The sequence below is a fragment of the Coffea eugenioides genome, chromosome 2 (assembly GCF_003713205.1).
Source record: "Coffea eugenioides isolate CCC68of chromosome 2, Ceug_1.0, whole genome shotgun sequence".
In the NCBI taxonomy this organism is placed as follows: Eukaryota; Viridiplantae; Streptophyta; class Magnoliopsida; order Gentianales; family Rubiaceae; genus Coffea; species Coffea eugenioides.
The window spans coordinates 77,942,461-78,011,140 of record NC_040036.1 but is presented as its reverse complement, the minus strand read 5'-3'; the positions used below and the strand labels follow the sequence as shown (position 1 = coordinate 78,011,140).

The window sequence follows — 68,680 nt, the reverse complement described above, 5'->3', positions numbered from 1 at the left end:
ATACAGAGTCGCTAAAACCGCACTGCCCCAACTATATTGTCCAACAGTTTCCAAGTCTCGTAATAATGACATATACAATAGCGGGACTTTATTGCCGGATTTATCGGACAATAAATGGCCCCCTAACAGCAGAAGTAGGTATATGCGGGCCCGCTGTCGACATTGGACATCCGGGGCATCCGGTGGCAGCTCTACATCTAATACTCTAGATAAACACCCCAATTTAAGCCGTTGTCCATCAAAATCGGACATCATTGGAGGGAAACCAAGCAACTCCTCACATAAATTTCTCCACTCCTCAATGGTATGAGATGTATCTATCCCTGTAACCGGAGGTCCATCTATGGGTAGGCCCCACAGGACCTCTATATCCTGTAAGGTAACCGTCGTCTCCCCAACGGGGAGATGAAATGTATGAGTCTCGGGGCGCCACCGCTCCACTAAACTAGTGATCAAGGCATGATCAATCATCATATATCCACACTCTAATACCCCTCCAAAACCCGCCAATCGAATATAAGACAGAACAGTCTCGGGGATAGGTGTATGCTCCCAAAAACCCCTATCACATCTCCTAACATCCAGCTGATCACCCACAATATACCCGTGAAATATAGAATGTGCCCGGTGAACTGAGCCTGGTGGTATAACATCATACACAAATGGACCCGGATGTGGGTCTGCCTGTATAGGGATGTCTGCCATACTAAAAATAGGTATCCTGCTCTACAATATGCATACGTGAGAAATACGACCACACACATTAGAAAAGTAGAATAGGAGATCTAGATGCGAATTCATATTATATTGACTTTAAATATGCGAAAACGCTCAAAATACATGAGAATAACACAAGTCATGAAAATGTCTCATCGAAATAGGTATCACATATAATATACTATTTCGAAAATCCCACCCACGTACTACTAGTACAATGGATGTATTGGCTAAAACACAAAATCAAGCTCTAAGATTAGGGCAATTTCTTCTGTTGTGGCCCGACTGGTGACAATTTGTACACCTTCTCGGTTCCTCCGGGTCTCTCTCATCCATCTCATTCCGAATTCTTCTAGCTCGTACCCTTCCCGCCCGACGGGCAACATATTTACTTCTATCTGCCTGCAGCTCCCAATCTGGTTGGAGCCAAGTATCCCGATGTGGCATAGGGGTAAACTTTCCTGAATACTGCACTACCCATCGCCTTTTTGTGAACTGAGGGTCAACAAGCGATCCTGGATTATCCCTTCGGTGCCTGCACACAGCCATCACGTGCGAACATGGCTGTCTGTAGCACTGCCACTTTCCACAAGAGCAAGTTTTTTCAAAGTATTTGACCGTTTGTGTATTACCCCCTTTGCCATCCACACGTCGGCCAGTCACAACTTTATACACCCCGGAAGAGAAATCAAACTCAACAACCCTGTGACTTCCCGCCTTCTGGTCCGAATTCTTAAACTTCCGCCATACCTTTGGAGGAAATGGATTACGGCAATGTCTGGCCTCCTCTGTTCTTTTTTTAAATAACTCAACTGTCCGATGAAAAGTCAAATCAATACAAGCCCGGATAGGCAAATGACGTGCTCCTCTAAGTACATTATTCCAACTTTCGGATATGTTGGTTGTCAGAATACCCCACCGATGATCACCGTCATGCGTTAGACACCACTTTTCGATTTCAATGTTGGACAGATAAGTCCATGCGTCTGGAAACGTGCTCCTCAATTCTCGTTTGAATGCCCGCCACTTGCGCAATTGTCTGGCTCTTCCCATTGCCCAACACAACCTTCTTAGGTGCAAACCTTTGAAGTGAGTCATTAGGTTACTCCTAACGTGTCGTAGGCAAAACCTATGAAAGGCCAAAGGTTCTTGCCAATAGTCAAAATGTGTCATCGAATGAATGATACCATGATGCCGATCTGAAATGACACAAATAGGACACCGATCACGGGCTACGTTGTATCTAAATTGCTCCATGAACCAAGACCAACTAGAAATAGTCTCTTCGTCGACTATGGCATAAGCTATTGGAATAATCCGGTTGTTGGCATCTTGCGTGACAGCAACAAGTAGTTTGCCTTTATATTCGCCTAGCAAATGAGTGCCATCAACATATATAACCGGTCGACACATGTGAAATGCATCAATAGCTGGTCCAAAGGCCCAGAACACATACTTAAATGTCTTCACGTGATCCGTACTATCAGAATGGTGCAACCACCTGATCACAGTACCGTGATTTGACTTCATAAGTGCATCAACATATCTTGGTAGGTCGGCAAAATTGGCATCCCAAGAACCAAATACAAGTTCAATAGCTTTGCGTCTGCCGTACCAAGCCTTTTTATAAGAAACATCCACCTTCAACACTTCTTTAACATCACTTACTATGCTCTTTACTTTGTACCCAGGATCGTCTTCAATGCTATGAACAATATGTCTAGCAATAACCGACGATGTGAGGCTAGCATTGCTATTACTGATCAAATTACCTAGACAATTGTGATCCTTCACCCACTTAGTTATTTGCCACAATCCATGTGTCTTTTTTTCACTGCTCGGACACACCAATCGCATGGAGGTTCCGATGAGTCGGCCGCGGTGGTCAAACTCCTTTCGAATGCAGATTTACATTTGGCAACCCAAGTGTTCCTCTTGCTCTCAACAACCCTAAACTCCCTATTATTATTGATAGACCACAATCTAATAGCCCTGCTCAGCTGTTGTTTGCTTTCAAATCTCATATGCATCCTTATATTATTATTCTCCTCACTGAATGTCACAATGCGCTCCAACTCACTTTCATCAGTGACATGCTCGTCATCATCTATGTTTCCAAGATTAGAGAAGAATTTCAATCCTCGTGGAGCATATGACAGGTTGCCAGATGCATCAAAGGGCTGATGGTTCTCGAGATTATGGTGGACTCCACGTTGTTCATTTTCACCATCCGAGTCACTGCCTGACACATCAACCGACTCAGATTCCTCTACATCTTCCACATCATGCTCCGAGGATTGAAATAGGGGGCTGTTACAATGACTTGGACTGGCAGTGAAATCCAAGCCATAACTACGATCATGTTCCGGTGATTCTCGATTTCTAAAACTTTGAATCGAGTCTAGGCCTTGAACATATTCAACATCCGTCCTTAGGCCTGATGGAAGACGTGGCTCTAACGAATCCCTAACACAATCCCCTTGGGCCATTTGTGATACCGATGTTGTCTCAAGTACTGCTGTACTAAAGTTTGGTCGAAACCTTGTTGGATCCATGCATGCATGGACAAGCGACATCATCGGACCACAATTGGTATTTGGTGAAATGAATGTCCCGGTGACTCGAGGATTTTGGCGGATTTCCTCCTTCTCGATATAGAGTTCTGCGATGTATGGGACAATTTCGTTCCATACATCATACATTATCTCCAGAGTTTCATCATCCACCACTGGGGAGACATTATAAGAGCTCCGGCCACAAGGTTGGCGGAGAAATATATTAAACTTGAACAACCCCCTATCCACCCCCATATATTGATAAATTCTATCCACCAACTCATCATATCCAATTCTGGATCGTAATGAGAATGTACGGTTGCACGTACGAGGCAAGTAACAAATTGACCCATCCTCGTAGTGTATTCTACCTCCCCAATAAACAGACACTCGCAGAGGTCTTTCTATAGACATACGTGTGAAAAGACTCCCTATTTTGGAATAACATAAGTTAGCTCATGTGGTACAAGAATATATAACACATAACAATAGGTACTTTTTTATGTGGTCCAAATTTACCACTGAATTACCCAGCAAAAAATGCAACAAAATAGCACAACCCACATGATTTTTTCATCCAAATTTCACACCAAATCTAAACTTTGCATCACATTCAAGAGTGTAGGTATAGTTTTATTATCCTCTTGTTTTTTCCATATATAATGGTTAGAATGATGAGGATAATTTAAACAGAGGTTAACGTAAGAAGACTAAAAATCGAGGAAAGGGGTGTTTAGGGAATTAATAATAACTAGAATTGTCAAATCATAAATAGTTCAGAAAATCCCACTGTTTTTTGCAAAAGGTATAGGTTCCAAATAGCGATACTAAATATAGGATTGGTATAAAAGACAAAAGTAGTGCAGCGGGAATATTAAGCATTTTCACTTCAAACCTTGCCTTTACCTCCATAAATGTTAGCTTTAGTAAGGGGTGTTTAATATAAAGTTCGTACACAGGGTTTAAAAATTTGTAAGGATATAAGGGAGCTGTTATTCAAGTATAATTGTTTGAGCGAGTTCTTGTCATTAATAACAAGTTGGCATGAAATTACCCCCTTTGTAGAATATCTTTTTTTTCATCACAATTTAAGAATTTTCTCATATTTTAGTAGTACAAGCATATGTGATACATGCTTGTCTTGTATACATATTTTTAGTTCTATACCTAAGTTAATATTCCCTCTAACCGCCTATACATTATTACGAATCATGCCAAAATGTTAGTCAACAATTCCTAATTAAATTGAGCATAAGTTTATTAAATGCGGCCAGATATCTTGTTTTATTTAACGTTTCCAAGCATTCCACCTTTTCAGTCCATATTGTCGCCAATTCGTCTTATTATACTCTTAAGGCAATCACTAATCAAAAACACCCAAAAATATTTTAAAAATTTTTTGACAGAGTTTCCCCTGTAACTGGGCTAAAACTCCCTGCCAACCAACATAGGCACATCGATTTTCAAACAATTGAGAAATATGACATAATTTAGACCACTTCAAATACGGTACAATAATTTCATATACAATAATTTCTTAAAGAACACAAGAAACTGTGATATTTGACAAACCTACAATAACAATATAATGTATATAGTAGAGTGTGAAACAACAGTAATTTCTTATACTCCCCTGTCAACCGACATAACATGCAATTAAAAAATATACTACAGTAGAGGGTCTCACTATACATTCATGAATTCACCATAAAACGAATCCAAGCAAAGTTCAAAAAATTAGAACGTTAATATGACTACAATTAAATCTACTTGTAAACTACATGACTTACCCAATGATTTGCCTCAGATTCTGACGATGCACTCGTGCGGACAACTTCCTAGTGGTACCAATCAAAGCCTCTTCAAGTCTCCTGGCTTGTGTCGAAAACTTTGTATGCACCTACATGAATATGATGGAGATCACAGAAAACCAAGATAAGGTACTGGAGCAGAGGATCTGGGGTGCAATGAGGGATTTGTTCAGATGAACCACCTCGTTCCCGTAGATCTTGCTTGTTCCGATATACCTTTTTGGATCTATTCCCCCAATTTCAAAGAAAATATACGTTGGTAAACTAAATAACATAGGTATAGAAAACATACTTATAGAAAATAAAAAAAAGGTCCTACAAATGACATGGAAGGAAATAATTCGGGGTCCTGCAAATGATGGCAAGGAAAATATCTAAATACATAGGAAACAAATGAAAACACAGTACATTATGATATAATTTCAAAACATCTACAACCCTAGATAAGTGGTAGCTAGAATACGACAATGGCAACAAGATTGGAATGTTTTCTCAAAGTATATCCTTTTGACGCTTCATAGCTAGAAAACTTCCACAAGACAACAAATAGCTAGAAAATCTTCCAAAATAGACATAAAACTACTACAACAATATAATCACTAAATCAGTAGCAAAATTATGAAGAAAAAGTTAATTATATACCTTTCAAGTAAAAAGGGCACAGTTTTGGCACCCCTCTATTTGCTATCATTCATTGTTCTAGTTAAATGATTTTGAATGGTGATGCACATTAGCTAATTTTTTTTCTAGATTTGGACCATAGAAACAGATATTCCACAAGTGGCTTGGATTCTTTTCCTATTTTTTCCCCCTTACATGTAATCTATTCCACATGCATTATAAATTGCCAACCCTAACAACAACAATGTCCAATAATTTGCCAAATCATAAAAGCCACTTCAATTCGTACAAACAAATAATCCCAGAAATAAATTAAAACTCAAAAAACAAAAATCTTACTTACCTCTTATGCTGTTTCTGGTGAAAGGAATGGCAAATGGAGAAGAAAAGAGATGCCGGACTTAAATGGAGCTAGCTACCACAGATGGGTTCCCAAAGGGGAACCTCTGCAATGGCAGAGAGCTTCCGATGACAGCTTCGGAAGGGAAGAAGTTCGCCTGAGGAGATACGCCGCACCTCTACAAAATTCCAGAGCTTCCGAGGAGAAGTCCGACGGGTTCCGACGACAATGCTGTGGCTCTGATTTCCGATGACAAAGCTCAGACCAACATTTAATCTGAGAGTGAGGGACTGAAGACTGGACTGAAGACTCTCGACTGAAGAGTAAAGGGAGTCTGGACTGAAGAGTAAAGGGCCTGAACACAAATGCGATACTGGGAAGACTACCTCGCATTCATGCAATGCGAGGTAATAAATCTCGCATTCTCCTAATGCGAGATCAGAAGCCTCGCATTAGAAGAATGCGATTTATTTTTCTTTTTCCGTGAAATTACTGACCTCGCATTTGTGAAATGCGAGGTCCTTGAACTCGCATTTCACAAATGCGAAGATCACAAGTCTAGAATCAACTCCACAAATTACCCCCTTTGTAGAATACATTTTTTTTTCTATCACAATTTAAGAATTTTTTCAAACTTTTTGGTCAGAAGAGTTTCTTTCTTTTCCCCTGATACAAAATCGATACTAGATATTGGAGAGTTTGTTGGAGGAAAAAGACGGCATCCTAATTCAAAATCAGGTTGCGCAATTTCATCACCTTTGCCACGGCATGTGGCAGCCCAAGCATTCATGAATGTCGCACAGGACAAAACGTCAGCTATCTTATGTGACATGCATATCCCAATAGCTATTCCTCCGCATTCAAAGAAGCTGATTTTGATAGCTAATGGCAAGTCATTTTTGCCCAAAGCTTCATAAGGCTCTAAGGGGAGAAATTGGTTTGGATCCTCTGTTGTTTGGATTGCCTGTGAGAGATGAGCACGAACTCGAGCTTCTATAAATAAAGCTCCTAAGTCATCACAATCAACAGAAAGATTTCCATTGATCTTTCCTGCTAAAGGGTAGAATTTTGTCAAGATCTCTGATAAACAACGTTTTAGATGCTGCGATATTTCGGCTTGATCGAAGCATGGGGAGGAATTTTGATAGAATAAAATAGAAGGGATTAGAGTAGACGGTGAAAGTTGATCGAGGAAGGATAGTTTATGGTCTCTACTGGCACGGGGTGTTGGAGATGATGGCTTGATCAACTCAATTGATGTCACCCCTATGTTGCCCACCATCTTGCTTGTTGCAATTCTTAGGTATTTCTTAAGGCCTCCAAATCCAGCAATATATATACCTTTGATTCTTTGAAGGCCTGATTTGTAATGTACTATCAGGAATTGGAGAAGGAACTTCATATATGTCGAATAGAAAAAGCCAAACTTTAAATCTCTTTTTGTCCCATTAATTCGATTGGAAATTGTCAATTATTTATTCTTCTGGTCTTCAATACTTGTGGGACTTTTCTGTTTCAAATATGGGACCGTCATTTCCAGTTGTCATTAGGCCAGAATACTGGAGCTCCGAGGTAGTCAAACTCGGAAATGCCAAATATTAATCATACACAGGATACTACTTACTCGGTAGAAGGTTGGGCATTTTTGGAATTATATGTGACAATGTACATTATACAACACATGGACTAACACAACAAATAGAAAAATAATATGGTAAATATAGATATTAAGACATCCAGATGTAAACATCGTATTAGTATCTCCATAAAAAAAGTGTTTTTTCTATGCTATTAGTATTTACCTCTATTGTACCAGTACTGATATTAGATGATGCAATCCAATTACTGTTAGCAATTGCAGTGGTCCTTGATCTAGTCAAAAAATGAGATAAGGGGGAAAAGTATCAAAACATAATCAAGCACAGAAAATTGCAATAAGAGATATAAACTATGTTTTTGTGCTTTAAAAAGTCGTTTCTTTTTTTTTTTTTTTGGTTGAGAGGACTTGAAGCCAAGATCTCTTATTTACAACTCTTCCTTCCTTATCAGCCAACCTAACCCTCCCAAAAAGTGGTGTTAAAATTGCTAATTTTCTACTTTTGCATCTTGAAGATCATGATATGTACAACCATTTCTATTCAACTATGTACTACTATTAAGTACAACCATCATGATTATCTTATTTTATGTTTGGATGCACTGAGTGAGGTTTGAAAATAGTGGAAGGTGCAAGCATAATTAGACCAATTAGTACAATTAACCATAATCAGGGGTGTTTAAGGTTCAAAATTTGGATTTGACAGTTGGGATGGTGTAGGAGGGTGAAAAGAAAACAGAACAAAAAAAAGGTACAACTACTAAGTATAATGCATGATGAGTGTCTTTACTTTTTGAATGATTTACTTGTGGTTTTGAATCAAATGATATGTACAGATTCCTCAGAAGATAAAGACATATAGAGTGGGAATGCATGCATTAGTGAGGGAGCTAAAGAAATATTGCATGTTGTTAAGCAGGATTAGATCGAACTCAATTGGGAAGTGGAATGTCACCTTCTTTGTTGATATGATTATACCAACATTGTGGTTAAGCAGGATTTTGGCAACACTTGCACATGCCAACTAGTAACCTGCTTAACTAATATAGTTACCCTTTTGCTGACTTCACACAATGTATGATACCAGGTATAGATCCCATTTCATATTGAAATAAGTTTAATGCGTAGTGCCCCAAAATGTAGGATTATTAAAGGCTCCATTTGGACCTATTTCATTAATCCAAATTAGTTTAATCAGGTCTGAATTTATATGTATTTCCAATTCTTAGATCCATCAATAATTAAGCATTGATATACTTGGATCGTACTAAATTTTAGTAGATTCAATTGAACTAGAAAAAGTATTTTTGTTCACTGAATTAAAGCATGGAAAGTAAATTCATTTTACTAAATAGCCACAGTATTATTTCCATATTTTTGTTGACAATGTTCAACAAAATAGCTACAATTATTGGCAGTGATTCCTATACTGCCAAAGTAAATTTGCTCTCTCAGGAGGAAATGCCACCTGGGTCAAAATCTTTTCTTATTGTGCGCTTGTTATATGGTTATAACAAATTGATTAGTTAAGATTTCCCCATGTCAAAACCAGTTTTCCTTCTTTTTTTTTCATTTAAAGAAAGGAATGCCAACACATTACTAACTCTTTGTTTTAACTCACCAAATTTTTTACTAACAATTGCTTTCATGTCCTCCCTTCCTCATATATTTACTCTCGCAACAAACACCGTAAAAGGACCAATAATAATAACCAATTTCCTGCTCGGCTCATGGCATGTAAAAGGACTTTTAGACTTCAGATTGCAGTAAATTTCATCTGACTCAAGATGCTCTAATTTATGCTATAGATACTGTTGGATTAATACTAGTGTCAAGGGAATTAGAATATTAGGGTTCAGAAAGGAGGTATTTTAAGCGTTGCATCTCAGGACCAACCTTTTCTCTTAGTATTATCCTGTTCATTAAGAACCAAGATTGATGTTTACTGCTGCGCAACCCCAGAATTAAATATTAACAAGACCAATAAAGATTAGTATAATACTACAGATAGAGTTCAAATATCTTCAAGTACTTAGATCAACCGATTAGTACAAAATATGCTAGTAAAATACAACTCACTCTGACAAGCAAGACGTGGTTGTCTTACAAGACAAATATCATTTGTCACAACAACCAAGTCTTTAAATTATATATTGACCAGACATATAATTTCTCTCAACAACCAAGTCTTGATATTTAAGTTAGGATTATGAATTAATCTTCCGTACATCATTAGCGCAAAGTCTTTTTTACATGAGTGGATTTGGATGCACACTGTATGCACAAAAGTAGAATTATAAATTTAGGGCTTGTTTGGCAAACAAATTTTTGGCCAAGTTTGTGTTGTGGTTAACTTCCTGTGCAAGGAAGTATTAGGAGAATTGCAGAAAAGAAGATGAGCAGATTTGAGAGAGAGAAAGAGAGAGAAAGTGTGTGTGTTTGGAAAGATGATCTGAAATGGAATAAGAATGTAATTGATCATTAAGCTACTGAACCAATACAACCTTCGGTTATTTATACAACTGTGCTCAATGCATGCAAAAACTACCAGCTAACAGAATAGATTCCTTCTAACTAACTCCTCAACCAACTCCTCCAGCTAGGATGCCAGTTTGGCACAACCGACAAATGATCTTCTTGGATATTGCCAGGACATAACATTGCCTTCCCCTTCAAACATTCCTAGTCTCTAGGATTCAGTTCTGGAAATTGCACTTGAATAAAGGACCAATCCTCCCAAGTGGAGTCATCCCTATCTAAATTTTTCCACTCGATCAACACTTGCTCAACCTCTTGCCCCTTCCTGTATATAACTCTCCTGTCCAGAATGGCCTTGGGGGCTACCCTGAACTCTCCTTCTGCAGTTGCTTGGGGGGGTGTAGGGTGGATTTTGTTCCCATTGATAGACTTCTTAAGAAGAGAAACATGGAACACAGGGTGCACTGAACATCCATCTGGCAACTTAAGTTTATAGGCCACAGATCCAACCTTTTGCTCAATCTGATAGGGTCCATAATACTTGGCAAACAGCTTCAGATTTTTCCTCAAAGCTACAAAAGTTTGTCTATAGGGCTGTAGCTTTAGGTACACCCAGTCTCCTACCTCAAAATGCCCCTTGTCAGCTAGTTGTTTCATCCTATTCTGTGCCTGCAACAAGTTTTCCTTAAGTAAAGTATTCCAATCCACTCTTTCTCTGGTCCAATCCTCCACTGCAGCAGCTAGTGTTTTTGTAGGTGACAGAGTGAATTGTGAAGATTTGTACCCATAGAGAGCCTGGAAAGGGGTCATTAGCAGACTGGTATGGTAGTTGGTGTTGTACCACCACTCTGCAGTAGGTAGCCACTTCTTCCACTTGCTTGGCTGTTGCATGCACATACTCCTAAGGTAAGTCTCCACACATCTGTTGGCTCTCTCTGTCTGACCATCAGATTGAGGATGGTATGCAGAAGAGAAGCTGAGTTTAGTCCCTAGCAGTTTGAAGAGCTCCTGCCAAAAAATGCTGGTGAAAACCCTGTCCCTATCAGACACAATGCAAGAAGGTAGTCCATGGAGGTTGAAGATCTGATCAAAGAAAACTTCTGCAATGCCCTTAGCAGTGTAGTGAGAGGTTATAGGAATGAAATGTGCATACTTAGTCAACCTGTCCACTACCACGTAGATGGCATTACTGCCTAAAGACTTAGGCAATCCCTCTATGAAGTCCATTGAAATTTGTTGCCAAGCTTGATCTGGTATGGCTAGGGGCTGTAACAGTCCAGGGTACGGACAATTTTTAGACTTGCACCTGCAGCAAATATCGCATTTCTGCACATGAACCTCTATATCCTTCCTCATGTTAGGCCGGTAAAAGAAAGGCTTCATCCTCTGATAGGTGCCCTAAATCCCAGAGTGACCACCCCAACAGGTATCATGGAAACAAGAAATCAAATTTTTCCTCAGGTTAGATCCTGATCCTACCAAAATTCTGTCGTTATGCCTTATGACTCCCTTCTGGTAGGTATACTCAGGGTGAGAGTTGGTACCTGTGGTCAAGGCCACCACCAGCTCCTTTGTGCTATCATCACCAGCATAACTGTCAACAACTAGAGAGAGCCACTGAGGTGCAACTGCTGATACTGCATGCACTTCCACCGCCACATTTTCTTCCCCTCCTTCCACTACTTCTGCTCTCCTAGATAGAGCATCAGCCACCACGTTCTCCCTTCCCCTTTTATATTGAATTTCATAATCCATCCCCATAAGCTTGGCCAACCACTTCTGTTGTAAGGGTGTAGTGATTTTCTGATCAAGTAAGTACTTCAAGCTCTCATGATCAGTTTTAATCACAAAGTGCCCACCCAACAGATAATGTTTCCATTTCTGCACTGCAGTTATCAATGACAGCAGCTCCTTTTCATATATTGACAAAGTCTGATTCTTCTTACCCAATACCTGACTCATGTAGGCTATAGCCCTTCCTTGTTGCATCAGAACAGCCCCAATGGTAGCTTGGCTTGCATCAGTTTCCAAAACAAATAGTTTAGTAAAGTCTGGTAGAGTCAAAACTGATGTAGTACTCATAGCTTCTTTTAACTTTTGGAATGCTTGATCTGCTTCTGTACTCCAACTGAATTGCCCCTTCTTGAGCAGCTCAGTAAGAGGTCTAGCAATCACCCCATAACCTTTCACAAATCTCCTATAGTAACCTGTCAATCCCAGGAATCCCCTGAGTGCCTTGACATTGGTAGGAGCAGGCCAGGAAAGCATAGCCTCAACCTTTGCTGGATCAGCACTCACACCTGCCTCAGTAACTATGTGGCCTAGATACTCTACTTGATTCTGGCCAAAGGTGCATTTGGACAATTTAGCATAAAGAGAGTGTGTTCTGAGGGTATTCAATACTAGGGATAAGTGGTGTAAATGAGTGGGAAGGTCAGGGCTATAAATCAGGATATCATCAAAAAACACAAGGACAAATTTCCTGATATAAGGTTCGAATACAGAATTCATTAGAGCTTGAAGGGTGGCAGGGACATTTGTTAATCCAAAAGGCATGACAAGGAACTCATACAATCCAGAATGTGTCCTAAAAGCTGTTTTTGGGATATCATCAGGAGCCATTCGAATTTGGTGATAACCTGATCTGAGGTCTATTTTAGAAAAAATTTTGGCTCCATTCAGCTCATCAAGAAGGTCATCTATTATGGGAATGGGAAATTTATCTTTGATGGTCAAGCCGTTTAGTTGTCTGTAATCAATGCAGAGTCTCCAACTGCCATCTTTCTTTTTTACCAAGAGGGCTGGAGAGGCAAAAGGACTGTGACTGTACTGAATGACACCAAAGGTTAACATTTCCTTAATTTGTCTTTCTATCTCTGTCTTTTGTGAATGAGGGCACCTATAGGGAGCAATTTTGAAGGGTCTAGCATCTGCTTTAAGAGCTATCTCATGGTCATGAGCTCTGGATGGGGGCAAGGTTTTAGGATCAGAGAAAATGTCCTCATATTCAGCCAGTAAATCAGTAAGAGAGTTAGGCACACTAGTCACCTGGCCGTTGTGGACCTTCACCATGCAAGATTGTTGCAGAGCTTTCCTGACCTTGTGCCTGATGACTTTGCCAGTAGCCTCCCCTTTCCTAAGCTTCACCTGTGCAGTCTCAGAGTCCCCCTTCAACAGGACCTATTCTCCCTCCTTGTCAAAAGTTATCTGTAATGCTTTAAAATTAAATGTCAGGGGACTATATTTTTTCATCCAATCAACTCCAATTATCATGTCATAAGGTTCAAGATCCAACACATATACATCATGCTTAAAATGATGGCCCTGGATCTCCCACTTCATCTGAGGTATCCACTGATCACAATGCAAAACCTTCCCATCTGCAATTTTGACTTTGAAAGGTTTAAGTTTCCTGACTTTCTCAGGGTATAACTGAGCAACTGCAGGTCTGATAAAACAGTTAGTACTCTCTCCATCCACTAAAACTGATAGCTGGTGTTTACCATACATTCCTTGCATTTTGATGGTGCTAGAAGACAACTCACCTGAAACCGAATATAGAGCCAGTACCATTGCTTGGTCTGCATTAGTACCCCTGTACTCAATAACCTCCTCTTCCTCTTCTTTATCTGATTCCTCCTCATCTACCAGCAGCATGTGAAGCTTCTTGTTCTTACAAGCATGACCAGGGGAGAATTTATCCCCACATCTGAAACACAGATGATGGTCCTTTCTGTACTGAAACTCAGAGGGTGAGATCTTCTAAAAGACAGGTTGAGAGTCATTCCTTTTTTTGTTTCCTCAGTATTGTTTTGTTGCATCCTTCTGTTTCCATTGGCGCCAATGTGTCCCCCACTTAAACTAGATGGCAGGGGATTCTTGTAAGGCACTTTATTGTTTTTGGAGAGTGCTTCCAAGAGATGTTCCTGCCACCTAACCTTCTCAAAGGCTAACTTCAGGGAGTCTGGTTTGTGCATTTTAACAGCAGTCTTGACTTCATTCTTCAGTCCACTCAAGAAGCAGGAAACGTAATATGATTCTGACAGATTGGGAACCTTAGCCAACACCAAAGCTCTAAGTTCCTCAAATTTTTCCTGGTAAGCTAGTACAGATGAGGTTTGCTGTATCTTGTTGAACTCCTCGATGACATCATCCTCCCCCAATTCCTTGAATCTGCTACAAATTTCCTCCTTGAATTCGCTCCAAGCAACTCCTCCTTTGTTCCTTTTAAAGTTTTGGTACCATAGATCAGCTCGCCCTTCCAAGTGTAGCTCTGCCATATCCACCTGATTCTCCTTAGAGATTCTGCAAAGGTGAAAAAACTTCTCGCACTTCCTCACCCATTCTCTGGAGTTGTTCCCATTGAATTGGGGAAATTCCAACTTAGGAACAGCTACTGTGTAGTGATTCTTCATCGTTGCTCCCCCACTAGTTCCTCCTTCTATCATTCTCCCAGCTTGAGTCCCTTGATTGTGGTTGGGGCTCCCCAGAATTCCCCTATCTCCATGCACACCCCTCACGAAGGTACTAAACTGATTGTTCATATCAGTCATGAATGTCTTCATTTCCAATCTATTGGCTTCCAGCAGTGCCTTCATATCCTGGAAGGTATCTCCCACCTTTTCTTCCAATGTTGCTGTAGAATCCAGAATGGTCTGGATCCGCACTTCCTATTTGCGCAATTGTTCTTCGAAGCTCTTCATTCTAGTTCCTTCGGCCATGATTGTTTCCAGCTGAAAGTCCGAGAACCACCAGCTCTGATACCACTGTTGTGGTTAACTTCCTTAGCAAGGAAGTATTAGGAGAATTGCAGAAAAGAAGATGAGCAGATTTGAGAGAGAGAGAGAATGTTTGGAAAGATGATCTGAAATGGAATAAGAATGTAATTGATCATTAAGCTACTGAACCAATACAACCTTCGGTTATTTATACAACTGTGCTCAATGCACGCAGAAACTACCAGCTAACAGAAAAGATTCCTTCTAACTAACTCCTCAACCAACTCCTCCAGCTAGGATACCAGCTTGGCACAACCAACAAATGATCTTCTTGGATATTGCCAGGACATAACAGTTTGTCTACTATAAATTTTTTAACAACTTTAACTACAATAATTTCAAAAAACTTCTCAAAAATTTTAAACTATACACTTCAAAATATCCAAAAATTTACACACTTCAAAAAATTTTCCTATAATTTCTACAATAAGTTACATTAAAGTTTTAAATAAACACTCAAAAAACTTATTTACCAAACAGGATCTTAAATGGACCATATGTATCATGTATTCACATTTGCTTGCATAAAGATATGTTTCCACTAAGTGTAGTCAATAATTCAAGAAAACCTTTGAAAAGTTAGAAAATGTCCGTGCTCAATAATGAGTGCAAAGCATTTTTTTTGGGAGGGAGGAGCAGAGGAGGAGGGAAGAATGGGTTGGGTGGTATGGAGGGAGAAAATATAAGTGAGAAATCTTGGATTCGAGACCTTCCACTTATACTAAAAAAAAAAGGAGTGCAAAGCATTTTCATGTCTAACAGTGGAATGGTCAAGGAAAGCAAAATGCCTATGCCTGCATATTATGCATTAAGTCCGAATAGTTACACAAATTTTGTTCTGTAAAAGATAATGGTACAAACCTTTCAATTTGCAAAACCTCAAAAATTTTGTCGCGCGATTTTTGAGTTTGAGGACCATGCTTATATTAGTGAAAATTGTCAGACGAATATTATTATTTCCCCTGAATCTGCGGAAGGAGTACTTGCTAGGAGAGCCACCAACAAATTCGTCTGAGGTAAGAAGCTAACTTTTTTTTTTTCTTTGGTAAATTTTCCTTCGAAAGGCCGTAAGGCATTGCTAATAAGCTGTCTTAACTTGTTTATGCATTTGACGTTTTGGGATGGTAGACCTCTTTTAAACGTTATCTAATATAATAATCAGCTAAAGTTCATACTTCAATTCTTAGCTAAATTACATTTTAGACCCTTAAACAATTCAAATACTAGGGGTGTTCATGAATCGGATAACCAATCCATTTACAATTTCGCTGACCCTAGTCGCAGGTAGCAGTTCAGCAAAATCGTATTCCATATCCTAACCCTATTCAATTGCTTAATCGCTTACTGTTTAACCTACAAGATAAGGTCCAATATACAGGATAAGCTAATCCTCTTATACGTGTAGAAAAAAAAGTAAAACATAATTAGATTAATGAAGAAAATCACAATAAAAGAGTTGTCTAAATTAATAAAATATTTAGCCCTACAACTCTAAAAATACCACCAACAAGATAGAAAATCAAAACACAATAGATAATTAAAGTATAAAATATTCCAAACATTTATTTTCTTTTTGCTACTTCTTGAAAACTATTAGTTCATTTTTTATTATGGATGACAGATTGCTTTACAACAAAAAAAATGTAAGCTCTAAAATTGAACACAAAATAAATAGTGTGGTGAAGTGGATAGAATTTATAAGAAAGAAAAAAGAATTTTGACAAAAGAGGAAAAAGTAGTAGAATAAATGAAATTAGTGGCAACGATAATAGGAAACGGACAAAGTAAATGGAAGATAGGGTTAAATATACAAATTTATAAGTTGTGAAAACAAAATGTATGATGGCATGGAGCTCACAACTTAAATTATTAGTAAATAATTAAATAATTATGGATTGAGATTTGGATATTGGTTATCTTAACCAACCTTGCATATGTGAGTAGGATCAGATAACTGCGATTTTTGAAAAATTGAAAACCACACTGATGGAGTCGCGCAAGCTGTCTAACCTACTCAAGGTGCTCAAGTCAATCCCGTGCACATCCCAGTGGATCCAATAACGTGTGCTCATACCAAGAAACTCCAACCAGTGATTCAAGCTGTTCAAGACTCAATTGGAGTGCGTAGCGTGTATCAAAAAGGCTTTCGATGGGAATTTGCCTTTGGTCAATCTCATTCAAGTTGCGGATGTCGGAGGAGCGTGAAGTCCGAAATTTTCCAGCTTATAACTTAGTTAATTTGTCATTATTTTGGTTAATTAGTACATAAGAAACGGACCAGCTTTGGTCTTGCTTGGATCCGCTACTTGTAGTCGCTGCGGCACCATGCCCCTTATAAAGAAATCATAGAAACGGGGAGTTATTAGCATCACCGGTGAGTCGCATGCGAAGATGTATTTTTCACTCACGGACCATGCCCATCCTTCTATATAAATTTTGTATCTGCATTACATGGAAAAAAAAAATCCCATTATCAATTGTTTAGACCTAATAAATTAAGCTACTTGCAGAAAAGAAGCTTACAACAATAGCACTATGTAACGTATTCTTTTTTTTTTCCAGAAAAAAATTTGGATAGATTCGATTCCGATCACCACCATGAATAAGCACATCATGCCCTGCAGACATCATGCCCTGCAGACGGGAAGTTACTTGCAGGGATTTTTATAAATCGTCACCAATACAATCATTCGAAAAAGGAAAAAGACTTCAAAAATCTCTTTTTTTTTATATATAAATAAAAGTCATATAGTTGCATTTTTTTTTTAACAGCTATGGGAAGTTCCATTCAACTTTTAAACGACGGTCAAAGACGAGCCGGATGTAGTTGAAACATAGGAGTGAGATGCTATATAACATAAAATACAAATTGAAGTAAAACATACTTATGAAGAATCAATTAACATTCAATCCGATAGAGACAGACTCTTAAGAAAATGCAGAGTGAGTTCAACGTTCAGGATTTTGAGATTCACCTGTGAGTGCATTGGTCTTCAAGATTTGATTGGTTATATCCCGTTTGTCCTTCTTTGATCCAGTCCTGAGAGAAACAATATAGAATTTGGTTAGAAAATTGATTTGGACGTCAATGGTTGTCCTCTTTCTACATTAGAAAAGCCCAAATGGTTGCCTCTGTTCATTAATCTGCATTACACAACAGAACAGGACATGAAATGATACAAGAGATTGGTTTGACTTGAAACCTTTCTCTCTTTTTTTTTTTTTTTTTTCCCATTTTCCTTAATAAAAAGTTCAGAGTGCCTATAGAATCGGAAATATACACATGGGTCGTTTTTCTTTTTGGTGCTTGCTAAACACTCCTTAGTATATTACCATGCAAATACATACATTCATAATTATGTTCTTTCTTACAATTTATACAGTTTTTAAATTTATTCCAGACGTTGAACTCGTATTAGCGAGTATCTATTTGCACTCGTTGATCCTGTATACACAGACTCATAATTATGCTTTCTCTTACAATTCATACACACGGTTAATTTTTTTTCTAATTAATACTCTAGTGTACTACTATGTGAATATATAGATTCACAATTATACTTCCTCTTCCAATTTATACACTTTTTTCAACTTAATTTCTACGTTTTCAAAAAAAAAAACAATTAACACATGAATAATTCTCAATGATGAACTTGCCTTGACGAGTGTTCACTTGCACTAGTTGACCCTATATATACATATGTACCAGAGATTGACAAAAAAAATTCAAGTTCAGTTAATCAAACCCTTAATCATTGCATAATGCCACTACCAGACTGAGTAACAATTCGGTACCTGGACATACAGACGAGCATTCCAATCTTCCTTTTCTGTAACGTTACATCTCATGAGGTCACCCCTCCATGGAGCCACATGAGGGTTCCCTTTCCAATACGCATAGGGTACCCTATCCTTCCACTTGATCCTCTTGTTGCCTTCTCTTATGTCCTTCAACAAACTTCTCCATGGCCTTATGTGCGTCTCAGCCCTACCTCAAAAACAAAATTCCCAATTAATCTGCCTGATCAAAAATTTTACTCTCAATGGAAAAGAAAAATACAATTAAAATAGCTGTATACAATAAAAATTTAATTTAATTTATTTAGCCAAGATTGAAATAACTCGAAATTTGTTTTATAATATAGTTTAATACTACTACACACTTGGTGCAAGTTCTACTGTTTCTTGATTCAATTAATGCGGGTCATTCGGCTTGACTTTTCTAGTTTTCTTAAGCATTACACTAACTGACCACGTCACATTGTCTAATTTCCAACTCACACAAAATTAAGGTCAAGAAAACAGAACAAAGAAAATTATTAGCACATTTGAATTTGAGATGGCAACTGAGAATGGACTATTCAAGAATTACCAGCCCCAAAATGACCAATCTGGGAAGACAATATCCAAATTCGACCAATCCGAACAATACCGGAACAAAGGTGGAGGACCAGCGTTGGGTCCACGAAAGGCCTTTGATGGAATTACCGGCCGATCATTGCAGTCAAACAACAGCTCGAGATCAGGCAATCTTCCAGGGTACCATCTCGCGAGTTGTACGATCCCCCACATGGTGAACAAAGCTCTGGTCTGGATTGATTCCCTGTACTTCTCTGCATAGACCTTCCCGTCCAGGATCACCAGCCTGAAGTGAGCATGCCTTCTTGCTCCCTCCAACATCTCCCTTGTGATCCCCGTCCCTTTCCAGTGCCTTAAATCTTCGTGAATCCATCGAAAATAATCAGGGCACGTCGTGTTCGATGAAGGGTCGAGATTCGTGGGTTCATAGTTGATGGGATAATTGTTTGGGCATGTCTTGTTCTGCTTCCATGCAGTGCAGTTGAGAGGAAACTCCAGAGGAGGCGGAGGAGGAGGCGGAGGCAGAGGCGGTGGCAGAGTAGGAGGAGAACTGGGCGTCCTGACAAACAAATTCAGGGCATTTTCATAGGAAATTCCAGAATATTTACCCTGCAAAAAGTTCATAAATCATGGCTTCATTAATTGGCTATAAATGATGGCATGAAAATAGGCTAGTAAATTTGGTATAAATAAATCAAACACCCAATCAAAAGGAGGGGGGCTCGTGAAATGAGGTCCTGGAGCAAAAAGGAAAGGATATGGTATGTACTCACTAGATCAATCCAACCCGCGAAAGCTAAGGATGAAACGACTAATACGATCAAGAGCACAAGCACAGTGGTTGTCAACGCCAAAGTCTTGCTTGACGACGAGCACCATCCTCCTGCTCTCCATGAGTTTTTCTGAAAAGCAGGCCTGAGCCAGAAAATATTCATCAATTTCTCATCCTCAGCTTTCATGCTTGACCTGCTGCGTCTGTCTGCTTCAAGCCGAAGAATCCTAGAAAGCCCAGTTATGTAGGCCGGAGATTTTTCTCGATAGCCTCTAATTATCGGTTGCTATTACAATCTTTAAATTTCCTCCCTAGTTGACTATGGAGAGAAATGAGGTTTTCTGTCCCCGCAGGCAGGGGCGGAAATAAAGATTGGTGGATCATGTGAAGTTGAAGAGGCTTAGAACAGGAAGAGGAGGTTTCTTTCCCTTGTCCCTAAAGTCAAGTTCAGTTCACGTTGGAATGCTTCCTCTGGTATCAACAATTGGCGGCGAAAATCTGCATGAGCGTTCTTCTCATGGAAAACGTAGCTGCTAGACACAGAACTGAAGACCAGAATATAGATCAAAAGTCGTTCATCCAATAGAGACTAGGAAATTTAATTAGTCATAGTTAATATCGGAGTGTTCTAGAGTTTTTCTTTCAGTGTCAGCATCCTAGTAAATATCCTCCTCTGGTTTAAGAGATTTTTTCCTCGTACAAACTACTAATTAAGGTCTACAAACCCCCCCCCCCCTCTATATATATATACAATATATATAGAGAGAGATTAATATTGTATACGCTCATAGTATATATACTAACACTTCGGATATTTGCACATATAACATATATCTAACCATGTAGACGTATACAGTGTCAGTGTATAAGATTAATTCTGTGTATATATTCTTGGTTATATTATTTCACAGCCCGAATTGATGCTCTTGGTGCTCTTTTTTTGGTGGGGAATATTATAGTGTTCAGCATGTGCATCCCATCTCACTAATATTTCTTTTAGTAAAGAAATGCTAGGGGTATATTTAGGTGTCTCAACGAAAATTGAAGGTAAGAAATCCTATGGTTCTCATTAGGTTGGCAGGGATGTGAAATGAAGGCAGAGAAAGGAGTCGTTGAAGAGATGTAGTATTATACTACTATTATGCATTTGACGATCAAGATTCATCCACCATAAGCCGTGGAGTTAACATCACGTCTATTGTGGTCCAATCCATGATATTTAGTACTATTTCTTTCGTTTTCCTTCCAAAAATGAAATTTTGACTCCAATCTCCTTTCTTTTGCTGAAGAGACAGATTATGCATTTAATGCTTAGATTTCTTGAATAAAAACTAAAATGTACACGTATTATTTTTTTTTTTTTGGGATTATAAATTATTTGAGATAATTTTGTGAAAAAGTATTGTAGCACCTTTTGGATATGATGTACATGAGATAAAAATGTGATCGGAAAATGTGTTGATGATGCAAGCAAATCAGTGTGTGTAAATAAGATGTAAATAAAGTAAAATAATTGACAATCCAAATACACTCAATATTGTTTTCCAAATTATGCTTATTCTTTCCTTTATCTTCTTTTCAAAACACCAAATCAATGATTGACACCAACCAATCTCTTTTTTTTTAACGTTTATTTTTGTTCTGTTTTATTTCCTTTGTTACCCGAAGCCTATGCATTGTATTAGGAGCTGAAACATTAAAATTTTGCAGCCGTTGCATTTGATTGTTTCACCACCTATCAGATTAGTCTTGAGTTGCGGTCAACATACGCAAGCTCAGGACCATAGAGTTTGTGCAAACGAATCAAAATCAGCGTCAGCATGTAAATTCCTTTTAGGACCATAGTGTACCTCGTCAACACATAAGAAATAAACATTAAAAAGGTGTGGAGGCTTGACTTTTGGAAAGCCCTTTTGGAAACTCAAATTGATAGAATAACTGAGAAACTAGGGAGGTGAAGAAGAAGAAATGGTTTCAGTCGCTAATGTGATCAAAACAAAACTTTAGAATTAAAAGATGAATCAAGATATTCGATACTCGAATCGAACTCAATTTGATAGGAGCTTATCTGAGCTGAAACTTTCGGAAAAATCTTTTGAAACATTCCTCACATTTTTGTAAAATGACTTTTTTTGTCTCTCACTTTTAAAATTATAATTTTATGTCATTTATAAATTCAGGTTGGTCAAATTTGATCATTACTTAGGTTTTCGACTAGTTTTTTTTTTATCAAAATTCGTTACGTGCCTTGCATGCGAGCATTATTTAGGGACAAAATTATCGAATTAAAATTTACATAATCCATCTATAATCCCTTACATTTCACAAAATGAATTTTTTCGTCCCTCACATTTCACAAAATAAATGTTTTTATCCCTCACATTTCACAAAATGAATTTTTTCATCTCTCATTGACCATGTGTACGAATAGTCTTTTTTTTTAAAAATCCATGTACATATCTATCTGATTTCACCTAAACAGTATGAATAGCATATAATATATCTTTATTTGATTTCACATCCGATTTGACAACTAAACAAGTTAAATTTAAACAAATTTTCAGATTCGTTATATTAATTAAACAAATTTGAACATTGTAGTATTCAACTTGATTAAACTCGTTTACGCCACTAAAAAGCACCCCACGCATGTGTGCGAGGAAAAACAAGAGACCAGTTATGATACTTTACTGGCCTTGGATAATCCAGAAGAAGGCTTTTAACGGCTGGAATGGAAGTCACTTCCAAAGTTGCATTAACCAGGACAATAAAGAATGACCCCTGATGATCATCGTGGTGTTTCCGTGGAAGAGAAGAATAATACATGTGAATGCACCACATTTACATAGAGCTCAAGTAAAGCAGTAAAGGCTTTAAATAACCAAAAAAAAAAAAAATCTTCGGTTATTAGTGAAATTGACTAGCAGATTATAATGAGTCCATCCATAATTAGTTCCCCCTCAATACAGCATTAATGATTGAAGAGACGGTTCAAAATTGATAAATCATATTCCAATTTGCTCTCAATCATTCACATGTAATTTTGGACAGAAGAAATGGAAGGAATGACACAAAATTGAGCCACAAGGGATCCTCAGTTTTTCTTCTTCACCATTCCACTTTTTCCTTCACTAGTAGGTCCCTGTAGAAATAAAAATCAAAGCTCTAAGATCTAATCGAACAAAATCAACAAAGCGAAATTGAGTTGAGCTCAACATTATACCTTTTCTTCCACCCCAAAAAAAAAAAATTGAATTAACCTATGTAGATTTTCCCTCAACATTATATTTAATTACACATATCCCCTTCCATCATCACCACAAGGCCTTGTAGTAAAATCTTTTTTTTGTTTTTTGTTCAATTTCCCAAGTGTAACCTTAGAAGTGGATGGTAAAAAGTCAGTCTCATGAACTAACCTCGTTATCCTGCACTATGAAGGACTCAAACTCCCGAGGTTTAACAGACCAGTTTGAAAAATAGGGGCTTCCTTTAAAAATCTTCGAAGTGAAACTGTAGTCAGAAGCTCTATCCTGCAAAATAAAAAAAAAATACAAAAAAAAGAATAAGTATCAACAATAATAAATCCATAAGATGCATAAAAGCTTCCACAGAAAAGTACTAATTAATAGTCTTATATGTTCATACACGCTCTAACAATGTCACCTTCCAAGAAGAAAATGTTTATTTTGTCAGGTCACTACATCTGACTCAGGACAAGGAAAGAGAGTCATGCAGCAATGGCACTACAGTGGGCTATGGGCAACCAAGTTAAACAGATCACTAAAATCCTGAAATTTTTGAAAATGGAAAGAACACTGAAATACTAACCAAATGGGTTAATAGAAGATAAAAGAGTCCTTAATATTCAACAGAGAAGGTGAAAACTTGAAGCTGTGAAATGATGATCTTAGCCATCAGTTCATGAGTTTGTGCAAACAGATCCCGCATACAGAGAGTAGAATAGCCAGCAAAATACATTGAGGAAGAATTATTTCCTAACTGCAAAACTATCTGGATATCTCAAGGACCGCCGGAAACTATTTCAGATAAACACCAGGAAATAAATCTGAAGGTGACAGGGGCTCAAAATTTAGTAATGTGTAGCAAATAAAGAAAGAGTAAGAGTTGTCAGTATTAATTCTATAGAAAGATTCTTCATGGTACAAGGCACCAGTTATGGCAGCAAAACCTTATGGAACAATAAATTGCCTGCTAAAATTGTGCAGGTTTTCTTTGATTACAACTTGAAAGGAAAGAAATTGGAGTTTGAGAGGCATCTTCTCCCTTGTGACACAGACAAGGTGACATCTATGCCTTGAATACGATAAAAAGTGTTAGTAGGGAAATGCAACAAAAGCAATCAAGAAAAATCTTCAGTAATGCACTTAATCAACTGACCTTGAGTTCTCGATAGGATTTCTTATTGACTGCATATTCAGCAGCCCACTGATCTGCTAGGGACAAGAATGAGTCCAACAAGCGCTTCCTAAGAAGACATTAAGCAAACCTATGAGCAATAAATACAAAAAAAAAAAAAAACTTATTAGCACCACGATATCTTATCAATTCTGCACAGATATTAGCTTCACAAAGAGGTGGAAGCAAAGATAATGTGGGCCTCTCACATTATAACTACTAAGTACTGTTTTTACATGCAGATCTATTTTTAATGTCAAATTCCATCAGAACAAGGTAACTACTGGCAGTGATGCTCCAACTTTTTCCTCGACTTCTGAAAGTAACTAATGGTTTCTTACTTGCATAAATTGGACTCTGTAGAAGGGTATATTGCTCCTTTTGCAGATGTGCCCTGCTTTCTTCCAGTGGTCCCAAGTATGACTTCATGTAAGCCAGACCTATTCCAACATATTGAGTATCTGCCAATCGGGAATACACACATCAAAAAATTGAATTATTTATTGATCTATTGACTAAGAATTGGAAGACGCCAGTCAAGGTTACCCGCAAGTTAGAGTGCTCAGAGCTGCCTCCGAATGCTGAAACTCCCTAGGGGGCACTCCAGCAATGCAAAATACAGGCTGCCAATTACAATAAGGTTGAGTTGACCAGAAAAAAACCATATGTAACAAAAGAGAGAGATTAGATGCTGAATACATACCTTGTTTACCTGAAATGGATCTATTAACTTGTCGGCCAATGGCAGGATCCTTTCATGTAAAGCTCTTCTCAAGTTATCTTCCATCACAGAAATTTCAGTATTTACATGGGATAGGCCAATGGTAATAGAAGATACATAAACTGGTTCCATGTAGTAAGAAAGCAAAGAACCTGCAGCAGCAATAAGGACATAAGTACTGAACAACTTAAAACCAGCAACCAATTAATAGATTGTAAAGAACGTCCAGATCCAATCAAAGAAAAAACCAAAGAGACTAATCCCTAAAGAATATAAGTCCCCCTAATCTAAGATCAAGTAAAACAGCAAATAAGAAAATAGTTGCTGAATTACATCATTATTGTTGCAACAAAATAGCCAAAGTACCATCTAAAATAAGAAACAAGATTCAAACACCATTCCTTACCCTACAACAGTGAATAAAACCAAGTCACAAACTCAAAGAAACAGAAAAACCAGAGTCCCCAAACAAGGTTTTTGAATTTATTCAATTCTTAAATCTTCCTTCTGATGAATAAGATCAAAATGCTTAATTCAATTTGAATGAAATAAAATAACATTTTCATTCATTATACAAAAATAACTGTGTCAAAAGGGGAGTGCCAGCATTGGGGGAGCATCAGAAAACAACCATAATAAAAAATACATCAAGCAAGGAATGAATGGTCCAGTTCACAAGTGTTTGACCACAAGAAAAGGAGAATAAGGTCAGATCAAGCCAGGACATCATGAGTTACCATACAGCTATCAAAACATAATAGCAAATAAATTACAGGAATTACAATAACTGACCAATAAAACAATTAAATTAAGTCAAAAGATATAAATTAAGTTAAATTAAATCAGGCCAAATCTCTTCTTCAAGGTATTGAGGAAACAAGAGGAACGTGTTTGAGAAGTAGAGGGAAGCTCTTTGATTATTACCCAAGTAAATCACAGTCACAATATAAACCTCTATGGTAATTAAAATTTTGTCATGGTAATTAAAGCTGAATACAAGATAAAAACAAACCTTGAACTCCCACAACATTCCAACGGGCAATCTTATCAGAGCAGCTAACCGACAACGTTGCATCTCCACGACCAGGCTTCCTCTGAACCGTGCCTGTAACTTCAGAAAAATTACCTGGAGGATAAACCAAAGAAAATACTCCGTCAAGACTGGAAAGAGAGAGAAGCAAAAATACAAAAACTGCTTTTCTATTACAGGATATCATAGTGAATAAAACAGAGATGACAAGGTAGTTCAAATATGTTGTTTCTCCTGAGTCAAATTTGTTCATAATCATTGATACTCTATAGAAGTTTCCTTTCTTTATGCAAGCCCGTTGTTTCCCCTATCAGAATCCTTTTGGAATTAAATTCATAGTACAAATGGCCCGCTTTGGAAGTGGCCTTAGTTGGTACAGCTAAATTATATAAATTTATTGTCTTTACAAGTCAAATAACATAATTAAGAATCTCCAACGGACCATAACTTGAACAAATGTTCCAGTTCTCCTGTTTGACCCATAGCTTTTTTGCTTTAAAACAGCCTGAAAACGCCCTATTTCATCATTGCCATGCTCCCCGTTCTCCATTTGCTACTTATTTAAAGAAAGTTTCTACATCTTTTTTGCAGAGTACTATAAGATTTTCTGATGAATGGTGATATGATTACTGCCTAATAACCAGGTGCCAATTATATTAATGGATCATTGACCAGTTACACATAACCATTTGGATTGGCCTATTTTTCAAAAATAAGTTTTTCAAATATAATGCTACAGAAATACACAAACAAAAACAACTCAAAAAAATCTCATCCATACAATATATCAAATATTTCAAAAAACATTTATAGTAAAAGTCTTTCATATACACTGCTACAATAAAATATTTCAAAAACACCCCCAAAAACAGCTAATCCAAACGGAGATCAAAGAACCAACCACTTGCGCTCCAAACTTATAGAAATTGCAGAGAGGACTAATATATCCATGAGAAAATGCCAAAATCACTATATGGGCTCATAGTATATAGTTCCAAGAACTAACGATAATTAGTTAATGTTACCATTATGTCCTGCATTAGGTTCATCCACTCCCACTATTACATTACTAACTCTTCCAAAAAAGCATGATGAAATCTCTCCACTTGAAATAGTATCCTGCGAAGTCTCAGAACTGGCAGAGGCCTCTCCACCTGCAAAGAAGCACAGAGCAACCAAATGGTTAAAAGTGAAAAAGTCTACTTCTAGCAATTATAGAAGGAATCCCAAGCATGCTAATACCTACAAGGTGATTGTGATACGTATAAATGCAATTTCCAGCCCTGCTTCATTTTGAATTTTTTGGGACTAAATCCATTTTTCTCCACACAGGAAAGCGGCGTCGCAATGTCATCACCTTCTAATGGTATCCTTCCACTACTATCTCTACACTTCTTGTACAACTCAGTAAGACTCTCTATTTCTGAATAAAAGTACCTGGTAGGATTGTGGTTCACACCTCAATTAACTCAATCACAAAGAGTAACTAGTTCACAGGTTTTGCATCATGCCATCTACCTTTATGCTTCTCTGGATGCAAGTGGAAGTTCTAAAATCACAATCCTTTCCCGAAGCAAGTTTGTTTTAGATGAACATTACAGGATTTGACGACACTTTTGATTCAAGAACTTACAGCACTCAAAGGAAAGTCATTTTAGATGAAGTCATCGCGACAACACGACAGACAAACACAGTATTGTACGAAAAGGCAGGATAATAAATCTCGGAAGCATAATTTAAAAAACAGAGGCAGCAAAAACTTTTTAGTCTCCTTCAACCACCACCTTCCCCAAACAATCCATCTTCATACTAATCATATCATTGTCCCCACTTCAAACTGCTGTATCAACAGAACACTAACTAAAAATGCAAAAAGATTAATTCTCTAAACAAATTTAGCAATTACTTACATATACAAATCAAGAAATTCCCAAATACAATTACCTCAACAGAGCTCTTCTTGCTATAACTTCAGCATGAGAATCATTGACAACGTCACCTTTTGAACTCCGCCGAGACCGCCCTATACACTTGGTCCCCGTTCCCAGCGCCACCACTCCCAATTCTACATCAAAAACAAAACTTTTAGCTAAAATTTTTTAAACCGTTCGTTGGGCCAGAATAAAAATCAGAATTACAGGGGAAAAAAGGAGGAATTTTGAACAAGGGGACCTTTGAGCGGGGAAGAGATGAGAAAAGCGGCCAAGACCGTGACTTCGCGACCCTGAGGCTTGCCCTTTTTGGAAAGAGAATTATATGCAGATAATACTGCTTCTGATACTTTCTCACCCCATTGTTTCACCTCGGGCTGGGATTGGGAAGAAGAAGGAGACGGAGACAAAGACGACGTCGTTGAGGAGGTTAGCTGTTGTTGAATCAATTGCAGCCCAGCAGAATCCATCAGCAGTGATGATACGACAGAATTGCGAACTCGGTCTGCTGTCGTTTTGGCCGGTTAAAGCCTTTTGTTTGTTGTCTCGCAAACGACCCTTTGACCTTTGTGAGACAGAAAGTCAAAAAATTTCCCACCATTTTATGTTTTTTTATTTCTTCTCATCTCGATTTCTGAATATACGTTGTGTATAAAAGTTAAATGGTAAATCTTTTATGTACCATTTCTAGCTAACGGATTTGCTTATCACATATATAAAATTTGATTAAGTAAGATGATGTAGCACGCATTCAAACTTGTTGGTGTCCATCGACAATGTAAAACAAATTAATTCAAAATTAAAAGGCATTTTTGTCACAAAAATAACAAATTCAATTTTTCTTCTTGTCAAGTATTTTTTTCTTCAAAAGTGTTCTTCTTCTTAGACCTTCCAATATTATTATATTGTTGTTCCAAGTTCTTCTTGTCCACGTGGTTCACTTTAGTACGGAATTCTCACTTCCTGTTTCGGAGAATCGACGCATCCTCCTCAGTTCAAAAATGCTTCAATACTTAATTGACTGGAACGCATTAGTGGTGTAGAGTAGTTTCTTTTGTAACCATTCCGATTATAGTGTAGTTTTGCTATAATTACCCCTACTTGCAATGATTCATAAATCACTACCCCTAGATCTTTACATTTGCCCGGTAGGTAGTTCGACTAATTTCATAATTTGGTAGTTATCAATATATCCCGTGATCGACTTCCGTATATTATTTCGTTGTGTATTTTTGGAGCAAGTCTCTACACAATCTTAAGAAATTAGTCTGATCGAAAGGTTAAGAGAAAAAAAAAATCTTTACATTTGGATGTCAGCACGTGTAGATAATGCCCTTAATCAAGGAGAGAGATCCTTCCTTAAAAATGAAATCAATACACTTCTTAATAAGAAAATCATCCAAATCTTCTTTTTTTTTTTTGTAATATTGTAATTATACTCCAATGCAATCCAAATTTTCGCTATGATTTGGTAGAAAATATACAATATCATACAGGTAATTCGAAAGCTTATCCAAGATGTGACCACGAAACACTACTTCATCTTCTTCTCTCTTTTGGCATTTCACCTTGAGTACCTTGTTGCCATCTTCTTGTCACGGAGGAACGGGTGACAACACCGGATTAAGTGCATGGACTACTTTAAAAACAGTGAAGAAGAACATAAATCTTGTCCTTTCACTGATTCAAGTTTGTTTTCGTTCCATCAACCCTATTGAGTTTTCAGACTTTGGCTTATAATCTTAAATGCATTTTAAGTAAATTTGCATAATAATAAAAACTTTTAAGATTGTTGATTAAAGTATTACACAAAATACATGTTATAACTAACACAAAGTAAGAAATCTCTTGTTCAACTTACGTGTTTCAATTGATTCAGTTTGTATAGATAGATCGTAGAGCTAATTGACGTAGTAGAAATTTCTGATTTCTTTGTACAAGATCATTGTTCTTATAAAAAAAAAAAAGTTTAGTTTTGCTCAAAAAACACAAAGTAAGACAAAAGCAAATGGGGAAAGAATGATGACCGTGAGGCATGTATAAGATACTATTCTCAATGTTTTTATTGCCTCTATTGTACTCAATAGTTTTGTTTTTGAATTAAGACAATATACCTCTAAAATATAATAAGAGGGGGAGAGAAAGTTGATAGCAAAATCAAGACCCTGTTTGGCATAAGAGTTTTTTGCCTAGTTTTTCTAATACAAGTTTTTTAACAACTTTAGTCGAATAATTTCAAAAAACTTCTCAAAAATTTTAAAATACAAACTTCAAAATACCAAAAAACACACAAAATTTTTTTTTCATTTTTTCCTTTCTTCGTCTTCCTCCACCACCTCAACCCACCATCACCTCCGCTGCCGACCAACACTAGTCGGGATCTCTTCTCCCTCTCCCTCTCTCTCTCCCCCGCCACCTCTCTCCTCCCTCTCTCTTCCTTGCGACCCTCCTCTTCCCCGCTCCCTTCCATCCTTGTGTTTCTTGGCCACAAGCGAATGGAGATAGAGTGACAATTTTATTAAATAGGAATAAAAAGAAAATATAAGAATAAATTATTTGATACGGTGGAGCACTATGTAATAGTGAAAACAGATATTATGCTCCTTTTTTTTCATTTTTTAACAATTGTTGTTAACTGCTTTTTTTCTTTGGTAATTTATTCTTATGCACTAATGACTAAAGTGAAGTCAATCATGGATGTTAAATGAGGGACCATTTAACGGATGCCTGATTTTTTTTTTTTTATAATAACAGGTGCCCGATTTCGTTAGCACACTTAAATTTCATCTAAATTATCATATATATATATATATATATACACACACACACATTAATAATTATTATATTTTCCTACATTCCCTATTTAATCTTACCTACCTTCTCTTGCATTTATTTATTTTCTCTAATTAATCTTATATTTCCAAAAGTATGACATGTGAAATACATCTTGACAATGGTTCAATGGACACCCGGATCCAAAATTAAATTAAATTATTGGTAAAGAATATTTGAAAATCAGTATCATGACAACAATTGAAGTAAGTAAATAGAAAACAAGGTGTGAGTCATTTAATGTGTAAATGAGAACTTTTTTGTTATGATGTAATCTGCAGGGGAAAATTTTCTTACAAAGAGCAAGATTTTGTCCCCTCTAAACGAACCAAATTTTAACCTAAAATGGAAAATGAAATCTATAATAGTATGTGATTAATTTTGTGGAAATTTCTATACTCCTTTTTGAAACCATTTTCTCATTTTGTATCTCAATATCATGATAGAGGTTTATATATTTCAAATGATTAAGGGTCTTTTTGGCACCCCTATTTTTATGGGTCTTCCTGTTATACAAGTTTTTTTTAATAATTTTGTCTATAAAATCACTTTAGAAAATTTTACAAATTTTTTGTAATACACACTCTAAAATATTTAAAAATACATTGCCATTTGCCTCTTCTGCCACCACACTCCCTTACTGGTTTCACTTTCATTGTTGTTACTTCTACCTCATTAGTCTCCATCTCCACCCACCATCATCAACCTCCACTGTTGTCGTTGGTGCCACCTCACTCTTCGTTTTTTTTTTTTTCCTTTCTCCCTCCCTCTTCTCCTCACTCTTTTCCTTCTTTCTACCTCTATCCCTCCTCCTCTTCTCTTCTCCTTCTCCTCTTTCCCCTTCCCCTACCACCCATTCTCTCTCACCCGAGTATACATAATTAGGTTTAGAAGAGAGGGGAAAGGGAAAAGGAGTAGGACGAGGTAAGGTTTGGGAGAGGAGGCGGAGGGTAGGGTCAGCGAAAGGGGTGGTGATGAAAGAAGAAAGAAAGAGAGAAAAAATGGATGATTGTCACCAACAACGGTAGGAAGGTGGCTGCAACAGGATGAGGTGGGAGGGTAGTGATAGAAGAGAAATATAGTATGTGCGCTTTTTGATGTTTTGTGTATTTTGAAGATTTTGGGGTGTTTATGATTTGTGTAGATAAAATTTGTCTTGTATAAATTCCTGAAAAACACACTTCCAAATAGAAAAAAAACAGAAAGTTTTTAATTTTTCCAAGTCCTAAATACACAAAAGTTTTTTTTTTTTTTTACAAATTCTATAGCAAATTACAGTCAAATTTTTACAAATACCAAAAAAACACACCTTTATTATCTCTTCGTCCTTGAATATTTTTTCAAATTAATTTCACATATTTATAAACTTAACACCTATGATTTCTTTTTTCCCCTTTTTCGAACGTCAAATGAATAATCGTTAACGAAAAACCCTGTGGCCAATTGATCAGTGGAGTAGAGTGGGTGAGCCCATAGAACCATAATCATGATCTTCCTTTTAACAATTGACATTATGCTCCCTTTTGGTCTTATCTATGTTTACGGAAATGGGGCAGGCACGGTTGTCAGTGACAACCGTTCCTGAAGGTTCACGGCCACGGTGTGGTCTCAAAAATTTGTGCGGTTCAAATTAGAGCATGTAACTCGATTTTTACGTCATGTGTGGGGCCCACAAAAAAGTGTTGTAAAATTACGTCGTGTGCAAAGTAAGTTACATTGTGTGCAATGGAAGTTACGCACAATGAAAAATGAATACAACCGGCACAAACGGTTGCAGGTGCAACCGTTTGTGACCCTTGTCCTATGTTTACCTTATCCAACATCTCCATCACCTACACTGACACACTTCCCACACGGACACGCCTAAGCCAGCAAACACTTGCACATATTAAGGCACAATCGAATCGAGTCAAATTAAACCTCGATCTAATCGAATCAAGTCTTAATATAATTTTATAAAATTTAAATTCAAATTTGAACTCGACGAATTCAAACTTGAATTAGTTCAAAATATCATACTTGAACTCGAATTCAAATTTTAAAAAATAAAAAAATTTTATTTTTATTTTTTAAAAATAAATAAAATAATAATTTTTTAATAAATATTAAAAATATATATAATTTTATTATTAAAATAAAAAAATATAATTAAATTTAAATTAACTTACAAACTAACGAATTTAATATTTTTAAAATCAACTTGGAGTTGAAAAACTCGACTCTATCTGTTCGCTTGCAGCGCTAACACACACGGTCTCACACACACTAACTAGCTACGCGCCTGTCGGCATGGAGGAACATACAGCCTACGTCTAACCCTTGCGCCATCTGGCTACACCAAACAACTTCAAACAGATTTTCACCATCGGACAAACCTACAACCCATCTCATATCATGATCAACGGTCACGATCCAGTTAACCAGCGGAACTTACAAACACTGCACACCACACAAGCACTGCCTTCTGTACAGCAAAGCAACATGTTGTAGTAGTAATTTCGAGTGACGCTGCGGGACTACTAAATATAGTAGGTGTAGTTGACGTTGATGTCGATGAAGAAGAATCTGGGGATTGATAGACAGAGAGCGTGACGAGATTTCCATTTTTATTATTATTTTTTTTTGCTTTTTTCCTTTCTGGGAAATTTATAAAGCTAACTAGCAACAAAGAAAGAGTGGTAGTAGAATTTGCGATTTGAAAAATGGCGGAGGAAGTAGACGTTGCTAAGGCTGTTGAACCTGCTGCACCGGTGGCAGCTGAACCGCCTCTGGCGTCGGCAGTTCCGCCTAACGACGTCGTTGAGGAGAAGGCTATTGTGAAGGCCGAAAGTTTGTAGTCTCAACACTTTTTCTATTTATTTTTCCTTCTCTGTTAAATCTTTTGTTCTTTCTTTTTTTTTTTTTTTGCTTTAATGCTTGTTGATTGGCATGGGCTAATGCGATGCTTGGAATATGTAAAATTTTCTAATCTTGTGCTATTTAAATTGTTGCTGTCTTTGAACGCTTGAATAGGAATAACTGGTGATGTTTATTTTTTGGTACATTTTTCGAAGATTATTTATATATTTTAGTTTTCCACCTCAGAAAAGCTAAGCTTTGTTGCCTTTGCTTTTTTGATGGTGGTTATATTTTATCATAGGGATCTAATTCGAGAAGAGTATAACGCCATATTTTTTCTTGGCGGTGGTGGTGGTTTTTTTTTTTTTTTTTTGTAGAAATGGAGTATAAAGAATTAAGAATTGAAGAGGCGTTTTTAGGAAGGAAAAGTATCTTTAGTTGGACTGGGAGTAATACCTCTTTTAGGGGGATATATATATATATATATATCTATTCTGCGTGGCGCGCTAGTACTAGTTGTATTGCGAAGAGCAGCCACCTGGAAAGTTTTCGGACATACTTGTAAGTTCTACGAGGAGTGTTCCTAGAGAATTCATGTTTAAGCCCAAGAAAGGTATTACGGTAAAAAATGATGTATTTCTCTATGCTTGCTTTCTAGTGTTTGACATGGATATCATACCTGTATGACAAATTACTGTAGCTGCACATTCTCTTATTGTTGATTAGCAGTCTCAAGGTTATGACCTGCAGTTTCTTGGTGCGTTATATCATCATCTCATCATCCTTTTCCTGTTCTAGAGTCGTTTGAAGTTCATTTCTTTCTGCCAAAAAAAAAGAGGGTAATTTCTTTCTGCATTATGCGCTTAAATATTCCACTAAGGAAAACCAGTAACCTGACATGGCTTGTGAAAATGATCACGAATTTTTGCTTCTCCTACAAAAATGTAATTCCTACCAAGATGCGCATTTGTTGTTTATTATGATCTTTCGGAAAGTTTTTGATTTTATTGGATACTCAGTACCTTGAACTAAAATTTTATTCATAGTGACATGACTTTTTTTTTTTTCTCATTCTCCAGAAGCTTCAGAGCCTTCAGTGCAGAAGAGCCCCAAAGGATCTGTTGACAAGGGTATGTTCCAAAAGTTCATCTAGAACTTTCTAGCACCAGTAATTACTCTAACCAAATGCTGAGATCAAAGTCTGGCGTGCTTATATTATATAGGGTGTTAATGAATTTGTCTAAAAGCCTGTTATGATGAGGACTTCTTAATTAATTTTTTAGCTGAACATTTGACGCTATGAAAATTCCCGTGTATGATTCATGTTCCATCATGTGTAACCCTACTAAATGAACAATCATGTTGGCGCATCCAGATGTTGCTCTTGCCGAGGTTGAAAATGAGAAAAGATTGTCCTTCATCAAGGCATGGGAGGAAAGCGAAAAAACTAAAGCAGAAAACAAGTAAGGTTTCACCAACTTGTGTCGTTGACTTTCCATTTCCACAAGGCTGAACTTACCAATTCTTTTATTTTGGATTCTTGATCTTATAGTAAATAGCTGCGAAATTTACATGTATGCAGCTTCAATTTTCATCCTTTTACCTTTTTTTTTGTTTCATACCATCAAGGGAAAGAGTGTTGGTACATTGCATTCAAGGATGAAAATGCTGGGAAAGCACGTCACTGGCTTCTACCCTCTAATTTGCATTGTATTTTGTTTTTGAACATGATGAAGCACTGTTGTTCTTCTGAAGAATTTTGAATGGTACTCTAACCAAACTGTTAATGTACTTAGACAATGAAAATGTTTACTTGTAGCTCTTCATCTCTTGTTTTGCTTCACCATTACTAAATAAAATTCTTGTCATTTTGTGAGGTTGTATCTACCATTTATGGCAGATGTACTTGTTGCTCAAGGATTTCAACTTCTACATCACTAGTAATTCCTTTCAAATTATTGTACAGGGCTCAAAAGAAGTTGTCTGAAGTTTCATCATGGGAAAATACCAAGAAAGCAGCTATTGAAGCTAAATTGAAGAAAATTGAGGTAAACAGGCAGCACATAAGTGGCATTCTCAAAAACTAGCGCCTTCAGAAATGAGACATTTTCAGTTGAATGTGCGGAAGTTTGGGCTTGTAAGGTGGTCCAAACAGCATTTCCATCTGCTTTATACCACTTAACTGACTTGCAACTATTTCCTCAACAATTACAACCATGCTTTGACCTCTTGGGTATCCATAATTCATGTAAACCGAAAATTGTTGTATTCGCTCCCTCTGTTCCCTTTTTTCTGAATTTGGTGGCCATTGGTGTGCTGAAGGGGGTGGATTTTGCTTCATCACATTCACGGTTATGTTGTAGTCCAGAGAATATCACTATAGAGGCAGAATAAGTGCTTTCTTCTCAAGTTACCTATTTAATTCAGCAATTGAACCAAGATAAACATTAATATTCTTCGCCCTTTTTTTTTGTCAGTTGCTAATTGTTCTGATACCTGCAGGAACAACTGGAGAAGAAAAAAGCAGATTATGGTGAAACAATTAAAAACAAGATTGCTGAGATTCACAAGCAGGCGGAAGAGAAAAAAGCCATGGTTGAAGCCAGGCGTCGTGAAGAAATCCTTAAAGCAGATGAGATGTCTGCTAAATACCGTGCAACTAATCAAGCTCCCAAACAGGTGGGGTGTTTTGGATGCTAAGCTTCTCCGGGCTTCTAATATAGCATGAAGAACAAGTTTCATTATCCTTGTAAATTTGTCTATTTGTTGTTGTACTTGCGTGTTTATGGATGCGAGGACACATGTTTTTTTTTTTTAAGTGGTTTGTATAGAAAAAGAGCTTAAAGCCTGTGAAAGCAAGGCTTATGTTTACGATTTCTGCTACTGTGTAATTCTCTCAGTTCATGAACACATTCTGCTTCTGCAAGTCTCCTCCTCGATTGGATGCTTGTATTTGCAGCAACAACTAAGATTTCCTTGCAGAATATGTGCTTTATGGTATTTCTTGCATCGACATCTAGCAGGCATTTCTGTTAGTATTTCTTGTTTGAATTTATGGACAAGCTCTGCCTGTCCGGTGGAACCGAAGCATTTACCAGTTTAAGGTTGTTTTCATTGCTGACAACAGAGTCATTAATAAATAGATTTTAACGGTTAACACACAGAATTAGGAACTCCACCCCGCTGCCCACTAATTCCCCTCGTTCCCCTCATCTCGCTTCGCTTCTCCCGTAGGGGGCATTGGTGGAGTTAATAAAAATTTATTGTATAATTTCATTATAGTCAAACTTTAGTAAATAATCGAGTATTAAAATATCAACGTATCACCAAGTTATTATTCATTATAATTTCATAATTGAAATCTATAAAAATAATCAAACAAAAGTTACTTGAATGCAATTCAACATGATGAACAAATATAACTAAAATAGTCAAATTTTCACTTTTGATATAAATACAATCGTTAAGTCATTATTGTGTTTTTTTTTTGAAAAAAAATATTATTATGTTAAGTGTAATTAGAAATTTAGTATAACAAATTAATAATTTTTATTAGTAGACATGTATAATTATTAATATAATTGATATTCTATTAGTAGACATGTATAATTATTAATATAATCGATAATATCAATTATATTATATATACTAATATATATTATATAAAACATATAACTAATAATGTCATTATTATAAATTTGTAACTAATTAAATAATATATATATATAATTATACACACACACACATTTTTTTAACGGGTAGCTGGTGGAGATGGAGTGCGAGAATACCGCCCCGTTTCTAAACTAAACGGGGGGAGAGGAGAAAAAATCTCCCCGCCCCACTAGCCTCCTCCTGCAAGCACCCACTCCAATTGCCATTCCTACACAAAATCCAATATTCATGTGGAATTCTAGTCTTCACGGTTTTAAATATGCTTTGCAAGGTTCAAGCTGACAATAATCTCGTGCATCCGATTGTGTAGAGCCATAAAAGCTTATGCTACTACAAAGTGATGGGTGTATGCTGAAAGTTTTCTGCAACAGACATGTCAGATCACACTTCTGATGGATGCACACCAAGTTATTTTGAACCCCGAAAATGAAAGTCTTGCACAAAAGGCACAATCAACCAAGTGAGACAGTTACAACAGGCAATTTTTGCAGCTAAAATCATATTTGCACACAGATCAGTAGTTGTTTACCATATATACTAAATAAAGCCTACTACGTTCCGTTTGCTGTTATAAACGGGATATGCAACTCTTCGCAATATCCCTGCATCAGTTGGCCGTGCCACGAAGCCTAAAATACCATACATATGGTGGCTTGTACCCTGCTTTCACAGCTGGAGATGCTAAAAGAAACCAGCTCAAACGTTAAGTACAGAGGTCTGAAACCAACCGAAAATCCAGGAATACCAATCTGCAGTCTTAGAAAAAGACAGTAACTAACTAAAGGAGGTTTAACTCATTATTGGCAGAATACATCATGTAGTCATCAGTGGTTGCTAAGAAGCTCATGTCATTGGTGCCAGGGAAATCCAGAAGCAGCTGTAACGTTGATTCAGATGAATCCTCCAAGTCATTTGAGCTAGCAGAATCTGATCGAGGAGGAATATCTTCAAAAGCTGACCTGCTACTCTGGCATTTTGTATCTTCAATTTGGTTTACTCCAGCAACCGAGGGACCAGCTAAGCACAGGCTTCTTTCTGCTATGGTGCCTGAAGCTGCTGATCCACACTTAGTCGATGAAGATGCTTGAGAAATTGAACTTTCACATGCTATTTTCTGACTTTTATTGAAATTGCGAAATGCTTCTCCTACCTCAGAATTCCATATTCGTAATATATGGTCAGAATCAGACTTCCCTGTGGATGATGGTACGAAGAGCAGCGACTCCTTTGAAAGGCGTGCCTCAGCTTCGAGCCTTGCACTCTCCCATTGTGCCATGTGACGGGTGGAAGGGGATGCAGGAAGTCTTTGCAGCAGGCCACTTAGATTAGAACAGGGCTCGTGAGTCTGAGGATCAATGCCAAGGCAAATTAGGCGCTTCTTTAGATGGGTATTCCACAAGTTCTTGATCTCATTGTCTGTCCGCCCGGGTAATTGAGAAGCAATGGCAGCCCACCTAAAGACAGACAACAAGGATCCTTGAATGACTATAATCACCAGATGTTTTTAAAACAATTAACAGACAAGGTTATTCTTGTTTTGACAAGGTTATTGACTTGAAAGATTTGAGAAAAACTTCACATTGTACGCTGCTGACATCCTAACGAACCTGAGCTGACCAGAATGAAAACTTTGCTAATTGAAAACCAGCTTATAGTAAATATATCCTAACAATCTCTTGTTTTCAGTTTGTCATCAAGATCACTGCTTTTTGAGACATGAAGCAGGAGGCCCCAAAAATATCAAGATTCTCTGTTCCTTTTGGCTGGCAATTCTTCATCTCATTAGTAGAACACAAAAGTTATTGCTTTTGAGATGCCATGAAATCTCCCACAATTGCAAAACGAGAATAACACAGAAGACATCCTATACGACCAGCATTAATAAGAGCATATGTAGAGATTTTGTGAGATCAAACATGAAGCGAACCTATTGCCAAGGATGCCATGTAACTGTATGACAAGCTTCTCCTCATCGGGGCTAAAGGGGCCACGCTTGATGTCTGGCCGAAGATAGTTTGTCCACCGCAACCGGCAACTCTTGCCGCAACGGAGAAGACCTTAGGAGGAATACACAAAATTTCACAATCCTCGCTAACAGAAAGGACAAGATTTGTAACCAACAAACTGAGATGCATCCTCAGCACAAAGGAACAACCAGAGGCTAATTTCAAATAAACCAAGAAATTATGAAAATATAATAGGGATGAATGAGTAGATATTCACCAATGACAAGGCACATGCACAAATTTAGTTCTTGAGATATCAAAGAAGCTGAAACAATGCTCCTATTCAGCAACAGAAAGGAAATACGAAAAGAATAACAACTCTGGGGTTCATGCTAAGGCTTACCAAATGGCAAGTGCCATTCATCAGTATCACCGAAAAGAAAGTCATTTTTTCTTTTTTCATACCAGCTAAAGCACAAAGCTAGTTATCTCTGTCTTTCAATATTTAGGAATTCAAAAATGAAGTATTGGACATAGTTTCTTGTCAAACGACAATGAAGTTTTTTTGACCTACAACATTAAAGACAACGAACTTCATTAGCATTAAGTACGACAAATAAGGTATCAAAAAGGTTGTGACTTTAAGAGCTTGACACAATTGATTGTGGGGACAATTACAAGTTCGAACTAATTAGCCAGAATTAATACGGTACAGTAGCTAGTTAATAATCTGTTTACATGTGATCCGGAGAGTGCATTTTCCCCGCTTTCCTTTAGGGGTTGCTTTTTCCTATCATTTCAAGCATTGAGCAGGCAAACCACAGAATGAAAAAGCTGAAAAAATGGTAGCAGTAACTCCTCGTGTTAGTATAGCAAATGGCTCAGGTGCAAGGTAAATTGACCTGCATTCCTGGGAAGAGAGCGCCAGCTGCCATGACCATTCTTATTGATGTACTCGATAAGCTTCTCATCTTCCTCCGGAGTCCATGGCCCTTTCTTCAGCCCCATCTTCTTATCACAACAGGGTGCTCTCCCCATACTTTACTTCTGTACTTTATTCTTCCTGATCAAATCTTTCTCTTATGACTCTGCGCCCTTGAGTTTCTGATCTTCTCGAATGAATGAAGGAACGATCAGCAGCGGAGCACAAGATCAAAAGCTCAAGCTTTGGTGCATAAAAAAATAAACCATGGGATGAGGAAGAAGTGAATGAATGCTACACGAAAGAAGAGAAGGAAAGTGAAAAGACCTCTCCTACATAAACACACACACACAGTAGATCATGCTAAAACTGTAGCTACAGCTGAAAAAGAGGGAGAGCTCAGCGAGTTCAAAGCCGGCTGTGGTCGCATTTAATACAATGATAAGATTTATCTGCAAATTCATCAATAGTATTCCTCCAAGCACATATGCATGCAGAGAAATAAGGGGGAAGTGGTGGTGGGGTAGACTTGAATTGCATACTAAGAGGTCAGCAGTATAAAATTGAATGAATGTTTGATTCTACAATAAATGAGTGCTCCGTCTTCTCTTTAGTCTGAGAATCTCTTTTATTTACTAGCACTACATTAATTCTTCATCTCAAGTTTTGGGGTTGTTTTTGCCTAACTTCCGCTGTGCGAATGGTAAAAAAAAAAAAGACTTGAATAGTTTCACCAATATACTCCACCAACAAGTTGGGCCATCCTGCACATAGCAGCAACGACAAGTAGTGTGTGAATGTGTGTGGGGAGAATTGATCAGAAAGAGGTATTATTAAATGCGTAGCTAGGCAGAAGAAATGCAAGCAGGGAGGGAGGGAGGGATGAAGTGAAAGGCATTTAATGCCAGATTGATATCAAAGTGAAAGGACATGGAACCATATTTATGAGATGAATCGGAAGCTGAATTCTACTCCTCCCGGTCCTGGCATCTTTTATTTGATTTTTATTTGCAGCTAGGATTGATATGAACATGAATAAGGAATGCACATGTGTAGGGTGATGGAGGAGGGGCCAAAGAAAGCACACAGAGGAGGGGCATTAATGGAGTCACACAGAGGAGGGAGTACGGATTGATACACCAAATGCAGTAGGATCATAAATGAGGGGACCATATATTTGACGTCTCAAATGTTGACAAGTCTTATATTTATCAAATAGTAATAGTATTATGGTTTTCCCATTCCCATACCCCATGTATGTATTATGGATAGTACTCTTGCGTTGCGTGGATTGCAAAAATGTTGCATGTGCTTTCTAACTCTCTCCAGTGCCATCATTTGAAGGAGAAGAGACGGCAAGAAGAGAAGAGGGAGGGTGGACTAAAGACTTCCACCTTCAAAACGTAAGTGACATCAATGCAGTCAAAGACCGGTGCCACAGTCTCTCTGCCTGTCTGCCTCCTCCCTATAGGTCATTTTTACTCCACATCCCAGAGCCACGACTTTCTGTTCATCAATCAGGCCGATGGTCCTCCTCCGTATAACTTTTCATCCCCATTTTCCTTTTCAAACAGTTCCCTTTTTTTTTGTTTTTTTTTTTTTAAAAGTTCCCGTACCTCTTTTGGGCATACTGTTTTGTACTTTTTTTTTTTTTTAATCGATAGAATAGATTATTCTATCCTACGCTACGCTGGGAGGAGAAGAGAGCCCGAAAAGATTCAAGAATAATACGGAAAGGACTGAATATCCATCGGACCAAACAACTGCACTACGTATTCACCTTATTTTTTAAGCAAAGCCACTTTTAATGTGGTAAATTAACGCTTGCCTGCCACGCCACCAAATTTTAATGCATTAGTGGTAACTACCGGTCCAAACGCCGGTGGTTCACTGTTTTGTACTTCACTTCTTTTAATCCTATGATGAAGTTGGGGAACACTAGTCAAGCTGTAACAATTAAATTTAACTTTAATTCTATTTGGTTAGTACAGCCATGCCGAAGATGAGTCTTACTATAGCGCGGAACTCGACATTGACGAAAATCAATTAGCCTCCCCCCAGCAGTCTCACATATGCAACTCACCCTCAGAGTACAGCTTTTATTTATACTTAAAAAGGTGTTCATTCTTCGATTCACTACACCCTTCGACCGTGCCAGACGAAAATTCTTTTTAACACTCGAAGAATTTGCCTTAACTAGCTAGTGGCTGCTCTCCACAGACAATTGAAAGTTTCCAGTTTACGTCTAACACTTGTAGCAACGTGAACGTTAGACATGGATATAAGTCGTAGTCAAGCTTCCAACAAGAAACTCCCGAACTTTCGATATGTATGGAAAGAATCAACTTTAAACTGGATTCGCAGAGCCCATTACTGTTGAATGCTGTCTTCTTCATCTTCTCTCTGTTCCTTCATCAACTCCTTTTAACTACAATTTTCTTCATGCCTCCAGAGCTTCAGACCATGCCCTTGAATCGTTCCAAAAGCAACGAAGAGGTAGAGGGGATTGGAAGTCGGACGAAATACGCCTACTCATTTAGATTAGACAGAATCCACAGAGAGTTTTCTTTTCAGGAAAAATTCCAAATGAACTTCTATATTTAGCAGTCCACTTAAAACTAACAAGCAGTTATTTGTCGCCTATATTAATTAGTCCACATCCGCAACCTACATCTTCATCTTCATGTCGCTTTTTTTTTTCCGGCAAGAGAGAGAGAGAGAGCACTCTAGATGTAGGACAAAGTTACACCATACAGAAATCCTCAAACCCCTTATCCTCGATCCCAGACACCAGCGGCTTCGGTCCGGAGCAAAACTCCAGTGAGCATGACACGGTCAAAAAGGGTCCACACCATCTGATTTGTCATGATGCAATTAAGGGAAGGATTAGAATCAAAACACATTCCATTGGTTAAATTCTGCACGGCAGAGTTCCACAACACATAGAGAACGCTACCAAGAACCTAGTTCTAGAAGATTTTAAGTACATATGCATTAAAAAAAAAATACAGAAACTACAATGCCACGTCAATCCAAGAGCAAATGCTTAGTGAACCCAACAGATATGAGAGGCCAACTGAAGAGAGAATCCGGCATCTATCTGGTAACACTATATACGACTCTAAATTTCTTCAAATCCTCGTCAAATATAACGGCATTAAAGGGCCCAAGGTTTAAGCTAACTCCAGGTTTTTCTGCATGGAGAACCAACCACAAGTTCTCACACGATAAGGCCTCAAGTTTACACAGCACATCAGTCTCCTATTGATTGCTAAATCATTCAGCTCAGCAAACAATGCAGCCAAATACTTCTGCAGCAGCATTAACCACCACAAGGAGTCAGATTAAGCATATATTAAAAGAGACTCACAATAACAAGAAAGAGAAATGCAGTGGCCAAAATTATCATACTTTTCACTATCGGATCGCCAAATTTCAAAAAACCAGTACAGCACTAATTGATCTCAATTGCAATGGCAAAAATAATATAACAATCATACAGTACTAACAAGTGTACTCTCATGACCCATACATTAATCAGACACAAATATCATCTGCCTTGATATTTCAAGGCAAACAAAAGCAAATTGTATTCTTAATCATATCCCAGATTCCACATAACCATAGAACATAAAAGCCCCCTAAAAATTCTTTTATAGAAGTAACCTACACTTTTCCTATTCCGACCACCATTTATACTCATAACTACTAGTGGCAATAATATGATGGATGCTCAAACCCCATTTACAGGTTTCCTTGTTCCAACATGCATATAGTGTTTCTAAGCAGCAATATTTCCCATTTCAAAAGCTACTCCAGGTGGAAAAAGAAAGATCAAACAATAGAAAAGCAAGAAGGCTATTATAAGTTCTGTTATCAAGTTAACCAGGCTATTCCCCAAAAAAAAAAAAAACAAAAACAAAAAAAGGTCCTGATAATGCAAGAAGCAGTGGTAGTGACAATGCAAGTACAGTATGCAATTATGTTCATATTACATAAACAGTTCAAAGAATTCAAAAATGCCAACCGCCAGACTTCTGGACACTCAAAGGATGCCAGCACAAGTAGTAGCAGACACCCAAAAACAAAACGAAAAACTGAGGGAAGTTGACAGTGACTCACTGTTAGCACCACTATGTGCCAAATGGAACTACGGAAGTGCCATTACCATAGATCACCGGCAATATATCGCCTGATCTATATGGGGAGGGATTTGCTTGATCTCAGTCCCCAGTTCTTGCTCAATCCTGTACCTGTAAAATCCAAGTATAATAAACTAAGTTAATGCTGCAAGAGTAAAAAAATACAAAAATGAACACCTACTGTAACCTTCTTTAAGAAATTTAAAATCAGATGACCCATACAAATTGAAGCGGTCCTCATAAGTGATCAGATTCACAGCTAATCCAAGATGTCCAAACCTTCCAGATCGACCAACCTATTAAATAAAAAATCATGAGATTATAGAATAGGATTAAGCTCTATCAGCAGTTGACCTTGAATATATGTCCAACCTACATCAACCTACCCTGTGCAGGTATGTTTCTGAGTTCTTCGGAAAATCAAAATTGATGACAACATTGACTGCCTGTATATCAATACCTCTAGTAAACAGATCTGCAGGCACAATATGTGGAAAAAAGAAAGAAAAATTAACCAAATCTTGGACATAGCACAAGACGGAAACTAAAGTGAGTAAAAAGCAACCAATGAGCACAAATAACTGATGGAAGGGCAGAAACTTAAGCCACAAAAATAACAGGACCAAGAAAGATACCTGTGCAGACAAGATTCCTGCATGCACCATTACGAAAGTCGTGAAATACTCTATTGCGATGATCTTGAAGCATCTTTGCGTGAATATAGAAGCAAGAATAGCCAAGCTCTGTAATTTTCTTGGCCAAAAGTTCCACCCGATTGACTGAATTGCAGAAGATGATTGATTGGTTGATTTGAAGCTGTAGACAGAGTATGACTATGTCAACTGTTCAAAGAAAATATCAAATTATGGACACATTAGAAAAAGGACAAACCTTTGAGAAGAGTGTATTGAGGCAGTGTACTTTCTGTCTTTCTTCAACAAAAGCATAATACTGTGTTATACCCTTAAGTGTAAGCTCATCCATAAGGTTTATTACATAGGGTTTCTTCAAATATCTGTCTTTGAAATCCTTTACGGTGACAGGAAAAGTAGCAGAAAACATCAAAATCTGCCTATTCCCAGGCAAAAAGCGAATCAGCTGCTCTATAGAGGGTTGAAATTCTGGAGACAAAAGCTTGTCTGCCTGAAAGAAATCAAATCAAACGCAATCAAAAGAAAATAACTATAGTATTGCCATTGACAAATAAGAAGTTCAGAATGCCACAAATTAATTAACAATAAGAAGACCAATCTAATAATCTTCTTGTTATAAATCATGTAGTAAAGCTTTTTGGTTTCAACAAACGCAACTCATAGTTTAAGTCATATAACAATTCAAAAAAATTTTATTAGTTTAGAGCTATTGCAAACTTATAATATGCAGCAAGAAATATTTAGCATTTGGAGCTGTCGGGCTGCATATACTGTAAAACTGGAAAGGTTATATTAACAAAACTCCAGGTGCTTAATTTTGAAAAATAAAAAGCAATCTTTTATAACTTTCAATATGGTGACATATTTTAAAAAAAAATGAAAGAAGAAGAATCCTTCTAGCTAGCATCAACCTCCCTCCTCTTGAGCCAAAAAAATGGGAAAGACAGAGAGCACATGATTCACAGAAGGACAGTATATAAGCACAAGTGAATCTGTGACAGAAACAGGCAGAAGAGAAAAAACAAATAGGGAACCCAGGCAGAAGTTAAAAAAAATCCTAGCTACAAGTAAAACTTCAAAATGCAATCAACCTTTTCACATTTCGCCCTACTTTTAATTACTCAGGCTTCTCGAGCAAGCATAACACAGACGACCACACAAGAAGCACGGACAGCAATAGGAGAAGATAATAGAAAGACGCTGTACCAGACCTCATCCATAATAAGCATCGCACAATCTTTCAAAATACATACGCCCTTCTTAGAAAGATCCAGGATTCTTCCCGGAGTTCCAACAAGCAAATGAACTGGTTGATATAGACGCATTATGTCATCTTTCAAACTGGTTCCCCCGGTGGTAACCATGACTTCAATGTTTAAGTGCTTTCCAAGTTCTTTACACACTTGGGATGTCTGAAGAGCCAATTCCCGAGTTGGAACAAGAATAACAACTGCAGAAATGATACATCAGTCAGAGCAATTCAAGAACTGAAGCAAGCAACTCCTCGAAGAACCATACTAGAAAAAGTAACATCACAAACATGGACAGCTCAGTGGCAACTCCACAAAGGCAGTCCTAATAAAAGAGACATTCTGGGATAGTGAGACAGGATCATACCTCGTAAAAGTTAATAACTTGATGATGTAATGCTCTAGTGCCAAGTAGAATATGTAACAAAACAAAGTAAATTGTCTTGTAGCTAATAGTATCAATTGACTTTCTTATAATCAAACTAATATAACTTTAATTTTATTATTTTAATTCTTTCTTCATTGAATTTCTCCTGCAATGCTAATGTTAGTTCCTAGCTTTTAATCATATGCCATCACATAGACTAGAAAGTAATATCACAAGATGGGATCCCATCCCAAAAACAATTACTGTAAACACAATATGGCATGTGGCCAGCTAGACCAAGTTATCATACACCATGGCAGAAGAATTTCCCAAAGTTTCAAAAGATTTCATTGCCTATGATGCACAGAGAAACTGACTACTATTCAGAGAAAGTTATTGGCCCACACCTCAAAGCCCTCCCAATGAAACAAATTCCACTCTAGTGTATTTAGGTCCACAACTTCCTAAAACCACAAGGTAAATGATCTTGAAGGAGAACATACTATGTGACGACAATCATAACTGACTTCAATAAAGGAGAAAATACAAGAAACATAATAAAATGGTTGAAAGATAACCTTGAATAATGTTGCTATCTTGATCAATCTTTTCTAAGGCAGGGATGCAAAAAGCAGCAGTTTTTCCCGTCCCATTTTTAGCTCTAGCCAATATATCACTTCCAGTCAGCGCAATTGGAATACTCTCCTCCTGGATTGGAGATGGCCTTTCAAAACCTTTTTCATATATTCCCATTAGCAACTCACGCTTCAGAAAGTAGTCCTCAAATTCATTTCCCTTGGTGGCCGTCACATCCTGTTATGCGAACAGCAAGAAAACAGGTCAGGGTACATACAATAGATCAACATATCTTTAAAGCAAGGCCTACTAAGCCTGAAAAAACCAAGCATGTATCTAGAATGCAGTGATTTCCAACAAAAGTAATCAGATGGTTTAACAAAGTATTCCCAAGAGTTTTCTATTCACAAAAACCTTAGCAGGTACAAAATAAACTGAAAATAAAAGGGCTGCGAGAACATAGAGCACCTTAAATAAATTAAGAAAAAAGGCTCCATAATTCTGTATTTAAGTTGAACCACAAGTTTGCCTCTCATGAAGGCACCTAAAAAGAAACACAATTAATTAACAAATTTTGGACCCCTTCATAAATTTATCAACTCAACAACTTTAGGATACAAATTTCAAACCCCTTCATAAATTCATCAATCCTACTCTTCTTCAGAACGTTCTTTTTGCACAGAAACACTTTCAAACTAACTTTTAACTCTGAAAGAGAGAGAGAGAGAGAGAGATCTGATTTTCTGAACCTTGCCAGAACAAGACATAGTTAACCAGCCAACAAGGATTTCTTGTCATTAACAATAAAAGGCATATTTGCAAAACCTGTCAAAAGGTTTTAGAAATCCCAACAAACCCTTTGCCCCTGGGGCATAAACAAATGTATCTAATGCCCGTGAAATACTGAACCTCTAGCAAGAGACCAAAAAACAAACAAACTGGTTTTCCCTTGGACCAGGCCAGAGATACTAGATTGATCACAGAAGAAAATGAATAAAACACATAGGAGTTCCTACCTGCTGACAGCACAAGAACATATATGGGAGACATGAATGAAATGAAATGAATTATGCAAATTAAAGGTGCTACGCATGAGTCCCATAAAAATCCTATTGAATAGAATACACATACTAATGGAATTAAAAGCACAGTCATGTTGGCACAATCTTACCTCTGTTTTGTACCGAGTGTCTGCTGGTGGTATCTTTAGCTTTGCCTTCCAATCTTGGGAACTAAAAAATGCACAAAAATAGTTCAAATTACACACTAACAGAAAAGGCTAAAATAACAAGAGCAGAAAAGTCCAATGACCAAAAGTCAAAACTCGAAAGCATAGATGAACAGTTATTAGACGAACTTTATTTAAGATCAATACTGAAACATAGTAACACACATTCACTTCCACTTCCACAATGTAAAAATCAAGAAACGTGCATACCCATCTTGACATTCCCCCCAAGACTCTGAGACAAATGCATTCACCCTACGCCCTACAATTAATTTCCCTTACACGATACGTACAGGGTATTAAACAATAATTGGGCAGTAGATTTGAACCAACAAAGACTACTAGTATCACAAACTTAATATCTCACCTCTACTGACCCCCAAAGTCAACACACTCTCAAACAACAAACCTTGCATTTTAGATCCGTAATACCAAAATTCCAAAAGTCAACTTTGATTTTATTCACCATGACCAAGAAGAAATACAAAAGGAAAAAAATGAAGCAAAAAAATGCGAGAAAATAATAACAAAACTCAAAGAACATAAAAATTTTTGAACTTATAAAAAATAAACCATACCTCGAGTCTACGGCTTCAGACTGTATGGTTTTCTCGACCTCCTCTACAGCGGAATCGCTACCTAACTGTGTTCTACGGAGCCATTGCTGTTGCTGCTGCGGCGGTGGTTGATTCTGAAACTGCATTGGATTCCTCGGCAAGTACTGCTGCGGATTTCTAGGTTGAAAATTAGGGCTCGCGTTCGGGTTCATATTCCCACCACCTCTACCTGCGCCTGGCCCACCGATCCCCGGTGGATACCTTGCTCGCGGATACATCCCGGAAAATGTTCGGAATCCAAACCCTAACCGATTCGGTCAAATTCGTGAAACTAAAATTCCTAAAAACCAAGAGATATATACAAAAACTGCGAAACTATATCGATCTATTGAAGGTAGGGTTTTTCAGCAACTAAGCAAAATTGTGGGCAAATAAAAGAGCCACAGATTTTGCAGTCCCGAAGGAGTGAATTCAACGCCGGGCGTTGGAATGATTTCGATTTTGTTTTTCTTTTTGCGGGAAATGGAGAAGAATTGTACACAAATCTTGTGAATTTTATGGAAGAAATTGGGGAAACTTTCGCTTCGCCGTTGATCGGAGAAGAAGAGGGAGAAAATTGAGAACTGCTTTTTAAGAGGAGGGTCTGAGTGGGCTGGTATAGGGGCCTGACGGATGTGACCGTTTTAGGGCGTCAGAGATATCTTATGAATTTACACCGTCGGGCCGGTATTTATATGTATTTGTCGTTGGTCGGTGTTTTTTAAAAAAAAATTCGTACTAGCCACCATTTGGTTTTACCTAATTGCTGCTCGTCCTTCACTTTTTTGTTAATCACACACGGTTAATGATTTTGAAATAGAAAATGACCTTGATTATAGGTATACTTTCAGAAACCTCCCCTGAAGTTTGAACTATTTCACTGACTCCCTTCAAGTATAAAAAATTACACTAACATTCCTTGAAGTTAATTAATATTTAGACCCAATTGATAATTAAAAAGTGATATTAGTAAAGAGAAAATAATATGATTCCATCATTATCTCTCATATACTACATCGTTTAATTAATTTAATATCAATCCACACATTAAAAACAACTAAAATTTGTTGTTTATCATTAGAAATCAAATCACATATAGTATTAAAAAATAGTATATCATTTTATATTTTTCACTTAATACATGATTCAAATTACTCTTTTCAATTACATATCCATTGTCAAATATGATTAATAACAGATAATCCAAAAATTTGCAATCAAATTATTGTAGAGAATAAATTTTAACATCATAAATATTCTTTTCAATATAATGAGGTTAGTTACTGAAACTTTTAAGGCATTAAAAGCCACTCTTTGTAATATTTTAGTTGCAAATTTTTTATTATTTGTTGTTGATCATGTTTGATAATGGATTTGTAATTGAAAAGAGCAATTTAGATCTTGTATTAAATAAAATATATAGAATGATATACTATTTTTGATGCCATATGCAATTTAATCCCTGATAATAAACAGCAAATTATAGTGTGTTTTCTTTAATGTTTATGTGGGTATTAAATTAATTAAATAATTTAGTAAATGAAGGACAATGGTGAAATTATATTATCTTCTTTCTCTTAATATCACTTTTTAACTGTTGATTGGATCTAAATGTTACAAGATAATAAATTTCAAGGGAAATTAGTGTAAATTTTAAAACTTGAAGGGAGACTAGTAAAATAGTTAGAAACCTTAGAGGAGGTTTCTGAAATTATCCCTTGATTATATTTAATCTCATTGAACTTCACCTAATAAAAGTTGAGGTACTTCATAAATGACATTACTTGTCACTAAATTTAGCAATTAGTTGTGACCTACTATATAATTTGCATCTTGGCTGAAATAAAAAGAAGAAAAAAAGTATGAGCTGTTTTTGCACAATGTAATAGCTCCAAGTGAATTCAATTTTCTTAAAATTTGAAGGGTCAATTCAATTTCAAGTTCCAACCCCGATAAGGTTCTTAGTCGAACACCGACTTGAACAACATTAAATTTCGAATCGAGCTCAGTTTAATAAGAGTTTATAAAAACTTTGTTCGTCAACTAGTCAAACTTAATATGAACAACATTTTATATTCGATAACTTTCAAATTCAATAAAAAATTTGTTCAAATTTGTTTCGACAAATAAACAAGTTAAATTTGTACAAAATTTTTAACCTTATTAAAATAATCAAACAAGTTTGAATATTAAAATATTCATCTTGATTATGCTTGTTTACATCTCTAGCCCTTGTATTCTAGCCAAAACATGACCATTTAATTTTTGCCTTGAATCGAAGATGATATCTATAGATGCAAATCCATTGGCGGCATGAAAAACAATACAAACTTCAATCCTTTCAGCAACTTGTTCTCATCCCTTGTCCTATTATCCTAAACAAAGCAAAAAGTATGTGTACAACATTATGTGATTACATGAGTGTGCATGCACCAATATCTAGTAAGCATAAAGTTAATGAATCTCATAATCTACCACTATCAGCACCAACTGCAGCTCCAACATCTGCTCTAGTGCTTGAAGCCAGCTCCTGTCTTAGTTTCTCAACCTCTTCCTTGAGTTGGCTGACACTAAGAGCACTAGCAACTCTTTGTTTTATCTCTGCTTCCAACTTTTTGACTTTTTCTGAGCTCGAGTCTTTTGCAAATTCCACCTTTAGTTCTTCAATTTTGTTCCGAACTCCTGCTCTGTCTACTGCACTTTCTATTTCCTTGCTGATCTCTTTGTTTATCTGCTTTGCCTTCTCCTTAATATCAGGTTGTTTGAATTCGTCCTTTCTTTTAGTTATTCCCACGATGTCCAAGTTAGCTGACCTCAAAACATCCTCTAGTGCTTTCTTAACCATTTGTAATTCCTCAGCTAAATTGCTATCTAATGAATCTCCTCTTGATGACTTCTCCAAAGCCTTTTTGAAATGATCCATCTTGGCTCTGATCTCTTGTGTAATTTTCTGGTTAACTTCAGTTTTCAGTCTGCTACTTTGCTCTTTCAACTTAATGAGCCTTCTAGCCATGGTAAGAGTTTGTAGCTTTTGCTTCAATCCAAGATAGGCCCCAGGCCAAGATAACTTTTGCTTAAATTCTTTGACTATTTTGTCTGCTTTCTCCTGCAAAGGCCTGCTAAGTGGTTGATTTGGTTTACGGGCTCTGGCTATATCCAACTTGAGTGACTCAATCTTGTCTTTCAAGCCCATAGAAATGAAAGCTTTGGTCATCTCCCGGTCAAGATCTTCTTCAAGTTTCCCAACTGCTCCAATGGTGATTGGATCAGATGGACCCTTTGCTTCAAAAATTTTGTTCCTCAGATCTTCAAGCTCAGATTCTATGTCAGCATTCTTTGGGGCATTTACCTCGGATGGCTTCATGTTACGCTTCCTTTCAGGTTCAACCAGACCATCTTCTTTATAACCTCCAACTCCAATTGACCGAAATTTGAGCATACGGTGGCGAAGCAGTTCTTCAGTACTCATTTTGCTCAATTCCTGGATATATTAAGCTAACAACAGTCAACCTCGAGGAAGAAAACAATGCAGAGTACAGGAATTCAAGAGTGACGCACTAAAATGCCAAATTCTGAATACTTTGCACATCACTGGTAATATTGACGGCTAGTGCCTTGTAGAGTGAAAAGGAACAAAAGGGATTAATTCTTTCTAACTTTCTGAAAGAGCAGTTCATTAACAGAGTAATAAAAGCAAATATGTTCAGAAATATGAGCTGCAATTTTGAGTAATTTGTTATTTCTAAAGAGAGATGCGGTCTTTTGATTCATGCCTTCTGACACTTAGTTCCCACGCTGATGCTTGACTGAAAGTTGTTCAGTTTTTTCGTCATTCATTTTCATTGTGCATGTGTGCGTGCGTGTGTTTGTATTCGGGTTCTTGAAAACTTAAGCTTGTGAAGGAGAATTATCTTTCCTTAATCATAACAGCTTCCAGCTTATAATGATGTGAGTAAAAACACTTTACCTCTACAGCCTGGATGATTGCAAATTTAATCTGTTGAGAACTCCACAGAGGATCAGCATGTGCGCCACCAAGAGGTTCCTGCAGGCAATGGGAGCATTCATGAAATACCTTCACTGAAAAAAACAATAATAAATAAATGTCAACGTTTCCGCACAAAACCTCTATTCTAAATGAAATAACTTGCAGCTCAGGTTTAAGCAACCGGCAACCATTTATGCTCCTGGCTTTAGATTACCCATTCAAATTTAACAGCCCCAATCTTCCCTTGAAAGCTACTTCTTACCAAACTAGGAAATGAAGCTAATATAAGAAGATGATGTCCTTACGGGGATGATTCCATCTGCAATCCTTAGCCTATAATGTTCTTGTGCAGTAATCCTCAGCTTTTCAGCAGCCTATTCAAGTGTACAGGTAATGTGGCTATAATTAGGATCTGCAGATTCCAAAAACTCTATGAAAAGTTTCAATCTATACCTTTGGAGCTGCTTGGGAGGACTTCCACAGTATCGCAGCACATGCTTCTGGACTGATTGAGAAAATCAAGAATAAAAGTATTTTAAAGGCAGTTTAATAAGTTTTCCTATAGTTAAATACGAATAATTGCCTGAACTTTGTTTATGGTAGTGATAGAAATATTGTGGCCTCCATGAGGAAAAGTTAGTAATCTGGGAAAAATTATTTATTTCGGTTTGACTATTTATAACAGCAAACTTTTGAGGAAATGTATGCGATTAACCAAACATCACCTTGCAACATAAAATGCAGAGTTTTCCAACATAAACAACTTGTTGGCACAAGCAATTGCAAGAGCTCCACCTGAACCACCTTCACCAGTCACAACTGTTACAATTGGAACCTTAAGGCCAAACATTGTCCTTAAATTGTGGGCTATAGCTTCACCCTGCACATTTTTTATTGAATCATTCACGGATGTCTTACACTCTAGGGCGAATTTAAAGTTGCAGAAATGAAATGCAAGACAAGCGTCAGTTATTGCACCTGACCAAGTTCCTCAGATTTCAGATCAGCAAAAGCCCCTGGTGTATCTACAAAGGTAACAATAGGAAAACCGTGATGATCAGCATATTTCATCATCCGCAATGCCTTCCTATAGCTGCATGGAAAGTTAGCAACAGTTTGTCAGGCATCATGCATATTCTTTTACCTAAATAGATCTACACTGTGCAAATTGGATTGAATGCTGTTGTAACTAAAGCAACATAAGAAAAGGAATTGAGAATTTTTTTTTTCTACAAAAGAATACGGCTTAAATTTCGTTTCTTGACTTTTAACTGCACAATTTTAAGAGTGAAGAAGCATCCTGTTTGTCTCCTGATTATCTAAACCAGATATGTACATTTCAACAATCCAATTTGAACCTTTTGTTACACTATTGCTTACTAGAAATGTTTAACTATCTTCTTAAGTGTTCATAGCATTAGTAAAGTAATAGTACACATTCGACCTTGGCATTTCTGGAAAATGATTTCTGTGAAACTTACCCATGAGGAGTTGGCATGGCAAAGTTGCGCATAATATTTTCTTTGGTGTTTCTTCCTTTCTGATGACCTATGAACATATAGCTTCTACCTTCGATGCTCCCTAAGATAGTCACAATAGCTGGATCATCATAGCCTGCACGATCTCCATGGAGTTCTACCCACTTTACGACATTGAAAATGAGTAAGATTTTTGCTCTAAATACAAGAAATATTACCAGAAAAAAAAAGGTAAAAGCAGAAGACATACTTTATCTGTGATGTTCACGATATGATCCAGAACAGTTGGCCTGTTTGGATGTCGAGCAATAGTCAAGCGTTGAATTGGTGTTAAATGTGTGTATAGATCTTTGAGAGCCTAAAATTTTGCAAGATAGCTTAGAATTGGAGCTATAAGAATGTCACTTTTTTTTCTAACTGAGTAAAAATTAAGTCTTGCAAATTATGTTTTGTCCATGTCTTGGTTATGAATCGGGGAATAAAAAGATATGATCACATTCCTTGAAATACCTGTTCATACTTAGCTTCAAGAGCATTGATCTGATTGCTGAAATCTAGTCCAGTTTCATCAGCCATTCGGGATACCTATACAAGGAATGAGAGACAAAGAGAGCACGAGATAAATAAATGAGCAGCAACATTGGTCATGCACAAACAATCTTCTGCGCAATAAGATTGTAGTATGATTGCTAATGTATCAAAAAACTGTTCTATTCATGTCACATATATTTGAAATACATTTAGCACATCAATTAGAGTAAATCAGCATGAAGTTACTAAAGCTTAAGTTGTGAAGATATATACCTCCATTATCTTTTTTTCCAAATCAACCAATGGCTTCTCAAAAGCGAGGGTGACTGGTTTAGGTTTCTCATCGAGAGGCTTAAAGTAAGACAGATAAGCTAATGGATTGTCAGTGTTTGGGTCAATATCATCTGGCCAAGGGTAATCATGCTTCTTCCCTCTTTTGATTTTAGCAGCAACCTGAAATTTCTTCTCGCTTAGCACTCTTGATTCTTGCACAGCTCTGAACCAAACACCATCTGAACACCCAGACAAACCGCCAACAGTAATACTATTAGAAAAGAGCTCATTTCTGAAAGAAAAACTTGGCCAGTGTCCCAGAATGCTATTCTCTTCACTTCTTCCTCTTCCATAGTTTGCAGCCGTTATAGATAATGAAGTCATCTCAAACCCTGATTTACAATCAGAATTGAAGCTTTACAGAGACAGAATATCTGCATTCAGAGTATGGTAAATTCGGATTGGGAAAATTCAAGGTGCAGAAAGGGAACAACTAGAGAAAAATGCAATCCTTTGCCTTTTTTGTAGTAGCATACTAGCATTCCAGATTAATTAAAAGCTGCGTAGCATATTTCTACCAGAATATGTTCACAAAAGGATTAATTTTGCCACCTATTACGCAGAATAAATTGAAGATGCGCCCTTCATTATATAACTTAGGAATCCCAATTGTATCAGATCAATCATCATAACCTTAAGAAAAAGATGATTGAACCGCAAAGGGCACACAAATCAGTAAATTTTGGTGAAAAATTATGAAGTAAAAAACATAAAAAGAAATCTTGAATGAAATACCAACTGAGTCATGCAGAGTCATATTTCACGAATTAACATTTCAGGAAGTCTTGAAGTTAAGCACTTAACTTAGCATTTAACTAAAACACATTTGAGTATGGAAAAAGGAAACGAATAATCAGAAAGAACATACCATGAGCTACATAAACTGAAGAACTTGAGCATGAAGTTTTTGGGTTTTTGCTACTATTTGTTAACCACTTTTTGCCTTAATTGGTTCTTGTCAATGTTTTAGCGTACCAAAAGTCTCTCCAAAGTGAACTGAACGGAAATGGTGAGCAGGGTAGTTTGACAAACCAACGGTTATGATACCTCAACAGGAAGCGTGAAGAACCATTTTGTCAGGTAATTTCGATAATGGTCCTTCGTATCTATAATTTGCATCAGTTTTGCACCCCCCAAAGTTTGCGCTTTCTAAGTTGTTCAATGACAAGCTTCTTTTTTTTTTTTTTTATAAGTGAGATTTTTTAAATTCAGAGTTTCCACTTACAATCTCTTCACTATTATCATCAATCCAAGTACCCATTCCAACCTTCCATTTTCAATGACAAGTTTCTGAATGGGTTTAAAATAACTTATTCACATGAACAGTTATTTAGTGATGAATTACTTTCAATAGTTATTATAACAAATTCATCCAAGCACTTTAGTGTTATCCAATCATTCTGATTTCGTTTAACAACTTTAGTACATAAAAAGTTTCTCAATTTCCTATTACTTTCAAAGAAATATCCAGAGATTCTTTTATTAAAAAAAAAAGAGATAAATTATTGCAAATGCTTAATAATCATCTCAAATATATAAAAAGCACATTTTTTTGGTGCTTTGAAAAGCAAATTTTTATGAATGCATGGTGAGTTATTTTACAATCAAAATTAAAACATATTTGTAGAACGACTTGTAACTATAAGATTTTAGAAAGAATTCAACTTTATACCACTTTTCAGGTTTCAACTTTTGTTTCTTGCATGTTTTAGACCCACTTTTCCTGTTTCATGTGAACAAAAGTATTAGAATAACTATAGAACAAGTATGGTAATTGGTGCCCCGCACTGGTTACATCGGGGGCCATACTGGATGCTACATGTAATTACAGGTCCTTGTTAACAAACACGATTCATGATAATTGTCCACGTCATGCCTGAATAATAGGGCGGGAGTGATTGGATGGTTTGTTACACGTAGATAGGGTGTGTGGGATAACGGATAATGCCAATAAGAAGACTTATGGACCCACCATGTACTAATAGTAGGTGAGTTAATCCCATCTAACTGCACTAAAATTACACCCTGCCACCCCAAGTTTAATGAAATACAAATATCGTTCCAAGTTTTAGGTTGAATTGTGGTTTGCAACTTCAAAAGTTTCCATTTCCAAATCGCAGCTTTTAATTTGTCAAAATTCAATCTACCGGCTCAATCTACTTATCGATCACTCTCTCAACTTCATCTAAAATAATATGCTATTTCACATGGTCCATGATATTGTGAAAAAATCAACAAGCTTGATCTTTGTTTTATCCATGAAGTACACAAGGGAGAGTTGTTATCCACTGATCTTGAGTAACATACATTTATTGTTTTAATTCATCATCTTGTTTCTTGCTAATAATTGGACAAACTTGACAACGCTAAATTTTCAATTTTAGATTTCAAATACGTCTTAATTATGACATTAAATTTGAGAAGTGGAATAAAACTGATGCAGACTATGTACAAGACTCTTTATTTGATCAATAGAAATATGTTTCGTACTGAAACTTCATAGTCATATCTCTTCTAAATTAATCGCCTCATAATTGACAATAATCTTATCTCATAGATAACTTCTTACTAGACTATATTCCATATTTCACCTAAAGAATTATTAATCGCACTTTGCTTCTTATTAATCACATTTTTACTGTCATTTTTATCATAGATTTTCATACATTAGACTATATGAAAAAATAAATTATGAAAGTACAATTACTAAAATGTAAGGTGCAATTAACGTTTACCTGTCACCTACTTAAATTCTGGCTACACTGAAGTTTCATAGGCCTCGTTTGTCAAATGAATTTTTTTGGTATTTGTCTAAAATTTTACTGTAATTTAATGTAGAAGTTATAGAAAAAATTTTTGAAATGTAAATTTTTGAATTTTTTGAAGTGTATAATTTAAAAATTTTGAGAAATTTTTTGAGGTTAGTATAGTTAAAGCTTTTAAAAAATTTGTAGAATACGGACTTGGCAAAAAATTTGTTTGCCAAACAGGCTCCTACTTAAATTCTGGCCAGACTGAAGTTTCATAGTCTTCAATCTTTTATTTCTCACATTCCAACATCTTTACCGGTTACTTTGCGTCCCTAACAAGACAAAATATAGGGTGGAAATGCAATGGACAAAAGAAACTGAAATGCAATGGACAATTACGCCTATCTTTGAGCCGTTTAGCCAAACGCATGACTTCGGTTTGCTTCTGGGACTCTGCTGCCGCTTCCACTTAAGCATATTCTTTAGCAGATTCAGCACTCCTCTTTAGACTGCCTGGACCCTCCATGGAAGAACATAGTACCATCCCCTCAGCTTCGGACTCAACATTAATTGTACCAATCTTTCTTATTCCATGTCATTTTCTTGCCCATTTTCCATACTGTTGACTGTATTTGTGGGAAAGAGTTCTGATCATTTAGGAAAAGATGAATCTTTATCGGCTAACCATTCTTCGATTATGTAGAACAGCAGATTTTCGTATAGAAGTTTCTATTTTTACTATATAGGTAGCGTTAAGAATGATCATCCACAGAAAATTGGCGAAGGCGATGAAGTGATGGTGTTTGTGAAAATGCTGTTTATGATTATCTTCTTAAATTAATTGTGGGTTTTAAATTTCAATAATTCTTGATTCTTATACATGGGATTTTCAGGCCTCAATAGCAACTCCATATTATGACTCCCAAGAGTTCCATGACTCTGTCGTCAGACTGGTTTGTTTGTTCTTCGACTTCTTTGATATATAGTCAACAAACAAAGCCAAGCGAATTTGTATATGCGTTTCTTTTTTATAAAATTTCTGTTGCATTGCAGAGGAGGAACCCGCAAAGGCGCAAGGAAAAGGTTTACGTTGGTTGTGGTGCTGGGTTTGGTGGAGATCGACCCTTGGCAGCTCTAAAGCTGCTTCAGAGAGTGAAGGAGTTAGACTATCTAGTACTTGAGTGCCTAGCGGAGCGCACACTTGCTGAGCGCTACCAAGCAAGCAAGTCTGGTGGGAAGGGCTACGATCCTCGAAGTATGTTTGCAATGCATATGGCTTGTTAATCTTTATGTGATAATGCACGGATGAGATGTTTGTATATTCTTGCTGCTCTTCTCAAGTGCCACTGCTAGATGTGTTGATATCCTAATATTAGCTAAATTTGTGGGCTTTTTGTGATTTCTCTTTTGCGGAGAAGTCACTTTAAGCTTCCTATTTATCCCCGATTAACTATACCCAGAATTTTGATGAGTTGAAAATATTTCTAGGCACAACTTTGATTCCGCAGTTCAATAGGTTGGAAATGCAGGTTTTGTTGCTTCTTTGCTGAAAGTCATGTAATTGTGCAGTTTCAGAGTGGATGCAGTTGCTCTTGCCTTTGGCTGTAGAGAGAGGAGTTTGCATTATCGCCAACATGGGTGCAAGTAAGAAGCTGAAAGAGTTGAAATTCTGTCTCTCTTGAAATATTGATCTAAGCTTTTTACTTAAAAATTCCTTTATTTGAATTGACTTTTGTTCTTATTGTTGCAAATGGATGAAGAGGATCCTGTTGGCGCTCAGGAAGAAGTGTTACAAATCGCAACCAAACTGGGAATTGGTATCAATGTTGGTCTGGCTCATCAGTTTGCAATTCAAAGATCAGGTATCCTCCAATGCTTATGTATAACCATGCAAAAGCTTATAGCCTTTTGCCATAGAGTCGTTCATGTTATTTGGGCATTCAGTATACTCTCCCTGATCCTTTTTATCAAAATCCATAGTTTTCTTACTGACACTTCCATTTTTTTGGGAAACATTCAGGTCTCAGTGATCATCTAAGAAACGTTGATGGTGTAAGATTTGGTACTTTTATTTGTTCTTTTTAAGTTATCTTTTTATAGATTTTTACCATGGTATTTATGGTCTATCTGATTATCTCGGTGTTGTGCTTATCATTGCTGTCATAAAGAAAATGCATGGCCGCCTTTCTTGCTTAATTAAAGGAAAAATCTCCAATGTGTTTTTGTCATTTTTCATTTTACTCAAGATTCTTTCCATTCGCTCCCATAATGGATGAGGTAATTTTAAGATATAGAGCAGCGATATCCACACCTTCCCCAGAACCCCCCCCCCCCCAAAAAAAAAGATTTTTTTTAAACCTCTGATATTATGATTCTGTCTGTTATATTTCAGAATTAGAAAGTTATTGGCTTACTTTCTGCCTAATTCTGCAGGGCGCTAGTGTATACTTGGGTGCAGCTCCAATTGTCAAATGTCTAGAGAAGTACAGACCAAATGTAGTTATTACTTCTAGAGTTGCTGATGCTGCATTATTTTTGGCTCCAATGGTATGAACTTGGGTTGCTTTTCTTTGTAATATAAGGTCTAAGTTGATAGTGATTTTTTGGCAGCATAAGTGAAACTTTGCATGAATAGATCTTTTAACATCTCAACTATAGTTGCTTGGAAAACAATCCTTGCATGAATATATCTTTTTTAAGTTTCAATGCTATTAAAATCTGGTAAAAAATCTTTTATTTTTTCATTTTCCCTTCTATCTTCATTTCTATTTTCAGAGGGAGTTCTGTGCCATTGGTGGCTTGCTGCTACCCAGTTTCTAGTTAGGTTCAGATTAGAGCCTTTTTTTTTCCCCTTTTTGTGGGGAGAGCTTCTTAAGAAGCTAATCTATCTTACTTCCTTTTGGCAAGATCAGGTTTACGAACTGGGATGGAATTGGGATGAATATGAGCTACTAGCCCAAGGTTCACTATCTGGCCACCTACTAGAATGTGGTTGCCAGCTTACAGGAGGGTACTACATGCACCCAGGTGATTTTTCATTTCAACTTTATCTTCCACTCTACAGGCTGTGCTAGAATCCTGTTTCATTCTTTTTGATCACTTCATTTATTCATGTATTAGTTTATTTTCCATTGAAGGTGACAAAAACAGAGACATGTCTTTTAAAGACCTGCTGGATTTGTCTCTTCCATTTGCTGAAGTTAGGTTTGATGGGACAGTATGTGTTGCAAAGGCAGAAGGGAGTAGAGGAGTTTTAAATCCTAGCACATGTGCTGAACAGCTTCTCTATGAAGTTGGGGATCCTAGTGCTTATATCACTCCAGATGTGGTAAGCTGTATTTGCATATTTCATGCAGTAAATGTTTGAGTCGATGAGCTAAAGGACTATTAAGAGAATAAAGCACAAAATAGGTAATTGATATCCCCTCTCTCTCGTGCAGGTCATAAACTTACAGGACGTTTCATTTCAACCATTATCAGACTGTAAAGTTCTTTGCAGTGGAGCAAAGCCATCTGCTGAACCCTTACCTGATAAATTATTGCTATTAGCCTCTAAAGTATGGCAAATTTTGGCATCATAGATATCTTTATTTGCTTATAGAAACTATTTAGCAGCATCAAGACCTCCATATAGGCAACATATGTGATACATCAAATAGTAAATTGCGTGAACGTTAAAGCTCACATGGATTGAGTTCTAAAATTATTTTCTAGTTGATAATGGCAATAACCATGTTGTGGAAGATAAAAGAAAAAAAGAAAGCTTCATTGACAAAGCACTTTGTGAGAAGATGGTTCCTTCAATTGGAATGATCATTCCAGAAGAATAATCTTGCTTTGAGTCTCCAAACAACAAGCAACCTAACTTGAGTATCATTTCCTGCCCTTTCTTTCTTCTGATTTGATGGTTTTGCTTCATGTTTTTGTTGGAGCAAATGTGTTTTCCTTTCTTTCATGATCAGTTTCTATTGCATAGACTTAGAAAAACTGGTCAAATTGTTTATTTTAGTTGTAATAACTCTCATTTGACACACATGAAGGTTTATGTTTGTTCATGATATTCCAATAATTCTGTGTGTAGGATCAGGGCTGGAAAGGCTGGGGTGAGATCTCCTACGGGGGACACAAATGTGTAGAACGTGCGAATGCTGCTGAACATTTGGTAAAGTAAATTTATCAACTGGAGAATTTCGATCCTTGCTTGGTCTCACAAACATCTAGGCTTCTTTCTTGTATTTGTGGTGGATTAATTACTCTTCATCATACAAATATAAATGAGTAATATTCCATTTTTTTTTTTTTAAGCAAACAAACTATGTTGGGTTCCAATCTTGGTACATCAAATAACATAAATTGTGAATTGCCTCAGGTAAGATCATGGATGGAAGAAACATACCCTGGTGTAAACAACAACATAATTTCCTATATTATTGGCTTGGATAGCCTAAGGGCAAACAGCAAGATTGGCGGATTATCCAGGGCTGTTGATGATATTAGATTACGCATGGATGGCTTATTTGAGCGAGAAGACCATGCCATCCAATTTACAAAGGAGTTCACAGCATTATACACAAATGGGCCAGCTGGTGGTGGTGGTATCAGGTCTAATACTCCTGATTACTTGTCTGTGTGCCTTTGACTAGAGCTACTAAATTGATGACATGAAACTTCACATGTTTTAATGTACTGATCTAGTTGAAGTTTCTTTTACATGACATACAGTATTTGGTGATTGCATAGGCTTGTTTTGTCATTTTTATGTCATTCCATTATATTCTATGCCCAATTTTGGCTAGACATAGTTGCATGATATGTTAAGAAGCTCGATATGCTTCAGACCTAGGGCTAGAGCAATAAACTTAGTCCTGAGATCCCAAATGGATGAAGTGAAACCCGTTCAGAGCACCTTTTTCATCTGCTGCATACCTATGATTGTTCCTTTATGCTGGCCAAAGCAAAGACCTTCCCCTAAAGGCTTGAAAAGATATAATAGAAAATACCCAAGATATAACTAATGTCAGAGTGACCTCCAAGATGTCCATGACTCCAGACTACATCAATCATCTCTGGACAAATTGATTTCATGCTACTCGGTAACTAAATCGATTTGTACTTCACTGTTATTGGTGAAAGATGTGAATGATTGTAATCAAGAATGTGCAGTTATAGTTGTGACTAAAGAAAAGGTCAAAAATACCTTATCTGATGAAAATACGAAGAAGAAAAAGAAAAATTCATTATGACTATTTGAGGTGATCCATCCGCGAAAGTGCAAATAATCTTTCACTTATCTACCACAAGCTAAACTTTGAAAATGCACCGGCTAATTAACTGGCATGACTAAAAGTGATTGAATGAGATTGTCATCTCTTTAGCTGGGTTTATTATTGCTATACATGACATGGTCTTGCCTAATTCCTGTACTGATGGGAGCTCAACTTTGGAGTAGAAATGTGATAAAGTTATTATTGGAATTGGTTTTATGTTTTATTTGTTTCTCTTGGCACTGTACTTCAACTATGTAGATATTGTGATTTTTAATTAGAAATCCTGTTATGTGTACCCCTTCCCATATGATTTTTGCAAATTTTGTGGTTCTTGAACTTGTTTTGTAAGCCACTCTAGTTTTAATTTTTGTAAACGGTTATATTTTTCAATTTATTTCTTCTTTTCTGCCTGCCCATCAGTTTCCTTTTCTTGCATTTTCTTATGCCATTCATTTTTTTTTCCTATGCAGCATCGGACACAAGAAAGAGATTATTCTCGAAAAGGGATTGGTATCTCTCTCTCTCTCTCTCTCTCAAAAATGCGCATGTGCAGTACACACACACACAAAAAGGAGATGAATTTTATTTGCAAAAGCTTTGTGCTCTGTCATTAATTTCTCCTGCTTTGGCTTTAGCATTGGACTTCTATTTATTTCTAGTTATCAAGGTGCTTTGTTGACTTCCCCATGGTTTTCAATAGCATACATGTTACCCTGCTGTAGAGTTAAAATGGATTATAGCCCTTAATTTGGGATTAGAGTCTCCACTCACAAATTAAATTTAGAAGCTGAATTAGTATAGTTCTAGAAGTAAGCTATTTGCATGTATATTTTGTTCATTCAGGTATGCCGCGAGCATGTTCACTGGCATATTATGGCTGCAAGAAACAACATAATGGACTCAAATGATCACACTTCCAGCCTTAAAGATATAAAGCAGACTTCTACTGACAATGAATTGGTCTCAGAATCACTTTCGGCTCAGTACGAGGAATTCCTGGTGCCACAGACTATCGGCTGTCCTGCTCCTTCTGGTCAGCACATTCCTCTCTATGAAGTCGCTCATTCCAGGGCTGGTGATAAAGGAAATGACCTAAATTTCTCCATTATCCCTCATTTTCCGCCTGATATTGATAGGCTGAAGATGATTATATCACCAGAGTGGGTGAAGGAAGCCGTTTCAGTTCTGTCAAATCACTGTTCCTTTCCTGATTCAGATGCTGTTGCAAGAAGAGACTTGTGGGTAAATGAACATGTTAAGGTGGAAATTTATGAAGCAAGGGGGATTCATTCTTTGAATGTTGTAGTGCGTAATATTCTGGACGGTGGTGTTAATTGCTCAAGGAGAATTGATAGGCATGGCAAGTCTGTATCTGATCTCATATTGAGTCAGCTAGTTGTGTTGCCTCCTTGATTGTAGGTTGAGGCAATGGACGCTTATGTTGTTGATGATTCTGGGTCAAGTCCTTGCTCAACTAGTTATACAATCTAAAACAAACAAAGAAACAAAGAAAACTCGCTGTACAATCTGTTCCTGATCTTTCAGTAAAACAGTTCCGTTTGTACCAAGAATCACATTTTGGTATCCACACGGCTAAACCTACTTAGGTCTTGAAATTAAAAATGTGCAACTTTGATAAGTTAGAATATGGGATTTAAAAAGCGCTTCTGGCTGAAGAAAGTGCCTCTGCAACACAATGTGCATTGTGCTAACAAGTAATACACATTGAGGAGGCACACACCAATTTTTGTGATGCATGAACTTGAGTAAGTTTGTTCTTCATGGGTAACTTCGTGATTTTTCTGGAGGGAATCAGCTCGGAACCAAGCAACCATGCAAGGTATGGACAAGGTCTCTCTTAATTTTTCTTACTTCTTTCCTTCTTTTAACCTGATATAATCCTCCGAGTACATAATCTTTCGATTTTCTTACAAACGAAAGTTCGTCAGCTACTGTAACTAATGTGAATGCTTTAGACCTTGTTCAAGCGTCTGGAAAATTGGATAATGAGAGAGTTTCAGAAGATGTGCGAGTTGAAGTATAACTAAGTGACAAAATGACAAACATCTATGTATAAAAAAGTGAAATAGCATTCATATTTCTCCAAAAAAAAAGGTTTTGTTTATTGTTTTACTAGCTATTCACATGTAAGCAAACAAGGAGAGGAAAACTGAAGTATGGCTATTGATTGTTGCTCGGATTTAGTAATTCCTCCTTGCTTCGTAAGCACATAGAAAAGCTTAAAATCCCCTTTTTTTTTCCCCAGATGCACATGGTTGTACTGGACACAGCACTGCAAATATTGACAAATAGCAGCTTTTAAAGCTGAGGAGACGCTAAACCGAAATGAGAGCAGTAGGAGCTTTGAGACCAACAGGAAGACAAGTAACGACATAGAAGGTAACCTTGTGCTTAAACCTTCTCAAGACTAAAACCCTTTCTCCTCCCCAGTGAAACACTGACAAGATTATCTTCTTCATAGGTTTCTTTGTAGTGGTTTCATTTGCAGCAGCTTTTTCACTCTCCGCTTTGACATCTTCATCTTGATCCCCTCCACCATAAAGGGGGTAACTTCTCAGGAATGCCCTTCTGTTGTTGTAATCTTCGTTGCGAAAGCTCCGTGTTCTCATCTCAGTTTTCTCCATAGTATTTCAATCTATGAGTGAGTTTAGAGATCAATGAGCCGGCCCTCAACTTTTATATATAGTGGCTGTTGGAGATGTTGTGCATTCGAGACAAAAGAGGCTTTCCTTTTTTCCTTTTCTTTCTTTGTTTTTGGGTTCAAGAATTTAAATTTCAATCAATTTAACAAGCACACATGTATCAAGCAGATTAGAGTATGCTTGATGATTATATACTGATTGTTGTATCTGAAAAAGATAGTATTCAAGACTGGCAAATATACTAGTAGTAAGCTAATAGTGAATGTCGAAATTGTCTTCAAGTACTGTTTTTTTTTTTTTCTGGAGGGTTTGTTACAATATTTATATATGATGATTATTGCTCACATTCATCAATGATTTGGCAGCACAGCACAGCAGCATCAAGTTAGTATTAATTATCTCAGATGTTACAGGGAGTGTTCATAAATGTTTTCAGTTGTGTTTCTATTTTCTATCGCTGAACTTGGATGCTGACGTTAATAACCGAGATAATAATGTTTTGGCCCTATGGCTGCTTCCAAGTTTTGCACTAATTAACTGGCCAAGGATGGTAACATCTGCATCAGTTAGTTTCTTTCTATGTACTGAAAATTGTATCTGCAGAATATGCTTCTTGTTTTTCTTCTTCCAAGGACAAACCACATAGGCAGGTATTTAATGGGGTGAAATTTTCAACCACTGCTCATCAGGCAAAATTTTCAAATGGCCCTGAAATTGCTCTTTGGTACAGGATTCTGATCACTTGATTTGAAGTCCCAAATGGACCCCTTTAAGTTTTTTTCTTCCCCTTTTTTGGGTCAAATTGAGAACTTATAGTGGATCATTGTACATGCATACCAATTTAGAAGCTAATAAATCGTATGGCTCTAAATAATTGACTAGAATGAATAAGATGAAAAATAGTCGAATGATGGTTATGCTTTTTGCACAAGCTTAATCAATTGGCTTAGAATCCGCAGAACATGTATTTGACTAGGCGGAGACAGTACAATGACAAAACGAAATCCGGGAAACAATCAAAAGGACGATCATACGTTATTTATTGATGAGCAGCTTGCCGTTGACGTTGGTATTGAATGTCTGAATGCAAATTGTCAAACAATCAAAGGGGGTCAATATCTGTGTATTTGTTCGCAGACGCTGCGCTACCTCGTTAAGGCACGTTGAAAGCGATTTCCATTTCTGGTTTTAATTTACTCTAGCGATTATTTTTTTCCACAGCAATACATAGATACTGTTAGGGCTACTATCGAGTCTAGCAGTGCACTACTTGAGTGAAAATACTTGTTCGATCTCGACTCATTGAATTCTTCAAAATATTTTATCTTGTTTGAGCTCGAATTCGACCAATTCAAACTCAATCGAGTTTAATTGAGTTCGATCGAGTTTTCAAGTTTGATTTTTTAGTATTTTTCATAATTTTATAATAAATAATTTAAAAATATTATTACTCGATGAGGCTCGACGATTATTCGAGTTTTGATTTTTTCTACTCAAACTCAACTCTCGAATATTTTATCAAGTAGCTCGAACTTGACTTGAATTCGATCAACGGCTGAATTCGGGATCGAGCCTTTAATAGAGTTACCCGCGAGAGTCTGAGTCAAGTAACTTGATTAATTTACACTCCTAATACTACTTGGAATTCAAGTATAGTTTTCATTATTGCACTTTGATATGCGATTGTTTTCCTTGTAAGAAAGAACTGTAACATGATCAGAAACGCAATTACAAGGCTCAATCAGAATTAAAGGGTAATCAGGCAGCCCAAGCAATTTTCCAAGATTAATTCTTTTCTGCTGCATGTAAAGAATCTCTGCATGGAATCTCTTTTGAATTAATCTTTAGTTCTCTACATTGATCAAGGATTCAAAGTAGATTAAATATAGGTTAAAGTAAAGCAAACCGATGCCATGTTTCAGACAGGACCTGGTCAACCGAATTCCTCAACTTTAGTGCTCGGCTTTAATCGAATTCCAAAGCAGCGCGAAACACGGTGAAGCAAGTCGGGTGACTTTTGTGCAACCCCATAAAATTGGACCGCGAGACCTCTCTGCAATCGAGTTGTGTACTGCTTGTGTTGTATGCCCAGTAGCGTAAACAACAATATCGGAGCAACAAATATTGGCCTCTCAATCAAGATATTTCTTTCTAGATAATCTTCTGTATACTAAAAATATATATACATTTGCTGTTAAATGTACGATAACTAATTCGAATTTGAATTTAAAATTTAAAAAATATATATATCATATATCTGACTTTAGTTAATAGTATATATAAAATTTACTCATTTTTTTTAAATATATATATGGTGTCGGCGTTCCCAATATTTGCTTATGTGTTCAAGTTGTGTTGCTTGTGGATACCCTGTATTTATCCTTAATGTGACTTATTCATTTGTCACATATGCATTTTTTTTTCTTTTCGTTGTCTTAAGATCCTAAGTATTAAATCTAATACATTTGAATGCATATTACATTCAATGATAAGTGAATAGCTTATCACTTAATTTTGAAAGC

The 68,680-nt window shown here is 36.9% G+C and overlaps 7 protein-coding genes across 16 annotated transcripts; 2 read left to right on the top strand and 5 right to left on the bottom strand.

Annotated features, from left to right (window-relative positions):
- Window positions 1–17,868: 17,868 nt before the first annotated feature.
- Window positions 17,869–20,734, bottom strand: LOC113761921 (protein O-glucosyltransferase 1-like). The gene is made up of 4 exons (XM_027305107.1): window positions 20,030–20,734; window positions 19,270–19,865; window positions 18,693–18,885; window positions 17,869–17,937 (listed from the first exon to the last, which is right to left on the bottom strand). Exons 1-4 carry the CDS (start codon window positions 20,213–20,215, stop codon window positions 17,869–17,871), a joined length of 1,044 nt encoding a protein of 347 aa, XP_027160908.1. The 5' UTR covers window positions 20,216–20,734.
- Window positions 20,735–22,913: 2,179 nt separating this feature from the next.
- Window positions 22,914–28,624, bottom strand: LOC113760575 (tRNA-specific adenosine deaminase TAD1-like). Of its 5 annotated transcripts, none has more exons than XM_027303208.1 (11): window positions 28,368–28,624; window positions 28,140–28,260; window positions 27,442–27,632; window positions 27,221–27,349; window positions 26,178–26,291; window positions 25,148–25,317; window positions 24,991–25,067; window positions 24,786–24,905; window positions 24,427–24,514; window positions 23,445–23,558; window positions 22,914–23,170 (listed from the first exon to the last, which is right to left on the bottom strand). In XM_027303208.1, the coding sequence occupies exons 1-11, from the start codon at window positions 28,594–28,596 to the stop codon at window positions 23,123–23,125; spliced, it is 1,401 nt and encodes a 466-aa protein (XP_027159009.1). In that variant the 5' UTR covers window positions 28,597–28,624; the 3' UTR covers window positions 22,914–23,122. The 5 variants fall into 5 exon arrangements, with proteins under 5 accessions (XP_027159009.1, XP_027159010.1, XP_027159011.1 ...); XM_027303209.1 differs by having other exon boundaries at window positions 25,157–25,317; XM_027303210.1 differs by having other exon boundaries at window positions 26,178–26,276.
- Window positions 28,625–33,482: 4,858 nt separating this feature from the next.
- LOC113762564 (remorin-like) lies at window positions 33,483–36,811 on the top strand. Its single transcript, XM_027306068.1, has 5 exons — window positions 33,483–33,787; window positions 34,876–34,926; window positions 35,172–35,259; window positions 35,763–35,844; window positions 36,299–36,811. The coding sequence occupies exons 1-5, from the start codon at window positions 33,661–33,663 to the stop codon at window positions 36,494–36,496; spliced, it is 546 nt and encodes a 181-aa protein (XP_027161869.1). The 5' UTR covers window positions 33,483–33,660; the 3' UTR covers window positions 36,497–36,811.
- A 1,085-nt stretch (window positions 36,812–37,896) lies between these two features.
- On the bottom strand, window positions 37,897–41,023 carry LOC113762563 (transcription factor MYB41). Of its 2 annotated transcripts, XM_027306067.1 has the most exons (4): window positions 40,317–41,023; window positions 39,396–39,525; window positions 38,619–38,922; window positions 38,432–38,521 (listed from the first exon to the last, which is right to left on the bottom strand). In XM_027306067.1, exons 1-4 carry the CDS (start codon window positions 40,450–40,452, stop codon window positions 38,507–38,509), a joined length of 585 nt encoding a protein of 194 aa, XP_027161868.1. In that variant the 5' UTR covers window positions 40,453–41,023; the 3' UTR covers window positions 38,432–38,506. The 2 variants fall into 2 exon arrangements, with proteins under 2 accessions (XP_027161867.1, XP_027161868.1); XM_027306066.1 differs by having other exon boundaries at window positions 37,897–38,922.
- Window positions 41,024–43,220: 2,197 nt separating this feature from the next.
- On the bottom strand, window positions 43,221–49,773 carry LOC113762868 (DEAD-box ATP-dependent RNA helicase 8). Its single transcript, XM_027306489.1, has 10 exons — window positions 49,131–49,773; window positions 48,496–48,556; window positions 47,327–47,561; window positions 46,343–46,581; window positions 45,370–45,621; window positions 45,114–45,294; window positions 44,865–44,953; window positions 44,701–44,774; window positions 44,459–44,589; window positions 43,221–43,647 (listed from the first exon to the last, which is right to left on the bottom strand). The coding sequence occupies exons 1-9, from the start codon at window positions 49,385–49,387 to the stop codon at window positions 44,511–44,513; spliced, it is 1,467 nt and encodes a 488-aa protein (XP_027162290.1). The 5' UTR covers window positions 49,388–49,773; the 3' UTR covers window positions 43,221–43,647; window positions 44,459–44,510.
- Window positions 49,774–51,433: 1,660 nt separating this feature from the next.
- LOC113762866 (acetyl-coenzyme A carboxylase carboxyl transferase subunit alpha, chloroplastic-like) lies at window positions 51,434–56,482 on the bottom strand. 4 transcript variants are annotated; one of them, XM_027306483.1, is made up of 12 exons: window positions 56,347–56,482; window positions 55,419–55,833; window positions 55,125–55,199; window positions 54,865–54,972; window positions 54,618–54,778; window positions 54,115–54,229; window positions 53,862–54,016; window positions 53,590–53,641; window positions 53,442–53,510; window positions 53,116–53,193; window positions 51,602–52,629; window positions 51,434–51,539 (listed from the first exon to the last, which is right to left on the bottom strand). In XM_027306483.1, the coding sequence occupies exons 1-11, from the start codon at window positions 56,376–56,378 to the stop codon at window positions 51,613–51,615; spliced, it is 2,277 nt and encodes a 758-aa protein (XP_027162284.1). In that variant the 5' UTR covers window positions 56,379–56,482; the 3' UTR covers window positions 51,434–51,539; window positions 51,602–51,612. The 4 variants fall into 4 exon arrangements, with proteins under 4 accessions (XP_027162284.1, XP_027162285.1, XP_027162283.1 ...); XM_027306484.1 differs by having other exon boundaries at window positions 51,434–52,629; window positions 55,419–55,852; XM_027306482.1 differs by having other exon boundaries at window positions 51,434–52,629.
- A 2,198-nt stretch (window positions 56,483–58,680) lies between these two features.
- LOC113762867 lies at window positions 58,681–65,083 on the top strand. Of its 2 annotated transcripts, XM_027306487.1 has the most exons (14): window positions 58,681–58,800; window positions 59,122–59,181; window positions 59,282–59,483; window positions 59,798–59,872; window positions 59,989–60,090; window positions 60,249–60,280; window positions 60,662–60,775; window positions 61,141–61,255; window positions 61,366–61,556; window positions 61,669–61,785; window positions 62,310–62,390; window positions 62,598–62,830; window positions 63,966–64,005; window positions 64,339–65,083. In XM_027306487.1, the coding sequence occupies exons 1-14, from the start codon at window positions 58,753–58,755 to the stop codon at window positions 64,906–64,908; spliced, it is 1,980 nt and encodes a 659-aa protein (XP_027162288.1). In that variant the 5' UTR covers window positions 58,681–58,752; the 3' UTR covers window positions 64,909–65,083. The 2 variants fall into 2 exon arrangements, with proteins under 2 accessions (XP_027162288.1, XP_027162289.1); XM_027306488.1 differs by lacking the exon at window positions 61,669–61,785.
- Window positions 65,084–68,680: the final 3,597 nt, after the last annotated feature.

What these genes read in the sequence shown, in the direction of transcription:
- LOC113761921 (XM_027305107.1), bottom strand. Translation starts at nt 20,215, where the DNA reads ATGAAAGCTGAGGATGAGAAATTGATGAATATTTTCTGGCTCAGGCCT. An exon ending in TCGCGGGTTGGATTGATCTA is followed by an intron (nt 19,866 to 20,029) that starts GTGAGTACATAC and finishes AACTTTTTGCAG; the next exon opens with GGTAAATATTCTGGAATTTC. An exon ending in GATTGGTCATTTTGGGGCTG is followed by an intron (nt 18,886 to 19,269) that starts GTAATTCTTGAA and finishes TTTTTGAGGTAG; the next exon opens with GGCTGAGACGCACATAAGGC.
- LOC113760575 (XM_027303208.1), bottom strand. Translation starts at nt 28,596, where the DNA reads ATGGATTCTGCTGGGCTGCAATTGATTCAACAACAGCTAACCTCCTCA. An exon ending in AATCCTATCGAGAACTCAAG is followed by an intron (nt 23,559 to 24,426) that starts GTCAGTTGATTA and finishes TTTATTTTGCAG; the next exon opens with GATAGAGCTTCTGACTACAG. An exon ending in TCATAGTGCAGGATAACGAG is followed by an intron (nt 23,171 to 23,444) that starts GTTAGTTCATGA and finishes TTATTTCTACAG; the next exon opens with GGACCTACTAGTGAAGGAAA.
- LOC113762564 (XM_027306068.1), top strand. Translation starts at nt 33,661, where the DNA reads ATGGCGGAGGAAGTAGACGTTGCTAAGGCTGTTGAACCTGCTGCACCG. An exon ending in GGCTATTGTGAAGGCCGAAA is followed by an intron (nt 33,788 to 34,875) that starts GTTTGTAGTCTC and finishes CTCATTCTCCAG; the next exon opens with AAGCTTCAGAGCCTTCAGTG. An exon ending in CAAAGGATCTGTTGACAAGG is followed by an intron (nt 34,927 to 35,171) that starts GTATGTTCCAAA and finishes TGGCGCATCCAG; the next exon opens with ATGTTGCTCTTGCCGAGGTT.
- LOC113762563 (XM_027306066.1), bottom strand. Translation starts at nt 40,452, where the DNA reads ATGGGGAGAGCACCCTGTTGTGATAAGAAGATGGGGCTGAAGAAAGGG. An exon ending in CTCTCTTCCCAGGAATGCAG is followed by an intron (nt 39,526 to 40,316) that starts GTCAATTTACCT and finishes ATTCCTCCTAAG; the next exon opens with GTCTTCTCCGTTGCGGCAAG. An exon ending in CATGGCATCCTTGGCAATAG is followed by an intron (nt 38,923 to 39,395) that starts GTTCGCTTCATG and finishes GTCTGTCTTTAG; the next exon opens with GTGGGCTGCCATTGCTTCTC.
- LOC113762868 (XM_027306489.1), bottom strand. Translation starts at nt 49,387, where the DNA reads ATGTATCCGCGAGCAAGGTATCCACCGGGGATCGGTGGGCCAGGCGCA. An exon ending in TCTGAAGCCGTAGACTCGAG is followed by an intron (nt 48,557 to 49,130) that starts GTATGGTTTATT and finishes TGCATTTTTTAG; the next exon opens with TTCCCAAGATTGGAAGGCAA. An exon ending in CAGAAACATACCTGCACAGG is followed by an intron (nt 44,775 to 44,864) that starts GTAGGTTGATGT and finishes TTTATTTAATAG; the next exon opens with GTTGGTCGATCTGGAAGGTT.
- LOC113762866 (XM_027306482.1), bottom strand. Translation starts at nt 56,378, where the DNA reads ATGCTCAAGTTCTTCAGTTTATGTAGCTCATG. An exon ending in AATCTGAGGAACTTGGTCAG is followed by an intron (nt 54,017 to 54,114) that starts GTGCAATAACTG and finishes AAAAATGTGCAG; the next exon opens with GGTGAAGCTATAGCCCACAA. An exon ending in TCTGCATTTTATGTTGCAAG is followed by an intron (nt 53,642 to 53,861) that starts GTGATGTTTGGT and finishes TTTCTCAATCAG; the next exon opens with TCCAGAAGCATGTGCTGCGA.
- LOC113762867 (XM_027306487.1), top strand. Translation starts at nt 58,753, where the DNA reads ATGGAAGAACATAGTACCATCCCCTCAGCTTCGGACTCAACATTAATT. An exon ending in CTTCGGACTCAACATTAATT is followed by an intron (nt 58,801 to 59,121) that starts GTACCAATCTTT and finishes TGGGATTTTCAG; the next exon opens with GCCTCAATAGCAACTCCATA. An exon ending in CTTATATCACTCCAGATGTG is followed by an intron (nt 61,557 to 61,668) that starts GTAAGCTGTATT and finishes TCTCTCGTGCAG; the next exon opens with GTCATAAACTTACAGGACGT.